Source organism: Euphorbia lathyris, chromosome 4 (assembly GCF_963576675.1).
Source record: "Euphorbia lathyris chromosome 4, ddEupLath1.1, whole genome shotgun sequence".
Classification (NCBI taxonomy): Eukaryota; Viridiplantae; Streptophyta; class Magnoliopsida; order Malpighiales; family Euphorbiaceae; genus Euphorbia; species Euphorbia lathyris.
In genome coordinates, this window is record NC_088913.1 from 8,460,845 (window position 1) to 8,532,933 (window position 72,089).

At 34.1% G+C, this 72,089-nt stretch overlaps 3 long non-coding RNA genes across 8 annotated transcripts in view; 1 reads left to right on the forward strand and 2 right to left on the reverse strand.

The window, feature by feature from the left end:
* Positions 1-19,246: 19,246 nt before the first annotated feature.
* On the forward strand, positions 19,247-23,527 carry LOC136225888 (uncharacterized). 4 transcript variants are annotated; one of them, XR_010687354.1, is made up of 5 exons: positions 19,247-19,446; positions 19,529-19,588; positions 22,695-23,072; positions 23,193-23,271; positions 23,364-23,527. It is a non-coding gene; the product is annotated as an uncharacterized lncRNA (long non-coding RNA). The 4 variants fall into 4 exon arrangements; XR_010687356.1 differs by having other exon boundaries at positions 22,695-22,804; positions 23,012-23,271; XR_010687355.1 differs by having other exon boundaries at positions 22,695-22,804.
* A 7,464-nt stretch (positions 23,528-30,991) lies between these two features.
* LOC136227770 (uncharacterized) lies at positions 30,992-38,311 on the reverse strand. The gene is made up of 3 exons (XR_010688220.1): positions 38,232-38,311; positions 38,012-38,065; positions 30,992-31,621 (listed from the first exon to the last, which is right to left on the reverse strand). It is a non-coding gene; the product is annotated as an uncharacterized lncRNA (long non-coding RNA).
* A 32,505-nt stretch (positions 38,312-70,816) lies between these two features.
* LOC136227968 (uncharacterized) overlaps positions 70,817-72,089 on the reverse strand; it is a 6,305-nt gene continuing 5,032 nt past the window's right edge. The window contains exons 8-9 of one of the 3 annotated variants that reach the window (XR_010688349.1): positions 71,422-71,794; positions 70,818-71,344 (exon numbers count right to left, since the gene is read on the reverse strand). This is a non-coding gene — a long non-coding RNA (uncharacterized lncRNA). Of the gene's footprint in view, positions 71,795-71,824; positions 71,987-72,089 lie in introns of those variants that run through there. The other 2 variants (XR_010688347.1, XR_010688350.1) reach the window with 2 other exon arrangements.

The window sequence follows — 72,089 nt, forward strand, 5'->3', positions numbered from 1 at the left end:
GAGGATGGGAGGTGTCGGAGTTCGCGGTGGCCAAGGAAACAGCCGCTGAATTGACGGTGGTCTCTATTTTCTTAGCACGAGCTGATTCCTCAAGTATAATCATTGATCTCGCCTTGTAGAATTGAGGAAGAGTTTCTCCGTGCCGGATTTGGCTTCCAACAGATTCAAAAGCCTCAGTAAGACCGGAAATCAGTTGTAGAACAAGTCTGTCGTTATCAACCGGAGCGCCAACATTATCCAATTGATCCGATAAATTTTTCAGATGTTGACAATAGGATGATGCATCGGGAAAGTTTTCCATGCGAACATTCGAAAATTCCTGCTGCAAATACAGTGCGCGGGAATGCTTGTTATCAACGAACAATTCTTCCAAGCGTTCCCAAGCCTTGGCCGCCGTCAATTCTTTCCCAATAATGGTATTAACTAAGTCCAGTGTTATAGTTTCATATAGCCATTGTAAAACAATTGCATCTATCCGTTTTCAGAGACTAGGATTCTTAGTTTTCGTAACGGAGGAGGAAAATTCCGAGCCGTCATCGGTGGACGGGATGATATAATCAATAACGAGGTAGGCCTTGGCATGATTTTTAAATAGCTCTGCCCAGGTGTTATATTGGCCTGTTTTCTGATCTAATGGTTCTTTAATGATTGAAGAAATATTTGTGAGAGTTAGAGCAGGATGCGTAGGAATTTGGGCAGCCATGATGATTGGCAACTGAAAAACTAGAGGTAGAGAAGAAAGAATATGAAGAAGGTGGCAGGGAAAAGAGAAATCGGCTGGGGTTGAAGAGGAAAAGACCTAAGCTGCTGATACCATGTTAATTGGAATCCCTTGCCTTGTATTGATTTGGAATGAGATATTTATACATGAGATTACAATGTGAATGCTGTAAAATCTAGCTAATTTACAGCTAATATAATTCCTTAATTTGTGGCTGATTTACATTACTAATATTACCATAATTGTCTAACAAGAATATCATGTTTTAATCTTCCCCATACTGTTGAAGAAGAAAGATAATTTTGTATAGGTTCATGACTATCAGATGATCCTTCACAGACGAGATCCGACGATGTTGGTCGAGTTTTGTAGCGAATAACGCCCTCGAAGCACCACAAACCACTGGTCGAGTATGTAACCCTAATCGGAATCAACAGCAGTGATGACATTTCCACCGATGCACGGTTGGGTATGTGACCCCAATCGCAATCGCAATAGCAATCCGTATTGAGATAACAATGCCTTTACGACCTAACGGCGGAGAAGAGCCGCCCCTCAAAACCCCAAATTCATCTTATGCTTATGGGATTATCAAGTCTTGAATTGGCAAGTTGGTAGGAGTATTATCAGATAAGAACAGTCACACGTCAGCTTCATCTGTCAATTTTATAAATTTTTTGTTTTCTTTTTAATTTCTTTTATTTATGGGATAAACTACTAAAACAGACTTAAGTTTTTTTTTTTTTTTTTTTTGACAATTATCAATTTAAACTCCATATACAAAATAAAACCAATATTTGTTTAACGGACACATCATTCGTACTACTCTATTAATTTCTTTCAATCATACGTAGATAGAGAAATTAGAACTTAACATAACAATATGAACTACGTGTCACATTTTGTTATCGAGATCTAAATTAATACTTTTTTTCACTGTTCGAAACGAAGTCCACCTAGACCGCGCTCGAAATCGAGAATCCGCCACGATTTTTTGTAATTAGTCCCTTTAAGCGTTTTATTGATTCTTAGGCGATTTTCAGTCGCTTGGGCTCCGCCTAGGCCGCCTCAGAACCGTCAAGACCGCCTAGGTACTGCCTAAATGACAATGAACAAAAACATTTTTAATTGTGAATTTCTTTTTTCTTTATTATAATTCACATTTAAGTTGTTTTAGGGATATTGTTGTTGAAATGTTGACGTTTGCATAATTTTAAAGATATATGTTACAAATATAATGTTTTTTATATTATTATTTTTAGATAGAATAATACATATTTTAATTGTATTTATATAATAATTTATTGATTAATAAATAAAAAATATAAAAATACAAATCCAATTAATCCCCGATTAATCTTCAAGGCCCCTGTCTATCCGACTAACGACTAGCGTTTTTTACGATTTTGCCTTTTTTAAACGTTAAGTCTATATTAGTGCTATTTTATACGTAGAACCTAAATTGATACCTCAAAACCTTACGTCAAAATGCATTTAAAACTCTTCCTGTAAATTTTCTTTCACTATTATATATATAATAATATAGACTGTTAGTAGTTTAAAACATGGATAAAGACTAAATTTAACACTATGTTTTAAGAGATGTGCAGATTTAGCCTTATGTATGAAGTTGTACAAATTTAACCATAATATTTCCAACTAAGATTAATTTTAGCATTGTGATATCAAAGATTTCAAAAAGACTGATTTGACTATTGTTTAACTATCACATTGGATCTTCCAAACATATTTATTGATAAATTGAAGCAATTTCTTAATTTTTTGTTTGTTTTGTTTGTAATTTTGTTAGTAAAACACTAAATATCTTAGACGATATTTGGAATGTCTAAAGTGACAGTTAACACTAGTCAAACCAGTTTTTTCTAGAGCTAATTACAAATCTAACCCAACTAAATGGGTCCATTTATATATATAATTCACTTTGCTTCTATCTCACCAAATTATACACTTTCATCCACTTTGGACAAGAATACCCTTATTTCAATTCACCTTCTTCCACAGACTCTCAACGTCTTCTTCGACATCCCAAACTGACGAAAAGATGGTAGTTTATAAAGAGAATAGATTATATTTGTTCAATCTTTGAAGAATTAGTGTCTGCGGAAGAGGATGAGGATGGAAATCTCAAAAAATGAGAAAGAAAAAAGAAATCTAACAATTGAACTGCTGCGATATCGCAATTGTGACCAATTCGTCACAAATGCAACAAGTGTTGTCGCATTTGTGATGAAAAACGACAAATTTCGTCACAAATGCGATAAGAGTTGTCGCATTTGTGACGAAATGCGACAAATTTAATCACAAATACGACAACAATGGAGGAAAATGGTGGAAAATAGAGGAAATTGAAACGATACCATACCTATGAAGAAAAGGGCAAGACCAACGATAAAAACATACATATGGGAGCAGTTTTTTATTTTTTCACTTTTAATGGTTTAATCTTTCAATCAAATATTAACACTAAATGAGATGAAAATATGTAAATAACTCTCAGTTTATTTGCTACTTTCTCTCTAATTTCAGTTTATGCAACTTTCTTTTTCTTTTTTGTTTTTTGATATAGAAACAAATACAAGATTTTTTTACTTGTTTTCCACAACTTTGTAGCCATAAGTTTTATTAGGAGCAGTTTTTCCTTTTAGAAATCTATTTTTATCCATTTAATTGCTCTTTAACATATTTGTAGACGGAGATTTTATATAGAGACTAAACAATTTAATGGAATCAAAATTAAGGGATCATATAACTATTTTAAAAAAGTTTGGGGCTAATTAGTATATTATATAAAACCATAAGGATTAAATAATTAGTGTATTGTGTAAAATGACACGGACATAATACATGCACATCTCTCTCTCCGCAGTTAAATCAACCCGTCATTGATCCGCCGTCTCACTCACAATAAAAATTAGATTTTTTTATCATTTTTATTTTTATTTACTAATTGTTAGGAACCGAAATAAAACGTTAACCGACCGAAATAATTGGTTAACCGATTAGTGGTTAACCCAATTTAGTGGACTAGTGTATGATTAATGTTTTTAAAAAACCGATTAAATGATTAACCGATCGAATTAACCTTAATGGACTGGTTAACCGACCACGTGCACCCATATCTCAAACCTCTAATTTTACCAAAAACAAAAAAGTACCAAAATAAGCCTATTGTTTTTGGGAAATATCAATTTAGGCTGTACATACAAAATAGCATAATATAAGCTTAACATTTAAAAAATATACCAATTTAGGTATCGGTAGCGGAATCAAAACTTAACGGAGTAATAGAAATTACGTGTCCAATCGGTTACCGAAGCCTAAATTGATACTCTTTTCTAAACGTTAAACCTATATTGATGCTATTTTGTACCTAAATCTAAATTTATACTTCCCAAAAACTATAGAACGCCTTATTTAAAAAAAAAAAAACTTCGAGTTAATGGTTCCAATTCAATTGATTGAAAATTTATCTATTTGATCAAAATTTAAAGATATCTCGAAATTAAAAGAAGAAACAACATTCTTCCAAAAAAAACAAACAACATAGAAATAACAATACAATTAAGGCCTAATGGGTAATTATTAGGAATTACCCAAAGCTCCAAGAGACAGAATTAATTTCAAATTTGAGGGGGATTCAAAGAGACAGATACATTATATTATGTTATATATATTCCATCTTCTTCCACAGCATATTAGGTTTAGTTATACCTTTCGAGTCAGAAAATGGGAAGTAGAACTGTGAAGGTGGAGGACGAGAATCAAGACAGAATCAGAGATTTGCCAGATTGTCTCATTCACCACATCCTCTCCTTTTTGCCGTCAACAAAACAAGCTATTCAAACTGGAATTCTATCAAAACGTTGGCAGAATCAATGGACTAAAATTCCACCTCTATCATCCTTGTAGCTATGACAAAGATCCTAGGATTACTGCTAAAATCAGTTTTGCAACAAGAAAATATGTGGAGGATTTATGCTTGATTTTATTATTCTGAGTATACAAGTTGCCGGAATTCCTTTTCAACAATGCTTCACTTGTTAAATTAACAACCGGAAATTGTACTTTTATGCCTAATGGAATGGTAAATTGGGAAGCCTCACAGAATTGGCTATGGTTTCTTGTAAGTTGCCTGATCAAGCGATGGAACATATTCTTTTTGGCAGTCAGTTGCTCAAATCGTTACAATTGATTGACAGTCTTTCTGAGTTTGATAAGCTGATTATTGTTTCTAAATCTTTGAAAAGATTTTGCTGCCGTCGTTGTTGTTTTGTTTCTGATTTTGAAATTTCATGTCCAAACTTTAAGGAATTATCTTTGAATCTTAATATTGTGACTACATGTGATTCAAAGCTGGTTACTCAAGTTATTGAAAATGTTCTATCTGGCAGTTTGTTACTCTAATCATTTGAATTAATTAACAGTGTTGGGATTTCACGGATGGTTATTGCTTCTGAATCTTTGAAAAGATTGGCTATAGGACACTTTTCTGATGTTGTAATTTCATGTCCAAAGCTTGAAAACCTGAGTATTCTTACTAGTTTCGGACGAGTTAGAGCTACTAAATTAATGAATCTGCCATCTTTACTTTGTGTTACTCTTGATTTTTAAAATAAATCAAAGTTCACATATGCTTGAGAAATTAGTAATTAATGTGCCACACTATAATGTCAAATTTAATTCAATAATTATTTTAAATTTTTCTCATGATTGAATTATTTCATGATTTTTCTCAATTTTATGTTTATGAATAAAATTTTCCATATATTAAGTACCCGATCCTAACAATTTTTTTCTAATCTCTAGGAATATTATAAATATTACCTCAAGCTGAATGATTATGGTGAAGATTACTGGAATTTAAATGATACTGTCTTTGATGGTTTGTTATTGCATCTAAAAATCATTAAGATCATTGGCCGTCCGGATAAGGTTGTATTATGCTTTGTTAAATTTCTACTTAAGAATGCAAGGATGCTGGAAAAGATGTTGGTCAAATTGGAATATAGCCGTTCATCTCCAAGTATTCGAACAAAGATTGATGAGCTTGCCAAGATGTTCTAAAAATGTAGTTATTGAGCTGTTGCTCCCCAACCAAATAAGGAAGATTTTGTAGTTTTTTTTTTGTGTTTCATTACTTGCTTTTATAAACTAAATTGAAGCTGATTGTGACATTTTGTTAACATTTTGTAGTTTTAATGACCATTTAGATGATGATTATGGTTTACTTTGAGTTATTATAATTTTTCTTACGGTCATTTTTTGATTCAGTACTTTGCTCATGTAGAATGTTTTAATGCTTTGTAGGTGAACATTCATTTTTAATCCTAAAAACTATTTGCGTTTCTTCTAAAGTTCTTGGTCGTTTGCACTCAAATATTTGGCTCTTGTTCTCAACGGATTGTGAGGGGATGTTTTGAGTGTGTCACTGCAATTTCAACTGGGAGTCCGAAATAAAGTAAGGCATATATGAGCTCAAAGATGATAATTGCAAGTTTGAGTTCCGGGAACCCAATTCCTCCATCGCCAATGCACTCCGGCGAGATATGTTCTCCGAAATCCCACTACAACAAAATCCGTCTACAGAGGCAGTTTTTTTCGCGGGTAAGGTATAGGGTGGCTCTGCCAACCACCATAAATCTGTCGCAAAAAAAGACCGGAGCAACAAATTAGCGACTAAAATTGTTGTTGAAGAACTAACACGTCAGCATAAGTAAATTTAGATCTTTGACTGAAACGACATATGGCATCCACGAATCAGTTATTTTTATGAAAAAAATTAAATTTGTGTTTTTTTTCATAAAAATAACTCATAGTTGGCGCATACATGGATGTCACGTGTTGTTATAGTCATAGATTTAAGTTGACCTATGCTAATTTGTCACTAATGCTATCATTCTGATGTCTTTTAACCATTTAAACTGTGGGAGTAACCTATTTGAGACAAACTCAAAAGTTAGCTGATTTTACTGAGACAAATTGAAGGTGAGTGAACATTTTTTTTATAGAAGGTGAGTGAACATTTTGAGACAATCATAAGTTCAGTGTCCAATGATGCATTTAACCTATGTAACCACCCTTAAACTTTATTCTGTAATATCTTAAATTGATTCTATAGGGACGGTTAAAATTGCCCCTTGTTTTTTTATTTATATAAAATTCTCTATATTACAATTAGATACCTAGTAACAATTTGATTGTTATACCACAAATCTAAATGCAAAAATCATTTCAAAAAGGGAATACTGTTGAACTACGCTTCGAACGATCAATCAACCACACAGAGAAACAAAGTACACAAAGATCACAGATTGGATCTTGAAACAACAATCAAAAGAATACACACAGAATTTACCCTGGTTCGGCTTAACTGCCTACATCCAGCAACTTCACTAATCAATGGAGATTACAACAAGATTGAAGCAGTTTCTCCTTCTCCAGAAACTCTTGTGTTTTCCCAATCCCCAATTCGGATTATCACAGTGTACACTTATGACTTAGTCTAAGAATCTCTCGTATGAAACTACTTCCCAACCCAGACCTTTTATAGCCTTTACAAGGTTGTGAAAATACCCAAAATATCCTTACTCAAAAATGTACAAACTCAGCAAGACCTACTGACCAGTGGTAACACAGCAAGACCATGTTGACCTGTATTATCACCTCAGTACCATGCTGACCACAGCCATGCTGACTTGATAACTCAGCATTTCGACTTCTTGATTTTACTCTTGCTGACGGGTTGACTTACAATTACGCTGACTTGTTGACTCGGCATCATCATCAGCAAGTGATAGAAAACAACGACTTAGAACAGTATTAAAATATTCAAAGTTTCTAAAATTCATAAAAAGAACAAATGTGTAGCTTGTAAAATTAAAAAACAAACTAAATTCAATGAAACATATCCTTCTCAACATCATTCTACTGCCAAACTGATCATTTGATTCTAGACTTCCAGTCACAATAAAAGAAACAACTTTAATGTCTAATGTATCATTTCGAATAAAAGAAACCACTTTGCAAATAGTGTAATATTTCCTCATTATTCTCTATTGCAAGTACTAAGTTCCTACTTCCTCTATTTTCAGGGTTTTCTCCTTTGACCGAAGTGACATGTGGCAGCCACTAGTCAGTTATTTTTATGAAAAAAAAATTAAATTTTGTGTTTTTTTCATAAAAATAACCGATAGGTGGTGCATACATGGATGCCATGTGTCGTTACAATCATAGATTTGAGTTGACTTATGCTTATTTGTCACCAATGCCATCATTCTGATGTCTTTTAACCATTGAAACCATGAGAGTGACCTATTTGAGACAAACTCAAAAGTTAGACAATCAGATAAGTTCAGTGACCAATAGTGCATTTAAACCCTGCAACCACCCTTAAACTTTATTCTCTAATACCTTAAATTGATTCTATAGGGACGGTTAAAACCACCCCTTTCTTGTTTTTTTATTTATATTATATTCTCTATATTACAATTAGATACCTAGTAACAATTTGATTGTTATACCGCAAATCTAAATTGAAAAATCATTTCAAAAAGGGAATATAGTATCAAAATATTCAAAGTTTCTAAAATTCATAAAAAGAACAAATGTGTAGCTTGTAAAATTAAAGAACAAACTAAATTCAATGAAACATATCCTTTTCAACATCATTCTAGTGCCAAACTGATCATTTGATTCCAGACTTCCAGACACAATAAAAGAAACAATTTTAATGTCTAATGTATCATTCCGAATAAAAGAAACCACTTTGCAAATAGTGTAACATTTCCTCATCATTCTCTATTGCAAATACTAAGTTCCTACTTCCTCTATTTTCACTGTTTTCTCCTTTTTGGCATTCAGTTCATGAAACAGCATAATTTTCATCTTAAGTCAGAATATCAAGCACCATGTTCAAATATCCATAAGAAAAAGTTTATTTAATCATATGAGTCATTGTGCTATGTATGATATCCATCAAACCCAGTAGCATGTAATAGAGCTGATTAAGTATTGACAAGCTTAATTGATGTAAGAGAAAAAAATTGTGAGATTCCGGATTATGAGAATACGAGGTTATTACTATGGTCAAGTTTACCAACTAATGCCTTTACATGCAGGTTAGAAGACTCAAATGACCACAACATGCAAGACTTGTAAAAGTTACCGATGTCAACATCACAACAAGTTATATAAATGTAAAAAGAACATTACAAATTCCACATTAAAAGCCAACAAATTAGTATTAAAGTAATTATGGACATACCTATTTCAACTAAAATAGGGATCATGGTTTGAATTTGATGATTTATGTACTGACACTTGATAAAATGAAGTCATATTATCTCTAATGCTAGCATCACAAACCTATGAAAAGAAAGATAAAATAAATAATAATAATAATAATAATAATAGAACACATATCATTATCATATGGGATACACATATCACTACCTAATAATCAGTTTCTTGAATATTAGGCATCCCTTGTCTAGGAAATTTTTGAGATAGAAAAGCATCCACGTCAGTCAATTTGTGGGAGACTATCTCATATCTAGCAACCAAATCTTCATATTTTTCACATACTACAATATGTCTATCAGCCAAATCGTCATATTTATTACATACTTCCTCATGCCTAGTGGATAAATCACTAAGCTTAGACGTGATGTCATTTGACTTCACTTTAAGTGATTCGACATTATGTAATTGACTTGATGAATTCCATCTTGATCTGACATCATAAGACGTAGATCCAAAATAACTTTTTGGAGTTGGCCTCAATCCTAAACCCCTAAATAGCAATTATGTTCCTTGCTAAAAACATATTCAGATACCTGCTCATTTATTTCACTTATAGATGCACTCAGATACCTCTTACAATAGTTACTGAGTATACAGAGTACCTTCCTCTATTCTTCTACTCAACACTATTTCTACCACTGAGTGATATAACCGAGCAACTCAGTATCTCCTTCTATTCTCCAGAATTGATAAAGTTTTTGTTCTAAATACAAAGAACACTTTAGATGCTTAACAATCTAGACTTTTACACAAGATATGAATAAGTGTAAGATTTCTCTTTGTTTTGCTTTTGAGACAGAAACTTCAAGTAGCTCAGCGTTTCGACTTGGTTGAAGATCTGCATCGAATGAAGTATTTGAGAGGCCTATTTATAGTGACATCTGAGGCTCCAGGTATTTCGAATTTCGAAATAACCGTTGGAGGGAAACGGCTCTCTATCGCTTTCATTTGGTCAGTGCTCAGTGTCTTCGACCAATAAAAATATTGCATCTTCTGTCTGATTCAGTTGCCAGGTACTTCTGGTCGGTAGGCGTCAGATTGCCCCTCTACTTATGGCAAATTCTTCCAGACAGCTTCTTGTGTCTTCTGAAACTTTTCCAAAGTGGAACAACTTTGTCTCGAAGTTACTCAGGTCAACTGCTGACCTGTCTTCTATCCGTTCGACTCAGCAGCTTCCGCATGAAGCAATTGAGAATGCCTTCTCGATTCTTCTTGTTGATGGGCCACGTTTCTTCCTGTTGGGCCGCATGGCTTGAATCTGTTGACTTGGGCTTTGACCTTCTCTTGTGGGCTTTTGAACCTTGATCTTTTAATTTCTTTAAGCTCTTATAGATTTTAATTACTCAACATTGAACAAACAAATTAGTATTAAATAAATCAAAACATTTAAATTTAATGTGTTGGAATATTTTATCTTGAGAATTTAGATCTAATTTAAATAATTTTGTCAAATCAAAATTATTGTTGCAAGGTGTTTCAACAGGTTGAATGGGGAAAAGAGGTGCCAGAATTTTGTCACCCTCTTAATTACTGTTTATGTCCTTCTTTGCCATCTTGCCATGTAACCCTATTTCTTAAATGCCACTTAGCCGCTTGTCCCCTCCTTACCCTTATCCTTTATTTGTGTTTGTTAAACCTCGTTATTTGTAAAGATGAACAACTTTTTATGAAATCAAAATATTTAATCCTCCAATGGAGCAAGATTTTACCTTTCTTCGGATTAACTCCTTGAAATATAGCTTGAGAAGAAATTCTTTCGTTGATTTACGATTAAAATCAACAAGTTCATGATTAGTTTGTATCAATCATAGCATTATAATCTTAAGTAAAATATATTAAAAGATACAAGTTGGTGAAACACCAATGTACAGGGCGGATCATGTGCCTAGGCCTGGAGTTCCCTGGCCTACGGTCCAAAGTTGGAGGGAGTCCCAAATTTTTTAATATGTGTGTATTTATATATGAGTAAAAAATAATTAAAGTTATAACTTGCTCAACTACAAACCTTGTATTATCTCATATTACAATCGCATACCTCTGATTGACATGTGGAATATATTTTATGTATTTAAGTTATTTTTTTGCAATCGAGTGATCAATTGATTACCTTTTACACAAGTTCAAGAGACTAACAGAATATTTTATGCAAGTTCACTGGGATATCGAGACACTTTGAAAATTGAGGGAACCAATCAAACTTTTTGTACTAGTTCAAGGGACAAATGATGTATTAAGCCTAGATTTAATAACATATCGTATTTTCTCTTGCCATTCTTTTTCTTCCAGCATTGCAAATATTTTGCTCAGTATGTTTTTCTATTACTCCTTTTTATGTGTTGGTTTTCAAGATAAATTTTATATTCAATTAATTCAGATGGTATTATTAAAAGTTACAAACCGAAAGTCATTTTTAAGAATCTTTTATTTTTCATCTCAATTTTTCAATCTCTAGACATATATATAATCTAATCTACTTTGAGCTCATATTTGCTTTCCTTTCTGTATACTCAACTTCAAATCTACTTTCTTTTAGACTCATAGATGAAATTGCAATGACATACTCAAAACAACCCCTCACAGTTAGTGGAGAACTAGAGCCAGATATTTGAGTGTCAACGAGCAAAAATTTAGTAAGAAGCCCAAATGGTATTTGGGATAAAAAATCAGGAATAACGACATTAGCGACGGAATTTTATTTGTTTTTATTTGTAGCAGCAAATCCATATATAGTAATGGGAACAGAACAACAGAAAGTAGCATTTTACATTGAAAAATATAATAACAGATATTTTACCTACTATAAACAGACTGATATACAAGGATTTCTTAAGAGTTTAATATTTTTAAAATAATATTTAAAGTTTATTTGATTTAACCATTCAGTACCAAAATTAAAAATGAAAATGTTCACCTACAAAGCATTTAAACATTCTACCTAAGCAGCATAAAGTACTAATTCAAAAAATGACATGAATAAAAAGTATAATATTAATAACTCAATTCAAATAAAGCCCAAGAGTTTAACAATGCTAATTAAAATGATTAAACCATAAAACATAATCATCATCAAAATAGTCATTAAAACATAATCATCATCCAAATAGTCATTAAAACATTAACATCATTACCAAATGTCAACAAAATCAACTTCAATTTAGTTTATAAAAGCAAGTAACTAATGAACCACAAATCCTCTAAGATCTTCAATATCTACTTAGGGGGTAGCAACTCAATAATCACATTTTTAGAACATCTTGGCAACCTCATGAATCCTCATTCAAATGCTGCCATCTTAGAAGTTGTTACATGATCTTTGAATTCCACCACCATCTTTTCCAACACTCTTGCATTCTTGAGGAGAAATTTTACAAAGGTTAAAACACCTCCTCCGGACAGTCAATGATCATAATAGTCTTCAGATGCAATGATAAACAATCAAAGTCCATCTCATTGGAATTCCAATAGTGTTTTCCAAAATCAGTCTGCTTGAGGAAATTATAATATTTCTAGAGATAAAACAAAAAAAAATATTGTTAGGATAAGGTACTTATTTTATGGAAAACTAGTGAAATTAAAATGTTAAAACATTTTCTATTGTGTTCCTTTTGCTTTATAAACATAAAACTGAGACAACTCATGAAATATCAACCATTTAATTCACAATAATTCTTGAATTAAATTTGACAACTAGAATTAAAAGGTTTAAAAAATTACCTGATCATAGTGCGGCACATTAATAACTAATTTCTCAAGCACATGTGAATTACGAAGTACACATGCAATTCCAAATTTAGGGTTGGTGGTATTAGAATAATACAAAATCAAGCATTTGATGTCTAACACCGGTAAAAACAGATCTCCCATGGAAACAAATTTTGAGAGAACCTGCAAACATAACATAGAAAAGAAAATTCACTAAAAAATATTAAACATATTTCTATTAAAGTCAGGATGAAATGTTTTTTAATTCTTTATAAGTTACCTTGATAAAGCATCTCCCAAGTGTTAGCTCTTTGATATGTTGAAGCTGTTGAAGAATGTCTTGAATCCAACTTTTTTGACTTTCTTGATCTGAAATATCATCCTCCTCCCACTCCCCCAGACCATAAAACTCGGGACCGTAAAAATCAATAGTAGCACAAAGTAAAGATGACAGATTCAGTAATTTAACAGTTCCATCTCGTCCCAAATCATTAAGAATAATCAGTTTTTCAAGATTTGGACATGAAATTTCCACATCAGTTAAGTGTCCTAAACCCAATCTTTTCAAAGATTCCGAAGCAATAACCAGCCCTGGAATCCCATCACAGTTAAGATCAAATGATTCGAGTAACAAACTACAAGATACAACATTTTTAATCGCTTGAGTAACCAGCTTTGAATAACATATCGGCACAACATTAAGATTCAAAGATAATTCCTCGAGGTTTGGACATGAAATTTCAAAAGCTGAAATAAAACGGTCACTATAAACAAATCCCATAGCAGCATTATGATGGCAGGGAAATCTTTTCAAAGATTTCGAAACAATAATCAGCTTATCAAATTGAGAAAGACTGGCAATCAATTCTAACGATTGTCAGCGAATGTGAAGAAAGCCAAATGGTATACGCGGTAATGGTTAAGGCGAATCACGAATCCGCCCAAAGGGACGAAAGGGAAATGCCGAGTGAAGTGACCCGCCTACTTGGCGAGTATCAAGATCTGTTCCCGGAAGAGCTACCCAGTGGGTTACCACATTTGAGGGACATCCAACATCATATCGATCTTGTGCCTGGGGCTAGCTTACCAAGCCTCCCACACTATCGAATGAGTCCGAAGGAGAACGACATCATGAGACAGAAAGTGGAGGAACTCATCGAGATAGGATACGTTAGGGAGAGTATGAGTCCTTGCGCCGTTCCAGCTTTACTTACGCCGAAGAAGGATGGGTCTTGGCGGATGTGTGTTGATAGTAGGTCCATCAACAAGATCACCATCAAGTACAAGTTTCCCATTCCAAGGTTGGATGATATGCTGGACCAGCTTGGCGGATCTAAAGTCTTCTCCAAGATTGATCTCAGGAGCGGTTATCACCAGATACGTATTCGAGCTGGGGATGAATGGAAGACTGCTTTAAGACTAGGGATGGATTGTATGAGTGGTTAGTGATGCCATTTGGGATGACCAATGCCCCTAGTACTTTTATGAGGCTAATGAATCAGGTGCTTCACCCGGTGATTGGGAAGTTCGTAGTTGTGTATTTTGATGATATTTTGATTCATAGCCAGACCTTGGCGGATCATGAGAAGCACTTGCAGACAGTATTTGATCTGTTAAGGAAACACTAGCTATTCGCCAACACCAAGAAGTGTGACTTTGTCATGGAAAGTTTGGTTTTCCTTGGATTCGTGGTTAGTGGCGACGGTGTCCAAGTGGATGGAGAGAAGGTGAGAGCCATCCGAGAATGGCCGACTCCGAGGAATGTGGGGGACATCAGGAGTTTTCATGGGCTAGCAACATTTTATCGAAGATTCATTAAGAACTTCAGTTCCATAGTGGCCCCATTGACAGAATGTTTGAAGAAAGGAAAGGGGTTCGAGTGGGCGGACGCCCAAGAAGAGAGCTTCGCCTTGATCAAGGAAAAACTGAGTACAGCGCCAGTGCTGGCGTATCTTGATTTTGATAAACTGTTTGAAGTTGAGTGTGATGCCAGTGGAATTGGGATTGGTGGTGTTTTGATGCAAGAGAAAAGGCCCATTGCGTACTTCAGTGAGAAGCTATGTGACGCACGGCAAAAGTGGGCAACGTATGATCAAGAATTTTATGCCATAGTGAGGGCATTGAAAGTATGGGAGCATTACTTAGTGGGGAAAGAATTCATTCTCTACACTGACCATCAGGCCCTCAAGTATCTAGGAAGTCAGAAGCAACTTCGAAGCTCCATGCATGCCCGATGGTCCGCCTTCATAGATAAGTTCCCCTATAAGCTTATCCATAAGGCGGGAAAACAAAACATAGTGGCGGACGCCTTGAGTCGGAGGGTTGCACTAATAAAAACCGTCAATCTGAAAGACCGACTGCTTCGAACATATCAGAGGAGAGTACCTGGCGGATCCCGACTTCGGTAGCATTTGGGAGAAATGTAAAACCCAGCATGGAGATGGAGCGTATCACATCACGGATGAGTATCTAATGAGGGGTAACCAACTTTGTTTACCTTGCACTTGCATCCGCAAAAAAGTTATCCGCGATCTGCATGGCGGATCCCTGGGGGGACATTTTGGGCGAAACAAGACCTATGAAGCAGTAAGTTCCCGTTATTTCTGGCCCAAGATGAGGAGAGATGTGGCGTACCTAGTAGAACGATGCTATATCTGCCAGACCGCCAAGGGACACCCCACTAATGCTGGTTTGCAACTACCACTACCTGTACCAGAAACTATATGGGAGGATCTGTCCATGGATTTTGTCCTAGGGTTACCCAGAACTCAGAGGGGCATGGATTCCATCTTTGTGGTTGTTGACCGATTCTCAAAAATGGCACACTTCATACCATGCCGAAAAACCAATGATGCATCGGCAACTGCTAAACTGTTCTTCAAGGAGGTCGTCAAACTACATGGCGTACCAAAGAGTATTGTCTCAGATCGTGACACGAAGTTTCTGAGTCACTTCTGGCGGACCTTGTGGGCTCTTTTTGATACTTCTCTGAAGTTTAGTACCACTGTCCACCCTCAGACAGACGGACAGACAGAAGCGGTCAATAGAACTCTGGGAAACTTACTGCGTAGCAAGTGCAAGGATAAGCCCCGGATGTGGGATGTGGTTCTAGCCCAAGCTGAGTTCGCCTACAACGGCTCTGTACATTCGGGAACCGGGAGATCACCATTTGAGGTAGTATACACAAAGACCCCAAACCATGCCCTTGATATAGCATACCTTCCAAAGGGAAATGTGGCTGCCAACTAGCTGGCCCAGGACTATATGCAGATGCACCAAGAGGTAAGGGAGACTCTTGAGGATAGAAATCAGAAGTTAAAGGCTAAGGCGGATGAGCACCGCAGGGACCTACAATTTGAAGTTGGAGATGAGGTCATGGTATATTTGGGCAAGGAGAGGCTCGCCAACACCGCAAGCAGCAAACTTCGGCCTAGGAGGTATGGGCCGTATAAAATCACCAAAAAGATCAACGCCAATGCCTATCATATAGCATTGCCAAACTGGCTTGGCAAAGTCTCACCAGCGTTCAACATCCGTGACCTTAGCCCATGGAAATCGGATGGTCCTTTAGAGCTCAACAAAAATGAATCAGTGCCGGACTCTTTTAAAGAATGAGAGAATGATGCGGACATCCGAACTGGTCACACTGATCGCGCGGACTCTAGCGGGTCTTCAAGAATCAAGCTCACAGAGGATGCACCTGGAAGGGCGGATCCCCAAGACATGCGAGCAAGGCGGATCTAGGAGTACGCCAGAAGGCGTATCCACATATGAGCATGGGCGGATCGCCAAGATTACTTCCTCAGGAAGTCGACCAACAGACAGTCTGACATTCCGTACCTGCGCCATCGTACTCCTTGTCTGAGCAGACTATCCATTTTGCCCTTTGTCTTATGCCTTTTTGTAACCCTAATAAGGGTAGCGTCGGTCATTAGGGGATGTATTTATACCCTCATTTTGTAAGAATGGAACAACTTTTTAATCAATCAAATATCATTTCTCTTTGAGAATTAAGGTTATACCTTGTTATCGGGATTCACTCCTTCAAGTTAAGCTTGAGAAGAACATCTTTGTTGGTTTACGACTAAAACCTCCATTTATCGCTTTCAATCCGTATCAAAAACTCTCTATAGATAAACGTTAGCTATCATTAATTCGACACACGAATGTCGCTAGCTAACCTTCAAGGGTCGTTGATTCAAAAGAATGGTGACAATTGGAAAAGAAAAGAGAAAACTCTCTCAAATTGTATTCATCCAAAGTCTCCTCAAAAAACAGAAAAACATGCCTTTATATAGGCTTACGGGAAAGAAAGCAAAATAGGAAAAAAGATAATTATTCTCAATGTAAAAAGGAATGAAAGCAAAAAGGAAAAAAAAAGATAATTAATCCTAAATGTAAAAAGGAAAGAAAGCAAAATAGGAAAAAATAAATAGTTTATCAAGTCATTAGTTGAATTCCTCACTTCCTACATTTAAGTTTACCAATTCACAGTGTAAATTCTCCATGCAAAAGACATGAGTTGGGGCTTTAGATAAAATACATGGTGTATATGGTCAAAGAAGTTCAGATATTCTTCATGTTACAAATAAGAAAATGAAAATAAGACATTAAAAAAGTTTATTTTCCTTAAACATCCGACAAAGGTCCAGCAATCTGTCACAATGGTGTTGGAAGTCCTATTGTATGAAGTAGAAATAATATGTCAAGGTGACTGTCATTGAAGGATGATTGGAAGCAAATTATATTATATCAAGTCAATTTCTGCTTTTGAACTTTTATTTTAAGCCATATGGAGGACTTCTCTAACAATGATAAAGGCTTATACAACAAAACAATAATGTGAGAGTCTAATAAAGTGAAATCAAAAAGTTCAAGAACCAAATGCCTTTCCAAGAGTATAAGCTAATAAAACAGTAATGAGTAGTATACCACAATTCACTAGCACAACGGAAAGAGAAGAACAATTGAACACAGCAACCCGAATTATGTTCCAACAATTCATTTTATAATAGGAAGTAAACAAATGATAATTAATTCATCTATCTACTGCATATAATTTAGAATGTAAAATTATAGACATAGATAATATAAATACAATCTAACTTGCAAGTGGCATTTTCAAAGTTTTTGCACATTACAAGTGTTCAGTAAAATCCAAACATTATTATATAAATGCAAAATAACAGAGCAATAGTTGTTTTTTTATACTGCTTATATTAATTCTAACCTGTTAGTAACAACCTTGTTTTCAGGTTTCTTCACAAAATCAGTCTCCTTCCTTCACGGTATTGTTGTAAGCTTTGGTAGTACTCCTGTTGACTTTCTTTGTTTCTGTCTCCTCTCCTTCCAATACTACCTCATTTACTGAAACAGGGAAAATAAATGTATCATGCAAAATTGATGTTTTAAGAATGATCACATCTGATCAACAACAGTAACAAAAACAAAACCTTTATCACTCTCTAAAACATTATCTTCCATATTTATAAGAGCACCCAAAAGGAAATTGGTTTAGGCTGTATTGACTAGACTTACCGAATTGATCAGTTAGTAACGAATAGGTACTTTCTAGTTCAGTAGATTGAGTTCATGTTCAGTAAGCAACTGAACTAAGTGTGAAGTAAGTCCTCATATATCTCTTACACTATACCATAAAACCCCCTAATGCAACCAAATTTGAATTTGTTGCTTGAAAATTGATGCATTAAATTAGTTTATTTTGTTGTATTTCAATAATGTTGCATTTTTGTTGCAATAATCTTCAAATTAGCAAAATGATAAAAAAATATGCAACAAAAATATTAATTGTTGCTTGACATGTTGCTTTTAAGCAAGTTAATCCAACAATTTATTTAAATTGTTACAAAAAATAATGTAAAACCGAGAAAGCAACAAAATTGTAATTGTTGCATTTACATTTAAGTGATCTAATACAGCAAAAATAAAGAAAAACTAACAAATATATAATGTTGCAATTAAAATAATTTATTATTTTATTAATATATATATAAAAATATTAATTTTTGAGAACAATTATATAATATTAAATTTTTGGAACAGTTATACAATATTAAATATTAATTTTTTTTATTAATATATAAACTTGTAAAAGAAATTTTCAAATTTTTATATGAAATGTTTCTTCTTACCTTTTTATGGTGCTTTGCACAAATTAATTTGAATTTATTTATCAAAATTAATAAAAAAAAGACTCCATTTCACAAAGCATAGATAATAAAAAAATGTTTTGAAGGTTAAATTGAAGTTTCAATGATCTAAAGTAGGTAATTGTAATGCATAGGGGTTTAATCGAATCATATTTAAACAATTGGGTCTAAATTGATATATGGAAGAACATGATTGAAGAGATTAAAAGAAAGTTGGGGTCAAATTTAAGGATTGATAAAACAGGAGGGGGTAATCTGTAATTTGTAGGGGTAAGTTGGGAATAATAAACAAGGGTTACTCTTTACCCATTTCCCAGCGGTTCAACTCCTCCTCCATTCTTCCTTTCGTTCAGAAAACACGACACCTTCCATGGCTTCCTCCCTCTTCTCTACATCTCTTTTGTTCTTTCCCTAAGCACGACAGCTCTCCTTAAGAAAGGGGATAGATATTAGATCCCACGGATTAAAGAAGGCGATTTGATGTTAGCAGTTGCTGCTTCTCACTTTCTCCGTCCGTTTGGTTCTTTTTCGGTAAATTTCTCTTCTTCCTTTGATTTATTTCTGAGTTTTTTGGGTATGAATCTGAACCTTCTCCCTTCTTTGGTGGCTGCAGATCTGCTCCGATCTATCAATCTGCTGTGGTGCTTCTTTTCGTGTTGGTGTCGGCTTCTCGGTAAGGACTTGTTATCTTGAAGATTAATGTCTTTGTTTTTCCAGGATTTATATTGGGTCAGTGAGGTATAAAAAGTGCATGATGTTTCAGTTCATGTGTACCTTTTTGTTTTTAAATGCCATCAAAATGTCAAGCTTTAATTTTGAGTATTGAATTGACCCATCAGTTTATATCCAAATAAAATTGCAAACGAGAATGTCAGTAGTAATCTTAGGATAATAGTTTCAAGAGGAGGGTTACTTTGTTTTTAGATGGAATGATCATAGCAGTGCTTTCCATTTAACGCAGCAAGTATAATGTTAGTTGTGCTAAGTTTAGGAGCCATAGATGTATTCTATTACCCGATTTTTACTAAAAAGGTTAATCATGTTATACTGAAGGCATATCTTACCTGCCTGACTGATAATGGAATTTTATTGTGGCGACTTGGTCTGGGTACTGGTCTGGGATAACTTTGAAACACTTGTTTAAACCAACTACAAGTAACAAATTAAAGGGATAAGGTACCAAAATAGGTCTAAGGTTTTTGGGAAAGTACTAATTTAGGCCCAACGTTCAAAATAGCTCCAATATAGGCTTAACGTTTACAACATAATATCAATTTAGGCTTAACGTTTACAATATAGCATCAATTTAGGCCTCACGTACAAAGTAGCACCAATATAGGCTTAACGTTTATAAAATAATACGAATTTAAGCTTAACGTTTTACAAAATATATACAATTTAAACTAAACTTCACAATTTTAAATTACTTTTAGTTTGCATATATTACATATTGTTTAGTTTAAAATTGTGAAGTTTAGTTTAAATTGTATATATTTTGTAAAACGTTAAACTTAAATTCGTATTATTTTATAAACGTTAAGCCTATATTGGTGCTACTTTGTACGTGAGGCCTAAATTGATGCTATATTGTAAACGTTAAGCCTAAATTAATATTATGTTGTAAACCTTAAGCTTATATTGGTGCTATTTTGAACGTTGGGCGTAAATTGATACTTCCCCAAAAACCTTAGACCTATTTTGGTACCTTATCCCTAAATTAAACCATACCTTCACTTGTGAGGATTCCACATATGTTGGAGGAATTCTCTTCAATGCCAGATTTCTCCGAAACTAGTAATCTAGGCTGCCACCTGCTAAATTTGAAATTCCATGGAGGAAACTTTTTCCACTGTACATTCTTCTGGCAATAGTGGCTTGCCTGCTTCAATTTTGATACCCACTTGACCAAGACGTAGAAACAGAAGCTTTTTGAAGATTGTTGTAAATTTAAAGGAGCTTCTTGAAGCAATTTCACCAAGTTTTTGTATGATATCTTTAGGGCGTCTATCACCATTACTGCCTTTGTTCCAGGGATAGTCAAATGTGTCAAGCAGCTGAGCTTCTGTTTTCTCAGCCCTCCTCTTATCTCTCATCTGTTTATATTCATTCAAGAATGAGGAAGACTAGAATTAATCACTAATTAGTTGATTATGCACTGCTCGCCAGCAGCGAGTTTTCATTTCCGTGCATTTTTTGGTATACTTTGTTAATGTTTTCATTTCTTTATCTTTGTTCTATTGCTTTCTGGTTGTTTTTAAATACTGTTGACAATATTTTTGTTTGAAATGGAACTTAATACATAAAATAAATATAGAGAGAAGTGAATAATTGGTTGAATAAATCTCTAAATCTTTTAATGAGAATTCTCCAAGTTCATCCCTGCAAGTATTGAGACGGAATGGGAAATACATCTCCGCCACTCCTTCTGTATCTTTAAATGTAAAACATCTGCATGCAGTATAATAGTGTGATGAGATGCTGCTTATTTAAAGTTTTATTATTGTCAAATTCTCCATAAACATTTATGAGTGGTAAAGTGTACGATAGAGTAGCCATTGGGTGCATGGAAATATATAATTGATAAAATCAGAGCATAAAGGAGGGTCCCTTAATTTATATGAGTTGTAAATGTAGCCAATATTAAGACTGACTAATGATATTATGGCATAATTGGCATATATATGTCCACCACCACCACCGCCACTTATGGCAGATGTGCCATAACTTTTTGTTTGGTAAATAGTACAAGAATCATCAAATCAAAAGAGAGTTAGTTGATTTATTTTGTTGATTCCATAACTTTTATAACGTCTACAGGTTTTCTATTTTTATTGTCTGAATAGATCACGATAGCTTGCTTGCCCTCGATACGTTCACGTGACTATATTATTAGGCGAATAAAGGGTCAAATTGGCTCCTTAAGTTGGCAGGGGGAGTCAATTTGGTCCAATTCAATCTTTGGGTATCCATTCAGCCCAAATTTTAGAGAGAGGGGACAAGAGGGAAAGTGACGTCGAGGATAAAATTAAAAATATAAAAGTGCATTGTAATATTTAAAGTAATAGTAGTTTTTAAGTGTAAAAATAAATTTCCGGTATCAAAGTATAAGCATGATAAATTTCAGGTACCAAAAATAAATTGTACTTTCTAGGCTAATTTGATCTCGGTCTAATCTACAAAAAAAATGAGTAAAATTTGGAGTGATTAATTCAGGTGCCAGTAACAAGTGGGTTAGCTATATATGAAACATTTAGAATTTATAAGGGAAAAAGAAAGATATCATCAAAAGGAGAGGCATGAAGTAATTTGAGTGTGCCTAAATTGATAGTTTACTGTTTATGTGGTTTAATTGCTGGTATTGTTGGAGGTTTGCTTGGTCTTGGTGGTGGTTTCATCTTAGATCCTCTTTTCCTTGAGACGGGAATCCCTCCTCACGTATCTTATTTTTCTTAATTATTAATTTTAGATTAATTAAGTTTATGTAATTTACTATATATAGGTGTCAAGTGCAATCGCTACATTTGCAATGACATTTTCTGCTTCCATGTCTGTAGTAGAATACTACCTCCTCAAACGTATCCCAATTCCATATGGTAATGAATTTGGGCCAAATTGATTATCCATGCCAATTTAAGGGGCCTATTTGACCCTTTATTCATTATTAGGCTAACAAATTTGATGAATATAATTGCATTTTGTATCAAGCAATTGAGAAATTTATTTTCATTTTTTAGTCAGGTAGGATGTAATTATTTATAGGATTCCTTCTTTCTTCCTAGGGGATTTATAACGACATTGACCTTCAGCCCATTATAATATCAGCATTTGAAGACTGCAGAACGAGTGACACAATGGGTTGATGCTACCGGTTTAACTGCCACCGTTACAGGTTTGTTATCCGTGTAATTAATCTCAAATTTTTTTACTAACTCTGTGTTTGTAGAATTTGGATTTAAAATATCAAAATAAAAAAGTTGGGTAATAATTGCATTTCCGCTTGCATTTTCGCTTCTTGCATTATCTATATCACCATAAAAAATGAAAGAAAATATTGTTTTCTTTTATTTGATTGGATTGACGAGCTTGCCTATTAAAGTTTGATAGCAAAAAAGGGAGTTAAGACTCGAGGAATTCAATTAACTTACTACAGATGTCAAGTAAGAATTGAACCCTGTCCAGTCCTTTTTGGTTCAGCTGTCCAGAACATTTTTCTCTAACTTTCTTAAATCAGTTTTAATTGCATCTTCTAATTCTAGTTATTTTTTTGCATGTTAAAGGGTAAAATGGGGTAATGTTAGTTTTTTAGCTGATTCTGTCTCTCCTTCAAATAACGTATCGAATGAGCCAAGTATTGAGGTAAATATATAATATCACTTGTACATTATTGTAATATAATTTCATAATGAGAATTTGCAATTGATATGAGTTAAATGTCAATTCTTGTACAGGATGATGATGGAGAAGATAACGAGTGATATCAATGAAAGATTGTCGTTTCTTAGACTTTGAAAACTATGTATTGTACATATATTATGATACTCTATCTTATTTTGTAAAAGATTGTGTATGTATATTTTGGATCATTGTTTAGAAGTATATTTATTATATTTCAGATTATACTTTTCGAAATTAGTCAAAATTTGCATTTATTACAGGTTTAAATTATTCAAAAGAAATGCAACAAAAAAGCTGCCGATTACAATTGTTGCATTATTCAATTATAAATGTTGCAAAAAGGTACCAAATATGTTGCAGATTCCAGTTAAAATTGTTGCAAAAGCTAATAAATATGTTGCAGTAGTCAATTAAAATTGTTGCAATTTCAATCAATTATGTTGCAACTTCGAACTAAAATTGTTGCAAATTCATAACATTTGTTGCATTAGAAGCAATATTCGTGTTGCAAAAACTATTAAAATTGTTGCAAAAATTAAATAAATTAGTTGCATTTGATTTAATGCAACAATAATAACATGTTGCATTATTTTGTAAATTTGTTGCTTTAATCAAAAATTTGTTGCAAATAATTAAAAAATATCCAAGAATTGTTAATTGTTGCTATTCTTTGCAAATTGTTGCATTAGCAAATAATGCTACAGGAGCATCCGCAACAATTGGAATTTTGTTGCGTTAGGCCAATTTTTGACCTACTGCAACTCAAAAAGGGGTCTAAGCCAACAATTTCACTTGGTTGCATTAGGGGTTTTATGGTGTAGTGTTATTACTCTACGCAATACCCTATGATTTAATAGGCTATAGGGCTGGTGGAAGAGATATGGGGTCAGTAGCGTTACCAATAGGTTCATACGCTATGGGTTCCGGTTTCCAGTAAAAACTACATTTCTTCCTTTCCATTACCTTTCTTTCCGAGAATTAATTAGGTAACGAATAGGGGACTTCTCTTGCTGTCTGTTGTGAGATTAACTTACTTCAGTAAGCTCAAGAAAAGCAAGATTAACTCATATCTTATTACTCTACGTAATTAATTACTCTATTTCTTCTACGCTGCGAGTTACGAACGATTCCATTTTTTTTATCAAAAACCTTGAAACCCACCCCCCCAACCTAATAACAACACTGAAACACAAACCCAAAAACAAAATGAAAGATTAAAACAAAAGGAGCAGCCTTTTAGGAGTGAACCATGAGGGCTGAGCAACCTTTTATGTGAATCTATAAACCCTAAATCTCAGATTAAGGGGAAAATCTTTAAACCCATTCAAAATCAAAGCAAATCAAAGAAAAATCAGTCAAGATTAAGAAGTTCACTCACCTAAATCAAAGAAGAATCCAAAGCTTGATGGTAGAGAAATCTAGGCCGCAGCTGCTGTGTCCAAAAAACAATGGGTCAATATAAACGGGTGAGGGATTAGCCGTTGAATGAAAAATGGAGAAACAAATAGAAAGGGTTTGCTAGTTCTTAAGTGAGAAAAAGTCTGGCACCTTGTGTGTTCTCCATGAAAGAGGAGAGGCTTGAGAGAGAGAAAGGTGAGAAAGAGGAAAGGACTCAACTAGTTGAAAACGTACAGTCGTTTGGGAGGGAAATGAAAAGGGAAATAAAAAGCACGTGAAAAAAAAGGGGGGAGAATGATTTTCTATTCCCGCTAATCCAAAAAGGAATAGATTATTCTAAAATAATAATAATAATAAATAATAAATAATTATTTTTTTATTTTTTATTTTTTATTCATACTGACGGAATTCCGCCGGTATGTAAAATTATTGGCCGGTAATTTTATCGGCGGATATCCTTACCAACGAATCCGCTGCTGAGCTTAATATTCACCAACCATTTTTCAATATCGTCCCTGATCCGCCGGTAATCTGCAGCGTAATCAATTCCGCTGCTATTCCACCGGTAATCAGCAACGCGATTGAATCCACCGGTAATGTCCGCCGGTAATCCACGTTTTTTTTGTAGTGAAAGAATCTATTTAGGATTTTTAAACCAAATATTCTTTTTTTTTTCTTTTATATTTTTTCCTTTTTTTACTGATTATGGAGAGTTCAGAGCATTTTGCGAAAGTCAAGGCATTCAGAACAGGTTCGCCTCTGTTTACTACCCCCAATCCAACGGAATGACTGAAGTTACAAATCGAACGATCGTTAAAGGTATTAAAAAGAGACTGGGGGAGCATAACAAAAAGTGGGCGGATCAGCTAATGAATGTCCTGTCCTATGGGCATACAGAACCACTCCTCGAATGGCAACAGGTGAATCTCCATCCGCCCAGCAGGGGCTATTCTCCTCTTCTTAACGGGGGGATCCGCAGCTCCCACTAAAGGGTGTTTCTCAGAGCTCTTACTGGGATCCGCCACCTGCGCATCTTTCTGGGCCTCTAACGCCTTCTATTTTTTACGCTTCTCTATAAGAGCGCGACTGGCCTTAGACAAACCCCTGACAAGGGAACAACAAAATAATCAAGGTTCAAGGAAAGAATAAAAGTACCTTCATCAAATTGAGTAAAACTTCGTGTAAGTAATCTCAGTCCCCACTCGACGGACTAAAGGAATGTCATTCATCATGAATTCCAGAGCATCGCCGTATGTCCAGAAGTCTGTTTTAATACTCTTCATAAGACCCACCACTTTCTCATCACGGTCAGTCAGTATGCGCAGATCTCCAGCCATGTGTTGGGGCTTATAGTTCCAGTTCAACGGGAATCCCAGAGATTCGCCCTCCGCCACTTTGACAAAGAAAAACTTTTCCTCCCAAAAATGGACGTTCGACATCTTATCGCTAAAGGGCGAATAACCCTGGAATTTGACGAAAGTATTGAAAGATTCTGTTTGGCGCTTTGAGGGCTTGTGAAGAGATTGAAAGACCCGAGGAGTGCAGGTTACCCCCAAATTTGAAGCTAAAAAGCAATCTAAAGCTATGTCCAACTAGCCGTTTGGATGCAGCTGGCAAACGGTGATCCCAAAGTAGTCCAAAATTTCTCTCATCATCCGGGGAAGAGGAAGGCGGAATCCTCTCTCCACATGACTCATGTACACAGAAAGGAATCCCCTAGGGGGACAGGCGGGTCGCTGATGAGCAGCCGCCAACTCAGTCTCATAATTCTTAATCCATGGATATCGATCTGCCAAATCAGCAAGATCCGCGGCGTTCATGCGAGACGAAGTGGTCTCTGCGCGAGGCTTGTTCTTTCTAATCGGAGTCGAAGGGGAAGCCTACATACTGGAAAAGGTCCTGGGGTCTATCGCCGGAGCAATTCGAGCTGCAGCGGTGGAAGAGTTCTGAATTTTAACTAAACGGGGACGACGGTTCCTACACTCCCTCACCGTATTCCTTAACTCAGATAGATCGCAACTAGGGGTACTCTCAGAGGAATCAGAACTCTCAGAAGAAGTCCAGCTAAATCAAGGGTCAGAGGAAGGGGTCACACCGAAGAGTTTAGTGGTAGAACCAGAAGAGGTACTCATAAAAATCTAGATGAAAACGAAAACAAGACGAAAGAATAAACTTACATGAAATGTCGAAAGCTTCAAATACTCAAAGTTCTTGACACGAAGAAAGCTCTAGAAAAACGCAGGGAAAAAATGAAGCAAATGACAAAGTGAAGGGGAAGAGAGAGAAAAAAGAATTTAAAAGGAAACCGCCACTTACCTCGAACGGTGCGTCCCTGACACCTGCCACTCGATGGATGGCCTGGAACAGAGCACCCATCAATTAGACAACTATTGACGGCACGACAGGAAGATCAAAAGCCCTAAAGGACTTCAACGCAACTTTAGGGGGGGCTTCTGATAACATCGAGATATTATTTACGGGACCAAAATGGATATTAGCCAAAACGACCGCGTATCCAAGTAGTCGAGAAAGCTATGGCGTATCGCATAAGCTACTACAGAGGCGAATCGCAGGGATTCCTCCACACGCTATCCATAGTCAACCCTATGGGAGACCCGCCATTATGCCACGATCCGCCCAGAGGGTAAATACGCAGATCCCCGTAAAGACAATTAATAACCCATTAATTAGCTAACGGTCGTACATGAATAAGACCAGTAACCGCCATTAATGAGGCATTAATGGAGACTTTCTAGTTACTGAGGGTTACGACTACATGACTATAAATAGCTTGCATCCCAAGCTATCAACGTACACTTTCATTCTAAATTAAACTAAATAAACTTTAAAATATTGTACTAAATTATTGTGTACTATATGTTTTAATAATAACATTTAATTTTCCAATTTTAACGTATTTTTTTCTATATAATCATAATCTCTTCAATATTAACTAATTTATTTATTAAGTTTTATATAATTATATTATTTATTAAAACGTGAATGAAAAATATTTTAATAATTAAAAAATAGGAGTACAATTATATAAAATTACAAAAGTATTTATTTTATCCAATAAATTTTATGGATGAAATGAAAAAAATACATTTTCTGAAAAATAAAAAATTCATAATGTAGTAATCTATAATTTAAAGACATTACATTAGAGATTAATAAAAATGATAATAAAAATTTAATAGAAAATAATAGTAGAATTTTTTTTAATTAATATAGACAAATATATGAATATCAAGAATATACAATGCATATTTGAGGTCTGTTTGGTTTATGTGTTGTGTTATTATTTGAATATGAGGTGAAAATTGTGTAAACAAACATTTATTTATTTATATAATTAAAGGTAATTTATTACTTTCATATTAAAAAATAAATAAAAGGGTAATTTTGTTTCCCTAATATATGTTGAAATGGTAAGGATTCTTTATACTTTGATAAATGTAGAATTGACTATTAAGAATAGATTTAGTTGATTTGATTATTCCAATTTAATCAATTGAAAATTTAGCTATTTTATTAAAATTTGAAAATATTTCTAAATTAAAAAGAAGAAACATTCTTTAAAAAAAAAAAAAACTTGATGATAACATAAAAAATAATAATACAATTAATTTTTTTTTTGGTTACATTTAATGCCTAATGAGTAATTATGAACTACACGGAGCTCGAAGTGGCACAATAATTTTCAAATTTCAGGGGACTCAAAGAGACACACACATTGTATTATATATATATATATGGCCTGGTTCCATCTTCTTCCAAAGCAACATAGGTTTAGTTAAGTACATCTTCTGAGTCGAAATGGGAAGCAAAAGGTTGAAGGTGGAGCCGGAGAATCTAGACCGAATCAGTGATTTGCCAGATTGTCTCGTTCACCATATCCTCTCTTTTTTGCCGTCAACAAAAGAAGTTATTCGAACTGGAATTCTATCAAAATGCTGGCAGAATCAATGGACTAGTGTTCCAGTTCTCATCTTCCATTACACTGGTATATCTACTGAAAACTCCCTTAGTATCATTGACAATACCTTAAATCTCCACAACTGCTCTAAGATCAAAAAATTCCACATTGATCATCCTTGTAGCCATGACAAGGATCCTCAGATTGATGCTATAATCCGTTTTGCAACAAGAAAGTATGTGGAGGACTTAGGCTTGACTTTATTGGGAGAATACACGTTGCCGGAATTCCTTTTCAACAGTGCTTCACTTGTTAAATTAACAACCCAAAATTGTACTTTTATGCCTAATGGAAAGGTAAATTGGGAATGCCTCACAGAATTGGCTATGGTTTCTTGTAAGTTGCCTGATCAAGCGATGGAACATATTCTCTCTGGCAGTCCGTTGCTCAAATCGTTAGAATTGATTGACAGTCTTTATGAGTTTGATAAGCTGATTATTGTTTCCAAATCTTTGAAAAGAATTCTCTGTCATCATAATGCGGGTGTGAGATTTTCTGATAATGACTGTTTTTATTTCAGCTTTCGAAATATCATGTTCAAAGCTTGAGGAATTATCTTTGAATCTTAATATTGTGACTTTTACATGTGATTCAAAGCTGGTTACTCAAGTGATTGAAAATGTTGTGGCTGGTTGTTTGTTACTGGAATCATTTGAATTAATAAACTGTGATGGGATTTCACGGCTGGTTATTGCTTCTGAATCTTTCAAAAGATTGGTTATAGGACCTGTTTCTGATGTTGTAATTTCATGTCCAAAGCTTGAAAAACTGATTATTCTTAATAGTTTGGGACCAGTTAGAACTGTTAAATTACTGAATCTGTCATCTTTATTTTGTGCTACTATTGATTTTTACGGTCCCCAGTTTTACGGTCAGGAGGAGTATAAAATTTCAGATCAAGAAATTCATAAAAGTTGGATTAAAGACATTCTTCAACAGCTTCGGCATATCAAACAGTTAACACTTGGGAGATCCTTTATGAAGGTAAGTTATAAAGAATAAAAAACATTTCATCCTTTTTTTTTTGACAAAACATTTCATCCTTTTTTATTCCACATTATGTTTAAATTTAACAATGAAGTATATTCTTTAGTGAATTTTTTATTCCACATTATGGTTGCAGGTTCTCTCAAATTAGTTTCCATGGGATATCCGTCTTTACCTGTGTTAAACATCAAATGCTTGATTTTGGATTATCCTAGTACGATGAACCCGAGATTTGGAATTGCAAGTCTACTTCGTAGTTCACATGTGCTTGAGAAATTAGCTATTAGTGTTTGGCATTATGATCGGGTAATTTTTGCAACCTTTTAATTCTAGTTGTCAAATTTAATTCAAGTATTATTGTGGATTAAATGGTTGACATTTGGTGAGTTTTCTCTATTTTATGTTTATAAAGCAAAAGGAACAATAGAAAATGTTTTAATATGTTAATTTCATGAGTTTTCATAAAAGAAGTACATTGTCGTAACAATTTTTTTTGTTTCATCTTTAGATATATGATAATTTCCCCAATACGACTGATTTTGGAGAAAACTACTGGAATTCCAATACGACTGTCTTTGATTGTTTATCATCGCATCTAAAGGCTATTATAATCATTGGCTGTCCAGATGAGGTTGTGTTATTGTTTGTTGAATTTCTACTCAAGAATGCAAGAGTGTTGGAAAAGATGGTAGTCAAATTGGAAGATGTGTAACAACTTTTGAACTCGAAGCTTTGGAACAAAGATTGATAAGGTTGCCAAGATGTTCCAAAAATGCCATTATTGAGTTGCTACACCCTAAGTAGACATGCAAGGGTTTTTTGATCTTTTTGTGGTTCATTAGTTATATTGATTACTTCTATAAACTAAAATGAAGTTGATTTAAGGACTATATGGATGATGATTATGGTTTAGTGATTTTAATTAGCAGTGTTAAGCTATTTAGGCTCTAATGTTTCTTCATGTCATTTTTTGAATTAGTACTGTATGTTGAGGTTGAATGTTTAAATTCTTTGTAGATTAATATTCATTTTTAATTTGGTATTAAATATCTGTTATGTTTTTTACTTCAATGCAAAATGCCGCTCTCTATTGTTCTATTTCGGTTGCTATATATGGATATGTCGTTATTTCTAGAAGTTATGACAAATCTGATGTTTGGTGACAGATTATTTGTTGGAAAATTTTGAATAAAATTATATATTAATTTTAATACCAACAAACACCTCCTTTCATGAACTGTCGTGTCCTTCGTGAACAGTCGTATTCATACGTAAACAGTCGTGTCAGTCCGTGTACAGTCGTGTTTGTTCGTGAAATGACATATCCTTTCAAGTTCTATTTATATAGAATGGATTGTCAAAATTCACAAGTGGCTGAAGCTGTTGTTGAAGTTATAAGGTTGCCAAGATGTTCCAAAAATGCCATTATTGAGTTGCTACACTCTAAGTAGATATGGAAGGGTTTTTTTGATCTTTTTGTGGTTCATTAGTTATATTGATTACTTCTATAAACTAAATTGAAGTTGATTGTGGCATTTTGTTGACATTTGGTAATGATGATAATGTTTTAATTAAGGACTATTTGGATGATGATTATGGTTTAGTGATTTTAATTAGCAGCGTTAAGCTATTTAGGCTCTAACGTTTCTTCATGTCATTTTGTATGCTGAGGTTAAATGTTTAAATGTTTTTTAGATGAACATTTGTTTTTTTTTAAATGTAAAATGCTACTCTCTATTGTTCTGTTTCCATTGCAATAAATGGATATGTCGTTATTATTAGAAGTTGTGACAAATCTGATTTTTGGTGACAGATTATTACAAGTTTGGGATCTGGGACACCGATTCCTACATCGCCAATGCACTCAGGTGAGTTATGTTGGCAAAGTCACCACTATTCCCATCGTCCTCATTGATAAATTCATAAAAAAACTCCTTTGCTTCGTTGCTGCACTGAACTTTTTTCTGATTATCTATTGTTGAGTCAAGAGCAAAATATTTGCAATGTTGAGAAATATGATCTATAATATATTCACTTATGCCTTAAAAGCAAATAACAACAGCTTATATATAAGCTACAAGATGAGTAAAAGGACAAACCAAAAATTTGAGGTGTATAGGCGCATGATGTTTGATGTAAAATACTCTATCCATTCTCAAATAAGTGTCATTTTAGAATTTTCACACAAATTAACAAACACAATTAATATATACTTAAATTAATAAATTTAGGTGGATTAACTAAATAAAAATTCTCTCTCCTAAAATGATTGGAGAAGAAACTTTGAAAGTTTAAAAAACCACATAAATCAAGGCAAAATTTAAATGCTTAGAAAAAATATTATACTAAATTTTATTGAAAAACAAAAACGACACTTAAATAAAAACAAAAATAATTATCTAAAATTACACTTATTTGAGAATGGAGGGAGTACCATTTTAGGATTAAAAACATTTCAAATGAGTTCACCATCATTATAAATAGGCTAAATAATTTATTAGTCCCTACTTTTTACCTAACACATTGTTTAGTCCCTTTATTTTCAAAAACACACTGTTAACCCTTTGGTCCTTCTATCTAATTATTATTTTTACTTTTAACCATTATTTTTGACATAAATAGATAGACGGAAAATAACAGAGTAACATGGTCATTTTGCAATATTATAGTTTGGTCAAAAATCTAAAAAAAATAGACAAAATGACCAAATGGTGAATATTGATAAAAATTAGGGACCTTATAATATGTTTTTCAAAATAAAGAGACTAAATAGTATGTTACATAAAAAGGTGGAGACTAATAAATTATTTACCTTTAAAAATAATATGGTGTTGGGGTCACCATATGATGAAACTTAATGACTTCCAAAAATACGATGGATGTTGGACCTAATGTAGATAAATTATTGTTGAAATTTTTTGAATAAATTATATATCAGTCTGTTCATAATGTCTTGTTTTCTTACTCCTCCGGTGATAACTAGACTACACACGGTTGAGTTCGCTCGCGTAATCTGTTGTATCCTGGGAGACGATCGTCAATAGCGACATCTGTCTCAGATTTGTCTAACTCTTTTCTTTTAATTCTAGTTTTAGTGTTTGTATGTTTTTTCTGTATTTGATTTGTTCTTTGGTTAATCACATCTAACATTTTTAAGACAGATGTAATCGTTTGTCTAACATTCTTAAGACAGAAGTTTTATTTTTTATGTGATTTTCAAAAACACACATAAGTATTATTTGGAATGAATTTGACAGAAACAGATAATTGTTTTCTTAAGTGTCTAACATTCTTTAAGACTGAAAGAAGTGTTCTTCTTTTGAAAATACAGTATATGTTATACATTTGTTATTCAAACCGACTGCATATTTGTTAGTATATATTTCATAGAATCTCAGGCATTAGTCAAAATAGAGAGGTTTGATGTTTGAGAAATGGGTGAATGACAAAAACGAACCAGGAAATGGTTCTTTTGTGAGCAAGCTTGATTGATTTATGCCCTTGGTTTATCAGAAATTTGATTACTTACAAGGAATTATTATAAATGCTTTTTTTGCTGGTGCATGCATTCAAATTATAATTGCTATTCCTAATAATATTTTTTTCATTTGTCTTTATGGTGCCCGCTATGGTTATTTTGTTTTTTTACAAAACTTGGCCTACTTTCTAGTTTCATGGTAAATTAGGAGAACATCAAAAAGAGAAGAAGAAATTATGATCACGAAATGTCCTTCTAATCAAATCCATTGAAGTTGATATTATTGTTTTCAATTTTTCCAAAGAGACGTACAGGAAAATTTTGATAGACTGTATTGACAAACAAAGTATAATTGAAATATTATACTGGGACAGATTGGAGGACAACTTTACATTAATAGTTTGTATTTTTGTTCATTATCAGTTATGTATCTGTTTGTTTAAACAAATTATAAGTTTCCGATTCTAACTTCGTTTGTTTGGAATTCCAGGAAGGAAAAGTTGTCAATTACTGTCTTGTTCTGTTTGTTTAAACAGATTAATTGCCTTTTGGCATGTGTTGGTACATGTGCTAATTGAAGATACATCCGGTTATAAGAACACGGTCACTTCAGAGGCAATAGACCTACTTGTACCAGTGGCAACGTGTAAGCCACAACGAAAGTCTAAAAAAAAAAAATTGGTTTGAATTTTAAAGACTTGGCCATAAAAGAAATATGTTTTCTTTAGAGATGATGATGATATGCGAAAATTACACATTTGATATTCTCGCGCGTAAGGGTTGATTTATATTAGAAATGTGAAATGTCATAAATTGAAAAATCCGAGTTAGACGCTGGTAGATGAACATTAATTGGCTAGATTTAATTTATGAAAGTGACTAAAAATGTAGAAATCAAATAGCTTCTCCTCTAACCAAGTTAACCCAGAAGAATGTGAAGTTTCAGTGGTCAGAAGCGTGTGAGAAGAGTTTTGAAGAATTGAAAGTTCATTTGACTTCAGCACATGTGTTAGCCCTTCCATGTGGAACGGGGGGCTACACCGTATTTTGTGATGCTTCAAGGGTTGGTCTGGGTTGTGTATTGATGCAACATGGTCATGTGATTGCGTATGCTTCTCGCCAATTAAAGCAGCACGAAAAGAATTATCCAACTCATGATTTGGAAATGGCAGCAGTGATCTTTGCCCTGAAGATATGGAGACATTACTTGTATGGGGAGACATGTGAGATTTTCACTGACCATAAAAGTCTCAAGTACATCTTTGATCAGCGTGATTTGAATCTGAGGCAGAGAAGATGGGTGGAGTTTCTCAAGGATTATGATTGCACAATTCAGTACCATCCAGGGAAAGCAAACGTTGTAGCAGATGCGTTATGTAGGAAATCTCTAGGTAGCTTAGCTCATCTTTCCGTAGTGAGGAGACCTTTGATTAGTGACATTCATGAATTGTTTGATCAAGGAGTAAAATTTGAGGCAACATCTGAAGTGTTAGTAGCTCATTTTCGTGGACCTATTCTATTAGATAGAATCAAGGCAGCCCAATAAGAAGATCCTCAATTGTGTAAAGTTAGGGATGGTGTTTGTCAGGGTAAGGTTCAGGACTTCGTGATTGGTGATGATGAAGTTCTTCGTTATGGGACTAGACTGTGTGTTCCTGATATTGATGATTTAAAAAGGGAAATTTTGGAGGAAGCACATTGTTCAGCTTATACAGTTCATCCTGGTTCCACTAAGATGTATAGAGATTTAAAGGAGTTATACTGGTGGAGTGGAATAAAGAGAGATGTTGCAGACTTTGTTGCTAAATGCCTTACTTGCCAACAAGTAAAGGCAGAACATCAGAGACCGTCTGGGTTGCTTCAACCACTACCCATTCCTGAGTGGAAGTGGGAGAATATTGCTATGGACTTCGTGGTAGGATTGCCTCGCACTAGGGGAGGGTACGATTCCATTTGGGTGATAGTCGACCGTTTAACTAAGCCTGCTTATTTTCTTCATGTGAAGACAACTTATGATTTCTCTAAGCTTGCTCAGTTATACATTGATGAGATTGTCAGACTTCATGGAGTTCCAGTCTATTGTGTCAGATCGTGGTACTCAATTCACTTCTCGGTTCTGGAAGAAATTTCAAGAAGCACTTGGTACAAAACTTCAGTTTAACACCGCTTTTCATCCTCAGACGGACGGACAGTCCGAAAGGACTATTCAGACTTTAGAGGATATGCTTCGAGCTTGTATTTTTGATTTTGACCAAAATTGGGATCATCATTTGCCTTTGGTAGAGTTTGCTTATAACAATAGCTATCAGGCTAGCATTGAGATGGCACCTTATGAAGCTTTGTATGGTCGTAAGTGTCGGTCGCCGATTTGTTGGGATGAGGTTGGAGAAAGGAGACTCACTAGACCTGAGTTGATACAGTTGACTTCAGATAAAGTTCGTGTTATCCGTGATAGACTCTTAACAGCTCAGAGTAGGCAAAAGAGTTATGTTGATCCGAGACGCAAGAATGTAGAATTTCCGATCGATGATCATGTGTTTCTGAAGGTCTCTCCGATGAAAGGGATCATGCGGTTTGGCAAGAAAGGAAAATTGAGTCCGCGTTATGTAGGCCCGTTTGAGATTCTTGAAAGGATTGGTGCAGTTGCATAAACTATTCAAGTTAGAGATGACTTGTCATATGACGAGCAACCAATAAAGATCTTAGATAGCCAAGTCTGCAAGCTACGGTCCAAAGAAGTTCCTTTAGTTAAAGTTCTGTGGCAAAACCACTCTAATAGTGAAGCCACTTGGAAGACTGAATCTGAGATGCGAGTTATATATCCTCATTTATTTGACAGTTCAGGTTAGTGTCCTAGTAATTTAAATTCGGGGACCGAATTTTTCTTAGGGGGGAAGAATGTAATAACCCTGTCTTGAGCCAAACGTATTTTTTTAAAAATTTTGTTACATGAATTAAAAATACCAAATTATATATATTTTACAGTTTATAAAGTTTTTTTTTATAAATGATATATTTTATAACTTAGTGATTTATAAAAAAAAAAAAAAAAAAAACCAAAGCCCTCGCAAAAAGAAAGTAAACCTACTTCTACACTAAAAAGAAAAGAAAAGAAAACTATCTTTTTCTTCTTTTGCCGCCGTTGTCTTCCTTCGTAGACTGCATTGATAAAAAATCTTCTTCCCTGATTCAAGTTCGAAGAAAGATTTTCTTCTTCCCAAGGCCACTCCATCTTTGTAAGGTAAGTTCTATTGTTTTAAAAAAATAAAATAAAACCTATATAGGATCTAATGCTATGAATTGATTATTTTCAATTGTGAGTGGAGGTTTTTTTATCCATTTTCTTTGTGGGTCTTCAAAAAAATATATATAATACTATGAATATTTTATATCTTGGAAAATGGAAAATGAAGTGGAAGTTTCAAACCTTTGATTTAACATGTCTCTACATTGTCCAGGAAACATTTCATCATTCCTACCTAGCTATCATACCCATTTAGAATATATTATATATATATATAATACAACTCTTTCCAAACTCTTTCTACCTATTTAAACTATATTGAAACATATAAATTATAGTGATGGAGTTGGGTTTTCTCTTATTATTTATTGACTTATTTTTTTTTTACCAATAATTGCTTCCACTAGTGTTGATTTAATTAAGATTGGTTAATTTATTTTTCTCATTTCCATTGAACCAATAGGAAATTACGATAATCCGCAAGTTGATTAAATCGAACACTCATAGCCTCGTGTCTGCTCGAACTTTCAGGTGAGTGGTAATTATAGTACATGACACTGTTTGATTGAAATATTAGACTGAAAAACTGTTATCCAAAAATTAGCGTTTGACTGTATATTTTCGTTCCTAAAAACGTATAGCTTAAACCTCATGTTTACTAAATATCCTTAGTATTAGAGCGTATATTCCGGGAACAGACCTGATTTATATATGTATACTATATGTTTTCAAACTGGTACAAGTGCTCAGTATATATGTATCTGTTATCTGGCCCCTCACCGATCTTCATAACATTAGGTCCTTGCATTTGTCTTTGAGTCAGGTTGTCAGTTGTCAGTTTGTCGTCAGTTGTGTCAGCATTAGAATCATGCATAAGATCGGTGAAGGCGATTATCTGTTATTTGTATCTGTTATTGGTAGCGCTTACCATTTATCTGGCCCTAGTGGTGTACAGTACCACCACTCTGTTACACTGTACCATGTGTTTTTAAAGGTTCTGTCTTATTTTTTGATTATTCTAATATTTGATATTTTGAAAGGCTTCAGTATTATCTTTGACAATTGATTACCAGTACTTTGATTTGATTATCTAATATTGACCGTTTTGTTTAACTGATTTTGAATACTATATTTGAAACTATATTTGTCATAATTTAAAAGTATCAGCCTGTCTGCATGTTCCTTTCTGCCGTGTGCTATAACTACTGCTCACTGAGGTTTTCACTCGTATAGACGAAAATCTAATACCACGTTGAATATTTCTTTTTCAGATTAAGGTCCATGTTCGTGAGGTAACCCTTGGATTGATGTGAAAGAGACTACTTAATGATTTAGCTTTATCTTATTTTTGGAGACTTTTGATTATTAAGATTGGACTTGAATAGTTTGATTTTTTTAAGGTTTATTGATGTAATCGAGATGACTTTGATATTCGGTTAGTAAATTTTGGAATTTCTATTAGTTCAGAATTAAGGCTAGCATAGATTAAAGATTACTTAATTTATGCGCCGGTCATGGCCTAGTTTGGGTCGTGACAAAGGTGGTATCAGTCGGTGAATATGCGGTATAAAAAAGCTTTTGTATGATATATGCTTGGAAGCTTGGAATGTCTTACATATAGCTAAAGTTTTCTCAATCAGATATATGCCGCTCAAGTTTCCCTGTGCAGCTGTAATTAACAATAGTAAACTACTTTAATGACCGAGCGATATATACTCTTTCCAATTACTAACCTTTTGAATAATATAAATAAATAGCAGAATAGAAGCATTGAATATCCACTAACACAATGAGAAGAAAGAATAGACAAAAAAAAAATTAAGAGTCCAACTTACTAGGCCACAACCGAGGAGATGAATATCAGTATAATCACGAGTTCTTGTGTAATATTGCAAATCAATTTGAAAGGAATTTGTCCACTGCAGAAATTAGAAACAGAGTGTATAGTTATACAGTAAAATTTGCCATCAATTAACTTTCTCTTCCCAATTCAACTTAATTGTATTTTTTTGCTCTTATTTAGATGGATTACACAAACAAAAATGCATGGAGACACAAACTTATCACCAACTTAGAAAAGGCTTTTAAAGTATGATTTTTGAAGAGAAATTCACCACCTTAACAAGCAAAAAAGCATTTATTGAAAAAGGATTTTCGAATTTCAACATTAAATCTCAACTAGTGAACTCAACTTTAACTAGGAATTGAAATTGCCAAAAGCAGAATTGTAACATTAATCTCAACTAATAAACTATACTAGAACTAGGCTTAAAATAATAGTTCATCATATGCTCAACCTAATTGCATTAATCAACAAAATTTCTCAAATATTCCAATCAATCAAGTCAATAACTCAAATTGCCAAATCAGAATTCTAACCTTAAATAACAATAATTCACACCAATCACTAAGTTCGAATATCCAATGGCAAACTAAATTAATTGAAGCGTAACGAATTGCAAAAAGATATTCACTGCTAGAATCTGCAGGACAGCCATTCTTACTGCTATTAACTTGTAAATCCTTCTTCAATTAAGTGGATACAGACACTGCACACTAGGCATTTAAGTATTAATTAGACACCTAATAATGATGATTGAATTTACAATAAAAACTTGGATTAAAGACTCAATTTCTCAGATGAAACTACCTTAGCTTGTGGAAATATTCCAAATGATGAAGAATGCCGTAGAAAGAAGAACATAACAAGTGATATACTAAAAAAATTTGTGCATCAAAAGTAAAACCTAAAATTTCAATAACACCAACTAACAGACTAAAAATAGAAAAACAAGTGTATCAAATATTTCTATTGGAAAAACAGAGAATCCAGTACTAAAAGAAGTTAAATTCAGCAGAAGATTATAATAATTTCATGTACATTATCTATATAATAATATTTGAAGCATTTAAGAGCTATAAAATGTAATCCAAGTACCTTAGCTTTAGACAACTTAGACCAAGAGAGAAAAAAGCGTGGACAACGGTGCAGCAATCAAAGTTAGAGCTAAGGATCCAATAAAGAGACCAGGTGGGTTCGATAATCCAAGTGAGATCGAGCCCTCGTCTCTCACGAAATACGCTCTCAAAATCTGCTAAAGAGAAATTTAGAAAATTATTCACAACTCGAATTCAAATATCCAAAAAGAATTAGAGAAAGTCAAACATTAACAGCAATTACGAAGAATAAACGAGAGGAAGAGTGAAGCAGAGCCGGGACTGTGAACTATTCTTTAGGAGGAACCACTTGACAGCTACATCGAATCAATTGAGTTCTCTATTATTTAAATGACACGTATACACCAGTTTCATGGAGAAAAACAGAGGATCGTCTATCTAAGGACAAGACTTGCCAATTCAAAATCGTTAATATGCCTTACACTTCTTCAAACAAGAACTAAAGTTACACATGGACTATTGAGCATGGTGTGCCGTCTGCTACGTACTTCGTATGTGTCTATGCTTTCAACTTTGATAAACATGAGGTTGCTTATGGTCAGAATACCTATACTCATGAAACAGAAAAACTCTTGGAGGTCAAGGCCATCACCGGCCGTCATGTCTCCGTTGATATTGCCTCTGTTTGCTTCAGTGCTTTCTCTGTCATACCCTTGTTTGTGTTTTACTTTATTGAGAAAAGAAAGGCCAGGCTCAGTGAAAGCAAGTGAAATCAAGAGGAAAGGACTATGTGCACCCATTTGACACACTAGTATGGTTTGCTTCTCATTCATTTTACAGTGTCTGTATTAGGAATTTTCTATGCCAAACTTAGTATTCAAGTATGAAATGGTACTATACTCTTCCTAGTTTTATTCAAATAATAATTCTTCTAATTAGTGAAATAAAAGGCAAGTTATAAGAGTGAAGAATAAAAGTGCTTAAAATTACTGTCTTTCTCCTCATATACAAATTAAAATAAATTTCACTATATCAATAGAAGTATATCCAATCAGGACAAGGGAATTGATATTAATTTGCGGGGAAATTATTAATTCTTCTCAATTCTCATCATTGGAAAAGTTTAATTCATCATACAGAGTCATTCCAAGACACAGACAAGATTGAAATTCAGTCCTAATGCCTATCTGTGCAATTGAAATTCATGAAAACTTTTACAAAGTAAAACATATTTCAGAGAAACCCACCCATATAACGATGCTTCTCTTTGTACTGCACAAGAGGGTTCAAGTAATTAATTCAAAGCCCCAAAATTGAAAGATTGTATCTGTAAAATTGTTCAAACAAACATATTGTTAGCAAAAGTCTAACAAAGTCGAACAAAAAAAAAGGAAAGCAAGCATAGGAAACTTCTACTTAATTTGCAAACTAGAGAAACTCTGATTTTGAGGAAAAGAGTACCGAGGGCAACAATCTCAAACAAAATGGAGCTTACAGATTCTTGTTCCAGTCGATTGTGGGGTTTGTCAAATTGACCGAAATATGAAAATAGTGGTGGACGAGGATGGTTCCTAGAGCTAATCGGTATAAGAGAATGATTTCCAGAGCTAATGAAAGAGAGAGGCGAGAGAGAGGGAGAGAGCGGTAGTTTCGTGGAGCACAGAGGTGGACTGCAGTTAGGTTTTGTTTGGGTGGGAATGTATCCCGCTCAAAAAGTTAGCACCTATAATGAGCGTAACATTAGAAAATTGAGTAAAGTTAAGTTTTTTAAGACTAATAGTTACCAGTTTTTATTTCCACCCATTAAAAGTATAAAAAGTATGCTTTTAATGAGCGATTTTCTCCCCACTCATTATTTTTTCCTCACTATTGTTTGTTTTTCTTGTAGTGCAGAAATCAAACTGTCAATAATCATATATGCTTTCCTTTCTGTCTACTCAACTTCTAATCTACTTTCTTTCAGACTTCTAGTTGAAATTGCAATGACATACTAAATTGGAATAACAACATTAAAGACGGAATTTTACTTGTTGCTACATAGTAATGGGAACAGAACAAGAAATCAGACTTATATAGTTAGTTGTATACATGGTTTTCTTAAGAGTGTAATATTTTTAAAATAATATCTAAAATACATTTGATTTAACCATTCAGTACCAAATTAAAAATAATGCTCACCTACAAACCATTTAAACATTTTACATAGTGTACTAATTGAAAAAATGACATGAAGAAAAAGTTTAACAATCAACATCCAAACAGTCATTAAAACATTAACATCATTACCAAATGTCAACAAAATCAAGTCCAATTTAGTTTATAAAAGCAAGTTACTAATGAACCACAAAAACCTCTAAAATCTTCAATATTTACTTTCTGAGTATAACCTCAATAATGGTATTTTTAGAACATCTTCGCAACCTCATCAATCGTTTTTCTAATGCTTTGAACTCAAAAGTGGTTACATGATCTTCAAATTCTAACACCATCTTCTCTAACACTTTTGCATTCTTGAGTAGAAATTCAATAAAGATTAACAAATCCTTATCTGGACAACCAGTGATCTTTATAGTCTTTAGATGTGATGACAAACAATAAAAGACATTCCTATTGAAATTCTAGTAGTTGTCTCCAAAATTGGTCAGCTGAAGGAAATTACAATATTCCTAGAGATAAAAGAGAAGAAAAGGTTAGGACAAGGTACTTAATATATGGAAAACTAGTGACATTTTCTATCGTTACATTTTCTTTATAAACATAAAATTGAGGAAACTCATAGAATGGTTAAACCATTTATTCCACAATGATTATTGAATTAAATTTGACATTTAGAAGGTTCAAAAAATTACCCGATTATAGTGTGATACATTAATAACTAATTTCTCAAGCACATGTGAACTACTAAGTACACATGCAATTCCAAATTTGGCATTCATCATAGTAGGATAATCCAAAATCAAGCTTTTGATGTTTAACACCAGTAAAAAGAGATATCTCATGTAAGCTAAACTTGATAGAACCTGAAAGCATAATGTGGAAAAGAAAATTCAAAAAAAAAAAATATATTGCAATAATTCATTTTAAAATTTAAAAATATTACACCTATTCATATAAAAAAAGGATGCAATGTTTTTTTATTCTTTATAAAAGTTAGCTTGATAAAGTATCTCCCAAGTTCTAGCTCTTTGATATGTTGAAGCTGATGAAGAATGTCTTTAATCCAAGTTTTAAGCTCCAGATCGTGAAACCCCGGATCATAAAAATCAATAGTAGCATAAAGTGAAGATGACAAATTCAGTAATTTAGCATTTCTAACTCGTCCCAAACTACAAAGAATAATCAGTTTTTCAAGCTTTGGACATGAAATTACAACATCAGAAAAGTGTCCTATAAATTCTAAGGATTTGAGCAACGGACTACCAGAAAGAATATGTTCCATTGCTTGATCAGGCAACTTACAAGAAACCATAGCCAATTCTGTGAGGCATTCCCAATTTACCATTCCATTAGGCATAAAAGTACAATTTCTGGTTGTTAATTTAACAAGTGAAGCATTGTTGAAAAGGAATTCTCGCAATTCACTTAAAGTCGAGTGTATTTCTCTTCACCAGACTGAAAACCCAATTGGTACAATGGTCCCAGTCCACATGGAACACAAACCTCTAGCAGATTTAAAAAAAAACATTAGCCAAGTTGGTGAGCATACATCGAAGTCTAAAGTAACTAGAACACAATGTCTCACGCATTGTCAAATTTTGATACACTCACCATAAACCGATCAAATTCTGTACTGCAGATAGCCATTACCTGATCTAATTCTAAAGGTTACTTGTTCCTGCCTCTAAATAAAAGAAATAGCAATGCTTTTAATCTAATGGAATTTAATATAGCAAGCAATAGAAAAAAAAATCAAGTGACTAATGAATGCAATGACCAGAAACATGCTTAAAACCAATGAACATATCCGATAAATTAATTCCTTCCTTTAAGGGAACCATATTTAAAACCCGGCAGCAAATGAATAGTTCAGAATTTCGAAGACAAAACTATTTACTGTAATGAAATTTCATAAATATAAGAAGAGTATTAACATTTTAGTCACATCTGTTTCCAAAAAGACTTATAAAAGGTCTCCCGATGATGGCATTGTAGGTAAGTGGGATGTCCACCACTACCCACTAGGCAATGCACTCCACCTCGTTGCCGTTGCGGGCCAAGATTGTTGGGAGGGAAATGATCCCTTTGACCGGGACCTCGATCTCGGACAGCTCCACCAAAGGAAAGGTTCCCGCTCGTAGGGCACTGCTGACGCCCTTCATTAGTGCTGTCGAGGTGATCAGATTTACCGAGCTTCGACTTCAGGTAACTCTCCATTCATAATTGATAGACATCATCCTTCTTCTACCCGGACTATTTACTTTCTTTACCCTGTATTTATGCGACGAAAAACACTTGCTCTTCTGTGTTGCACCTCAGTTTCGAACTTGAAGGACTTGCCGAACTTTGAAGCATACTTGCTTGGTTTTTGTCCAACAGTGCATGAAAAGATCTCAGGAGCTGAAGAACATGACAAACTTAAGCTGATTTCGATATGCTTTCAAACATGTCTTCATCGGATCTGCTACAAGCCTTTGCTGCATATTCATTGGTTAAGTTAGACCTATGGACTGATAGTGATAGCAAAAAGAAAAACCGTAGACAATACCAAATGTCAGGGAGCCACGGTGTGGTGCTTACTTGTCTTCCCCGAAGTAAGCCAGGAAGGAGGATTAGATCACTCTATTTGGATATGCTGCCGAACTCATAGAGCTTGCCACAGTTAGAGAAGATAATAAGAGCAACTTCAGAATCACAAAGCACAGAAAGCTCATAAGCTTCTCCTGTCGTCTTGTTCACCTGGAGCACTGAATTAGGAGACACATGGAAAAAGGCAAAACTTAAGCGAATCTGTGGAAGATACTGAGTGAGTGAGCTTGGGTATGAAAGTCCAAGTTCATCTCACTAGGATGATAAATTGGAGCTTTCTCTTGATTCTTTCAAGCACAAATCTGTTTATTTAGAAACAGAATATCATGTTTTAATCTTCCCCATACTGTTGAAGAAGAAAGATGATTTTGTATAGGTTCATGACTATCAGATGGTCCTTCATAGACGAGATCGGATGCTGGTCAAATCTTGTTCCGAACAACGCCCTCAAAGCACCACAAACCACTGGTCGAGTATGTAACCCTAATCGGAATCAATAGCAGCGATGACATTTCCACCGATTGGGTATGTGACCCCAATGGCAATCGCAATAGCAATCCATATTGAGATAACAATGCCTTTACGCGACCTAACGGCGGAGAAGAGCCGCCCCTCAAAACCCCAAATTCATCTTATGCTTATGGGATTATCAGATCTTGAATTGGCAAGTTGGTAGGAGTATTATCAGATAAGAACAGTCACACGTCAGCTTCATCTGTCAATTTTATAAATTTTTTGTTTTCTTTTTAATTTCTTTTATTTATGGGATAAACTACTAAAACAGACTTAAGTTTTTTTTTTTTTGACAATTATCAATTTAAACTCCATATACAAAATAAAACCAATATTTGTTTAACGGACACATCATTCGTACTACTCTATTAATTTCTTTCAATCATACGTAGATAGAGAAATTAGAACTTAACATAATAATATGAACTACGTGTCACATTTTGTTATCGAGATCTAAATTAATACTTTTTTTCACTGTTCGAAACGAAGTCCACCTGGACCGCGCTCGAAATCGAGAATCCGCCACGATTTTTTGTAATTAGTCCCTTTAAGCGTTTTATTGATTCTTAGGCGATTTTCAGTCGCTTGGGCTCCGCCTAGACCGCCTCAGAACCGTCAAGACCGCCTAGGTACTGCCTAAATGACAATGAACAAAAACATTTTTCTCACAAAAAAAACAAAAACATTTTTAATTGTGAATTTTTTTTTCTTTATTATAATTCACATTTAAGTTGTTTTAGGGATATTGTTGTTGAAATGTTGACGTTTGCATAATTTTAAAGATATATGTTACAAATATAATGTTTTTTATATTATTATTTTTAGATAGAATAATACATATTTTAATTGTATTTATATAATAATTTATTGATTAATAAATAAAAAATATAAAAATACAAATCCAATTAATCCCCGATTAATCTTCAAGGCCCCTGTCTGTCCGACTAACGACTAGCGTTTTTTACGACTTTGCCTTTTTTAAACGTTAAGTCTATATTAGTGCTATTTTATACGTAGAACCTAAATTGATACCTCAAAACCTTACGTCAAAATGCATTTAAAACTCTTCCTGTAAATTTTCTTTCACTATTATATATATAATAATATAGACTGTTAGTAGTTTAAAACATGGATAAAGACTAAATTTAACACTATGTTTTAAGAGATGTGCAGATTTAGCCTTATGTATGAAGTTGTACAAATTTAACCATAATATTTCCAACTAAGATTAATTTTAGCATTGTGATATCAAAAATTTCAAAAAGACTGATTTGACTATTGTTTAACTATCACATTGGATCTTCCAAACATATTTATTGATAAATTGAAGCAATTTCTTAATTTTTTGTTTGTTTTGTTTGTAATTTTGTTAGTAAAACACTAAATATCTTAGACGATATTTGGAATGTCTAAAGTGACAGTTAACACTAGTCAAACCAGTTTTTTCTAGAGCTAATTACAAATCTAACCCAACTAAATGGGTCCATTTATATATATAATTCACTTTGCTTCTATCTCACCAAATTATATACTTTCATCCACTTTGGACAAGAATACCCTTATTTCAATTCACCTTCTTCCACAGACTCTCAACGTCTTCTTCGACATCCCAAACTGACGAAAAGATGGTAGTTTATAAAGAGAATAGATTATATTTGTTCAATCTTTGAAGAATTAGTGTCTGCGGAAGAGGATGAGGATGGAAATCTCAAAAAATGAGAAAGAAAAAAGAAATCTAACAATTGAACTGTTGCGATATCGCAATTGTTACCAATTCGTCACAAATGCAACAAGAGTTGTCGCATTTGTGATGAAAAACGACAAATTTCGTCACAAATGCGATAAGAGTTGTCGTATTTGTGACGAAATGCGATAAATTTAATCACAAATACGACAACAATGGAGGAAAATGGTGGAAAATAGAGAAAATTGAAACGATACCATACAGATGAAGAAAAGGGCAAGACCAACGATAAAAACATATCATTTCTATGGGAAATTGACCATAATACTTCAATAATCTAAAAAATCGCTAACGATTGGTATCAGAAATTGGTGGAGCAGGAGGAGGAGAAGAATCGATTGAATAGAACTAAGAGTAATTTTGTCCAAAGTGGATGAAAGTGTATAATTTGGTGAAATGGAAGCAAAGTGAGTTAGATATGTAAATGGACCCTTTTAGTTGGGCTAGATTTATAATTAGCCATTTTTTCTAATGTTCAATAACCTAAAGCTAAAATTAATCTTACTTGGAAATATTATAGTTAAATTTGCATCATTTCATACGTTAGGACTATATTTTAATATGCACTTCGCTTAAAACGTAAGAGGGTTAAATTTGGATGTTATCCCTTTTAAATATTATGTTAGTTTAATTTTTTATTACTATTCATTTACGGAGTGTTTGTTAGAAGGGATATAGGAGGTGGGATAGGGATAAAAAAAATACGAGATAAGTTATCCCGTGTTTGTTTGGGAGATAGAAAAGTGAGACGGATGAGGGATAAGCTTCTTATCCCTCAAATCCTATACCCACGAGGGAGGTGGTATAAGGAGGTAGGATAAGCTCCTGCGATTTTAATAGGATGGAAAAGTCCATCTTATCCCTCAAATTAATGCTATGTAGTTTAAATAGGGTTAAAATAGTAATATGTATTATTTTATCCCTATCCCTATCCCACGTACCAAACATTGAATAATAATTCTTGACTTTCATATTTTTATCACTATCCCAACCATTTATCCTTATCCATATGCCAACCTTTATCCCTATTCCTATCCCAATAGAATACCAAACGTCCCGTTAGTGATCATTTTTGGATTAATGGAAGACTTGAATTTTCACATTAGTGTAATAACTTTCTCACATAAGAATGTTATATGGAAGAAGCTATTGCACAAAATTGGTCGTGAGAAAATCAGAACATACCAGAAACAATATACATAACTCTAGGGAAACAACATGAACCATTAATCGAATGTTTTCTTATACATTGTAGAATAAAAAGGACAATTTGAAACTCAACAGATGATGAAATTTGGACAGAAAAGAATGGTGGAAAAAGGGAAAATTGGAAAGGTGGCAGCAGTTTTTTATTTTTTCACTTTTAATGGTTTAATCTTTCAATCAAATATTAACACTAAATGAGATGAAAATATGTAAATAACTCTCAGTTTATTTGCTACTTTCTCTCTAATTTCAGTTTATGCAACTTTCTTTTTCTTTTTTGTTTTTTGATATAGAAACAAATACAAGATTTTTTTACTTGTTTTCCACAACTTTGTAGCCATAAGTTTTAGGGGTTAGTTACATAAACATCAAGAAAACCTTGATTTATTACAAATAGCCCATACTTATCAAAAATACTACAACTATGTCATATTATTTTAAACTTGTACCACTTTTACCAAACACCACCAACCGTATCTCTCAATAAAAATGGATATTATTATTTTATAACAATAAAAGAAAACAAAACCACATGTAATTTGAAAAAGAAAAAACTGAAATCACCCTCCATATCAGTTTCTTCTCTATCTTTTTCCTATGTGCCAATTCATAAATCTGTTCATAAAAAGTAACTGAATTTAGTGATTACACATGAATCAAACTGCAAGTAACTAATCCCTTTTCCATTCTTATTTTTTCTGTTGATTTCTGACTTCAAATAATCCTTTTAAAGCTGTAATGAATTTTGATGTTTCATTTTGAATTCTGATATAATCATTTTCTGTTTTTTAAATTGTTTGAATTCCTTTATTTATTAATTTGAATTAGTTGTTATGTTGATTACAGATTCTAAATTATGATGCATTGAAAAAAAAATTGAATTAAAGTTAGAAACTAAATACAGACAAGAACTAGATTATGAATAAAAGCAGTAAAGATGCAATTATCAGTGATCTGCTCCTTCATACCAGCCTTTTACATAACCTCTGCTCATTTGATGATTTGATGTACACACATTTAGTTTTCAAAGTACATACATTTTGACAAACTAAAAACAGAGAACCATAAAAACGGAGAACAAAGAAAAAGAAATTGAAAAACAGAGGACCAATAAGAAAATAGAAAAACCCTGGACAAAGAACGAAAAAGAGGGATGGGGATATTGGCTATGAGAAATAGAGGGTGAATTATGAATTATTAGTAACTTTAACTAATAATAAAATAATAATTTAATATGTAATAACTGTAATTTTGACAAAACTAAAATTACTTTTCAATGTGATGATAAAACACTAAAGTAGAGGATATATAACTGTAAAAAAGAATTGATAGTTGCTTTTCTCTGTAATTTCCTCTAAGTTTTATTAGGAGCAGTTTTTCCTTTTAGAAATCTATTTTTATCCATTTAATTGCTCTTTAACATATTTGTAGACGGAGATTTTATATAGAGACTAAATAATTTAATGGAATCAAAATTAAGGGATCATATAACTATTTTAAAAAAGTTTGGGACTAATTAGTATATTTTGTAAAACCATAAGGATTAAATAATTAGTGTATTGTTTAAAATGACACGGACATAATACATGCACATCTCTCTCTCCGCAGTTAAATCAACCCGTCATTGATCCGCCGTCTCACTCACAATAAAAATTAGATTTTTTTTATCATTTTTATTTTTATTTACTAATTGTTAGGAACCGAAATAAAACGTTAACCGACCGAAATAATTGGTTAACCGATTAGTGGTTAACCCAATTTAGTGGACTAGTGTATGATTAGGTTTAGTTATACCTTCGGAGTCAGAAAATGGGAAGTAGAACTGTGAAGGTGGAGGACGAGAATCAAGACAGAATCAGTGATTTGCCAGATTGTCTCATTCACCACATCCTCTCCTTTTTGCCGTCAACAAAACAAGCTATTCAAACTGGAATTCTATCAAAACGTTGGCAGAATCAATGGACTAAAATTCCACCTCTATCATCCTTGTAGCTATGACAAAGATCCTAGGATTACTGCTAAAATCAGTTTTGCAACAAGAAAATATGTGGAGGATTTATGCTTGATTTTATTATTCTGAGTATACAAGTTGCCGGAATTCCTTTTCAACAATGCTTCACTTGTTAAATTAACAACCAGAAATTGTACTTTTATGCCTAATGGAATGGTAAATTGGGAAGCCTCACAGAATTGGCTATGGTTTCTTGTAAGTTGCCTGATCAAGCGATGGAACATATTCTTTCTGGCAGTCCGTTGCTCAAATGGTTACAATTGATTGACAGTCTTTCTGAGTTTGATAAGCTGATTATTGTTTCTAAATCTTTGAAAAGATTTTGCTGCCGTCGTTGTTGTTTTGTTTCTGATTTTGAAATTTCATGTCCAAACTTTAAGGAATTATCTTTGAATCTTAATATTGTGACTACATGTGATTCAAAGCTGGTTACTCTAGTTATTGAAAATGTTCTATCTGGCAGTTTGTTACTCTAATCATTTGAATTAATTAACAGTGTTGGGATTTCACGGATGGTTATTGCTTCTGAATCTTTGAAAAGATTGGCTATAGGACACTTTTCTGATGTTGTAATTTCATGTCCAAAGCTTGAAAACCTGAGTATTCTTACTAGTTTCGGACGAGTTAGAGCTACTAAATTAATGAATCTGCCATCTTTACTTTGTGCTACTCTTGATTTTTAAATTAATAAATCAAAGTTCACATATGCTTGAGAAATTAGTAATTAATGTGCCACACTATAATGTCAAATTTAATTCAATAATTATTTTAAATTTTTCTCATGATTGAATTATTTCATGATTTTTCTCAATTTTATGTTTATGAATAAAATTTTCCATATATTAAGTACCTGATCCTAACAATTTTTTTCTAATCTCTAGGAATATTATAAATATTACCTCAAGCTGAATGATTATGGTGAAGATTACTGGAATTTAAATGATACTGTCTTTGATGGTTTGTTATTGCATCTAAAAATCATTAAGATCATTGGCCGTCCGGATAAGGTTGTATTATGCTTTGCTAAATTTCTACTCAAGAATGCAAGGATGCTGGAAAAGATGTTGGTCAAATTGGAATATAGCCGTTCATCTCCAAGTATTCGAACAAAGATTGATGAGCTTGCCAAGATGTTCTAAAAATGTAGTTATTGAGCTGTTGCTCCCCAACCAAATAAGAAAGATTTTGTAGTTTTTTTTTTGTGTTTCTAAAATTCATAAAAAGAACAAATGTGTAGCTTGTAAAATTAAAAAACAAACTAAATTCAATGAAACATATCCTTCTCAACATCATTCTACTGCCAAACTGATCATTTGATTCCAGACTTCCAGTCACAATAAAAGAAACAACTTTAATGTCTAATGTATCATTTCGAATAAAAGAAACCACTTTGCAAATAGTGTAATATTTCCTCATTATTCTCTATTGCAAGTACTAAGTTCCTACTTCCTCTATTTTCAGGGTTTTCTCCTTTGACCGAAGTGACATGTGGCAGCCACTAGTCAGTTATTTTTATGAAAAAAATTAAATTTTGTGTTTTTTTCATAAAAATAACCGATAGGTGGTGCATACATGGATGCCATGTGTCGTTACAATCATAGATTTGAGTTGACTTATGCTTATTTGTCACCAATGCCATCATTCTGATGTCTTTTAACCATTGAAACCATGAGAGTGACCTATTTGAGACAAACTCAAAAGTTAGACAATCAGATAAGTTCAGTGACCAATAGTGCATTTAAACCCTGCAACCACCCTTAAACTTTATTCTCTAATACCTTAAATTGATTCTATAGGGACGGTTAAAACCGCCTCTTTCTTGTTTTTTTATTTATATTATATTCTCTATATTACAATTAGATACCTAGTAACAATTTGATTGTTATACCGCAAATCTAAATTCAAAAATCATTTCAAAAAGGGAATACAGTATCAAAATATTCAAAGTTTCTAAAATTCATAAAAAGAACAAATGTGTAGCTTGTAAAATTAAAGAACAAACTAAATTCAATGAAACATATCCTTTTCAACATCATTCTAGTGCCAAACTGATCATTTGATTCCAGACTTCCAGACACAATAAAAGAAACAATTTTAATGTCTAATGTATCATTCCGAATAAAAGAAACCACTTTGCAAATAGTGTAACATTTCCTCATCATTCTCTATTGCAAATACTAAGTTCCTACTTCCTCTATTTTCACTGTTTTCTCCTTTTTGGCATTCAGTTCGTGAAACAGCATAATTTTCATCTTAAGTCAGAATATCAAGCACCATGTTCAAATATCCAAAAGAAAAAGTTTATTTAATCATATGAGTCATTGTGCTATGTATGATATCCATCAAAACCAGTAGCATGTAACAGAGCTGATTAAGTATTGACAAGCTTAATTGATGTAAAAGAAAAAAAATTGTGAGATTCCGGATTATGAGAATACGAGGTTATTACTATGGTCAAGTTTACCAACTAATGCCTTTACATGTAGGTTAGAAGACTCAAATGACCACAACATGCAAGACTTGTAAAAGTTACCGATGTCAACATCACAACAAGTTATATAAATGTAAAAAGAACATTACAAATTCCACATTAAAAGCCAACAAATTAGTATTAAATTAATTATGGACATACCTATTTCAACTAAAATAGGGATCATGGTTTGAATTTGATGATTTATGTACTGACACTTGATAAAATGAAGTCATATTATCTCTAATGCTAGCATCACAAACCTATGAAAAGAAAGATAAAATAAATAAATAATAATAATAATAATAGAACACATATCATTATCATATGGGATACACATATCACTAACTAATAATCAGTTTCTTGAGTATTAGGCATCCCTTGTCTAGGAAATTTTTGAGATAGAAAAGCATCCACGTCAGTCAATTTGTGGGAGACTATCTCATATCTAGCAACCAAATCTTCATACTTTTCACATACTACAATATGTCTATCAGCCAAATCGTCATATTTATTACATACTTCCTCATGCCTAGTGGATAAATCACTAAGCTTATACGTGATGTCATTTGACTTCACTTTAAGTGATTCGACATTATGTAATTGACTTGATGAATTCCATCTTGATCTGACATCATAAGACGTAGATCCAAAATAACTTTTTGGAGTTGGCTATCTCATATCTAGCAACCAAATCTTCATACTTTTCACATACTACAATATGTCTATCAGCCAAATCGTCATATTTATTACATACTTCCTCATGCCTAGTGGATAAATCACTAAGCTTATACGTGATGTCATTTGACTTCACTTTAAGTGATTCGACATTATGTAATTGACTTGATGAATTCCATCTTGATCTGACATCATAAGACGTAGATCCAAAATAACTTTTTGGAGTTGGCCTCAATCCTAAACCCCTAAATAGCAATTATGTTCCTTGCTAAAAACATATTCAGATACCTGCTCATTTATTTCACTTATAGATGCACTCAGATACCTCTTACAATAGTTACTGAGTATACAGAGTACCTTCCTCTATTCTTCTACTCAACACTATTTCTACCACTGAGTGATATAACCGAGCAACTCAGTATCTCCTTCTATTCTCCAGAATTGATAAAGTTTTTGTTCTAAATACAAAGAACACTTTAGATGCTTAACAATCTAGACTTTTACACAAGATATGAATAAGTGTAAGATTTCTCTTTGTTTTGCTTTTGAGACAGAAACTTCAAGTAGCTCAGCGTTTCGACTTGGTTGAAGATCTGCATCGAATGAAGTATTTGAGAGGCCTATTTATAGTGACATTTGAGGCTCCAGGTATTTCGAATTTTGAAATAACCGTTGGAGGGAAACGGCTTGCTGTCGCTTTCATTTGGTCAGTGCTCAGTGTCTTCGACCAATAAAAATATTGCATCTTCTGTTTGATTCAGTTGCCAGGTACTTCTGGTCGGTAGACGTCAGATTGTCCCTCTACTTATGGCAAATTCTTCCAGATAGTTTCCTGTGTCTTCTGAAACTTTTCCAAAGTGGAACAACTTTGTCTCGAAGTTACTCAGGTCAACTGCTGACCTGTCTTCTATCCGTTCGACTCAGCAGCTTCTGCATGAAGCAATTGAGAATGCCTTCTCGATTCTTCTTGTTGATGGGCCACGTTTCTTCCTGTTGGGCCGCATGGCTTGAATCTGTTGACTTGGGCTTTAAGCTCTTATAGATTTTAATTACTCAACATTGAACAAACAAATTAGTATTAAATAAATCAAAACATTTAAATTTAATGTGTTGGAATATTTTATCATGAGAATTTAGATCTAATTTAAATAATTTTGTCAAATCAAAATTATTGTTGCAAGGTGTTTCAACAGGTTGAATGGGGAAAAGAGGTGCCAGAATTTTGTCACCCTCTTAATTACTGTTTATGTCCTTCTTTGCCATCTTGCCATGTAACCCTATTTCTTAAATGCCACTTAGCCGCTTGTCCCCTCCTTACCCTTATCCTTTATTTGTGTTTGTTAAACCTCGTTATTTGTAAAGATGAACAACTTTTTATGAAATCAAAATATTTAATCCTCCAATGGAGCAAGATTTTACCTTTCTTCGGATTAACTCCTTGAAATATAGTTTGAGAAGAAATTCTTTCGTTGATTGACGATTAAAATCAACAAGTTCATGATTAATTTGTATCAATCATAGCATTATAATCTTAAATAAAATATATTAAAAGATACAAGTTGGTGAAACACCAATGTATAGGGCGGATCCTGTGCCTAGGCCAGGAGTTCCATGGCCTACGGTCCAAAGCTGGAGGGAGTCCCAAATTTTTTAATATGTGTGTATTTATATATGAGTAAAAAATAATTAAAGTTATAACTTGCTCAACTATAAAACTTGTATTATCTCATATTACAACCGCATACCTCTGATTGACATGTGGAATATATTTTATGTATTTAAGTTATTTTTTTGCAATTGAGTGATCAATTGATTACCTTTTACATAAGTTCAAGAGACTAACTGAACATTTTATGCAAGTTTAGTGGGATATCGAGACACTTTGAAAATTGAGGAACCAATCAAACTTTTTGTACAAGTTCAAGGGACAAATGATGTATTAAGCCTAGATTTAATAACATATCATATTTTCTCTTGCCATTCTTTTTCTTCCAGCATTGCAAATATTTTGCTCAGTATGTTTTTCTATTACTCCTTTTTATGTGTTGGTTTTCAAGATAAATTTTATATTCAATTAATTCAGATGGTATTATTAAAAGTTACAAACCGAAAGTCATTTTTAAGAATCTTTTATTTTTCATCTCAATTTTTCAATCTCTAGACATATATATAATCTAATCTACTTTGAGCTCATATATGCTTTCCTTTCTGTATACTCAACTTCAAATCTACTTTCTTTTAGACTCATAGATGAAATTGCAATGACATACTCAAAACAACCCCTCACAGTTAGTGGAGAACTAGAGCCAGATATTTGAGTGTCAACGAGCAAAAATTTAGTAAGAAGCCCAAATGGTATTTGGGATAAAAAATCAGGAATAACGACATTAGCGACGGAATTTTATTTGTAGCAGAAAATCCATATATAGTAATGGGAACAGAACAACAGAAAGTAGCATTTTACATTGAAAAAAATAATAACAGATATTTTACCTACTATTAGCAGACTGATATACAAGGATTTCTTAAGAGTTTAATATTTTTAAAATAATATTTAAAGTTTATTTGATTTAACCATTCAGTACCAAAATTAAAAATGAAAATGTTCACCTACAAAGCATTTAAACATTCTACCTAAGCAGCATAAAGTACTAATTCAAAAAATGACATGAATAAAAAGTATAATATTAATAACTCAATTCAAATAAAGCCCAAGAGTTTAACAATGCTAATTAAAATGATTAAACCATAAAACATAATCATCATCCAAATAGTCATTAAAACATAATCATCATCCAAATAGTCATTAAAACATTAACACCATTACCAAATATCAACAAAATCAATTTCAATTTAGTTTATAAAAGCAAGTAACTAATGAACCACAAAACCTCTAAGATCTTCAATATCTATTTAGGGGGTAGCAACTCAATAATCACAATTTTTAGAACATCTTGGCAACCTCATGAATCCTCGTTCAAATGCTGCCATCTTAGAAGTTGTTACATGATCTTTGAATTCCACCACCATCTTTTCCAACACTCTTGCATTCTTGAGTAGAAATTTTACAAAGGTTAAAACAACCTCCTCCGGACAGCCAATGATCATAATAGTCTTCAGATGCAATGATAAACAATCAAAGTCCCTCTCATTGGAATTCCAATAGTTTTTTCCAAAATCAGTCTGCTTGAGGAAATTATAATATTTCTAGAGATAAAACAAAAAAAAATATTGTTAGGATAAGGTACTTATTTTATGGAAAACTAGTGAAATTAAAATGTTAAAACATTTTCTATTGTGTTCCTTTTGCTTTATAAACATAAAACTGAGAAAACTCATGAAATATCAACCATTTAATTCACAATAATTCTTGAATTAAATTTGACAACTAGAATTAAAAGGTTTAAAAAATTACCTGATCATAGTGCGGCACATTAATAACTAATTTCTCAAGCACATGTGAATTACGAAGTACACATGTAATTCCAAATTTAGGGTTGGTGGTATTAGAATAATACAAAATCAAGCATTTGATGTCTAACACCGGTAAAAACAGATCTCCCATGGAAACAAATTTTGAGAGAACTTGCAAACATAACATAGAAAAGAAAATTCACTAAAAAAATATTAGACATATTTCTATTAAAGTCAGGATGAAATGTTTTTTTATTCTTTATAAGTTACCTTGATAAAGCATCTCCCAAGTGTTAGCTCTTTGATATGTTGAAGCTGTTGAAGAATGTCTTTAATCCAACTTTTTTGACTTTCTTGATCTGAAATATCATCCTCCTCCCACTCCCCCAGACCATAAAACTCGGGACCGTAAAAATCAATAGTAGCACAAAGTAAAGATGACAGATTCAGTAATTTAACAGTTCCAACTCGTCCCAAATCATTAAGAATAATCAGTTTTTCAAGATTTGGACATGAAATTTCCACATCAGTTAAGTGTCCTAAAGCCAATCTTTTCAAAGATTCGGAAGCAATAACCAGCCCTGAAATCCCATCACAGTTAAGATCAAATGATTCGAGTAACAAACTACAAGATACAACATTTTTAATCGCTTGAGTAACCAGCTTTGAATAACATATCGTCACAACATTAAGATTCAAAGATAATTCCTCGAGGTTTGGACATGAAATTTCAAAAGCTGAAATAAAACGGTCACTATAAACAAATCCCATAGCAGCATTATGATGGCAGAGAAATCTTTTCAAAGATTTGGAAACAATAATCAGCTTATCAAATTGAGAAAGACTGGCAATCAATTCTAACGATTTGAGCAACGGACTGCCAGAAAGAATATGTTCCATCGCTTGATCAGGCAACTTACAATCATACATACCCAATTCCGTGAGGCATTCCCAATTTACCCTTCCATTAGGCATTAAAGTACAATTTTGGATTGTCAATTTAACAAGTGAAGCATTGTCGAAAAGGAATTCCGGCAACGTGTACACGTGCTGGCTTAAAGTCAAGCTTAAGTCCTCCACATGTTTTCTTGTTGCAAAACCGATTTTTGCAGTAATCCCAGGATCCTTGTCATCGCTACAAGGATGATCAAGGTGGAATTTTTTGATCTTGGAGCAGTCCTGGAGATTTAAGATATTGTCAATGATATTATGGGAGTTTTCACAAGATATACCTGTGTAATTGAATATCAGAACCGGAACACGAGTCCATTGGTTCTGCCACCTTGATGGCAAAAAGGAGAGCATATGGTGAATGAGACAATCCGGCAAATCACTGATTCGGTCTTGTTGCTCCTCCTCCACCTTTACACTTTTGCTTCCCATTTCCTCACTCGGAAGATGTAAGTAAACCTAGGCTGCTGAGGACGAAGATGGAATATATATAAGGCCTAATACACAAATAACACCCTGAACTTGTCCAAATGTTGCAACTGTCCCCTCCAACTTTCAATTGTAACAACTTACCCCTCAAACTTGTCCAATTGTAAAACATAACTCCTCAAACTTGTTCAATTGTAAAACAGAACCCCAAAGTGCTGATACGGAATGCAATTGAAGAAACACGTGAAATACAAAAGCTGCAAACGCTCGTGGAATGTGATAATCAGATCTTTAGACCCAAAAAAATCAATATTTAAGTAACCAAATCCTCAATTCTTCAACTTATTCTTCAACTTCTTCTTCTTCTTTTTGTTATTGCTATTCGTTTTTTAGTGTTTTCTTGATTCAAAGTTTTGGGATATTATGTGGGTGAAAATGTGTTTATGTGGAGAAATAGCTCCATTGAAGATTTCATAGCGTGATACGAATTCGGGGAAATATTTTTACGGTTGCTTCAAGTACGGGGTAAAAAAAATCCCAATTTGGGGTTATGTTTTACAATTGGACAAGTTTGAGGGGTTATATTTTACAATGGGACAAGTTTGAGCGGTAAGTTGTTATAATTGAAAGTTGAGGGGGGCAGTTGCAACATTTGAACAAGTTCAGGGGGTTATTTGTGTATTAGGCCTATATATAATATAATATAGTGTAGGCGTCTCCTTGAATCCCCTGAAATATGGGTGCATGTGGTCGGTTAATCAGTCCATTAAGGTTAATTCGATCGGTTAATCATTTAATCAGTTTTTAGTCCATTAAATTCGGTTAACCACTAATCGGTTAACCAATTATTTTGGTCGGTTAAGCTTTTATTTTGGATCCTAAAGATTAGTAAATAAAAATAAAAATAATAAAAAAATTTTAATTTTTATTGTGAGTGAGACGGCGGGTCAATGACGGGTTGATTTAACTGCGGAGAGGGACATGTGCATATATTATGTCCGTGTAATTTTACACAATACACTAATTATTTAACCCTTATGGTTTTACATAATACACTAATTAGTCCCAAACTTGTTAAACATAATTATATGATCTCTCAGTTTTGATTCTATTAAATTGTTTAGTCCCTATATAAAATCTCTGTCTACAAATATGTTAAAGAGCAATTAAACGGATAAAAATAGATTTCTAAAAGATAAAAATAGATTTCTAAATTGTTTAGTCCCTATATAAAACTTATAGCTACAAAGTTGTGGAAAACAAGTAAAAAAATCTTGTTTTTGTTTCTATATCAAAAAAGAAAAAAGAAAAAAAAAGCCGCATAAACTGAAATTAAAGAGACAGTAGCAAATAAACTGAGAGTTATTTACATATTTTCATTTCATTTAGTGTTAATATTTGATTGAAAGACTAAACCACTAAAAGTTAAAAAATTTAGAGACCTTCTAATTAAATAGTGGACGGTTAATGTGTTATGTAAAAATATAGGGACTAAATAATTGTTTAACCATATAAATAAATGTATATTTTTATATTTTTAAATATTTAATTGATATTAAGTTTTTCGGTTAACCATAGTTTTTGGAATAAAGAAACCGTAACTTACTTGAAAGTTGAAGAACCAAAGTTGCTTAAAATATCATTCAACGCATGAAAATTCTCATTTGGAGGTCGTTATCGGCCAAATTCTAACAAAGTGAACCCAAATACCAAATTTTACAAACCACAATGTTGTGTTTGCAAAATTTTGCAAACCACAGAGTTTCGTTTGAAAAAAAAATACAACAAGTATCCATCTACAAATTTCGGTAAAACTACATGACATCTATATGTAATTAACCTTTTTTTAAAATAGGTTGATGGTTAATTTAAGATTTAAGCTCATATTTAGCTCATGTGGTATCCAGAATTTGGTCATTTTGCGTATATGTATGGTTTGGTAACATTTTTCCCTTCAAATATTTACATAAGTGACATTTAACCCGTTTTGGATGAAAATTTAATCGATTTCTTAATTTTTTTTACCAAATGACACATTTTTTGATAAATAATATATACATGTGGCAATTAATTTAATTTTTTCAGGATATGGATTTAATAACATATCCTATTTTCCCTTGCCATTCTTTTTCTTCCTTAAGCTTGATATTTCTCAGCATTGCAAATATTTTGCTCTTCAGTATGTTTTCTAGTATTTCTTTTTATACGTTGGTTTCCAAGATAAATTTTATATTCAATTAATTCATATGGTATTATTAAAAGTTACAAACCGAAAGTCATTTTTAAGAATCTTTTATTTTCATTTTTCATTTCAATTTTTTAATCTCTAGACATACATGTAATCTAAATTTAGAAAATAAATAAACATTAATTATCTTTAATCTTTTAAAAATAATAATAAGACTGATCGACTCATAATTTTTAACTTTTGCACGTTTCTTTCAATAACAGTTTGAATGGTTAACTAACCCAAGAGTGATAGTTCTTTGTTTGTGAAAATTAAAGATCAATGACTTAATCTTTAAAACCATAAAAATTCAAAAGCACTTAGTCGAAAAATTATAAAAGATTGACTCAATACTTAAAACCCTCAAAGGTAAGGGTTTAATAATGTTTTAGTCATCTTCTTTCTCAACATAGCACTCATTCTCCTATAAATAGATGTAATCAGAAAAAAGTTCAATGTAGCAACCAAGCCAAGGAGTTAAATATGAATTCATCCTTGAGGACGATGGCAATAGTGGGGCCTTTGCCAAACATAACTCGCCGGAGTGCATTGGCGACGGAGGAATTGGTGTCCTGAAACTCAAACTTTCAATAATCATATATGCTTTCCTTTCTGTATACTCAAGTTCTAATCTACTTTCTTTGAGACTCCTAGATGAAATTGTAATGACATACTCAAAACAACCCCTCACAACTAGTGGAGAACTAGAGCAAGATATTTCAGTGCCAACTACCAAAAATTTAGTAGAAGGACAAAAAAATTTTGAGATTAAAAATCAGAAACGGAAATGTTTGTCGCCAAACATCAGATTTGTCACATATTACGGAAATAACAACACTAACGACGGAATTTTACTTGTAGCAACATATCCAAATATATAGTAATGGGAACAGAATTAGCAGACTGATCTACAACTACAAGAAATCAGACTCTTCTATAGTTAGTTGTATACAAGGATTTCTTAAGATTTTAATATTTTTAAAATAATATTTAAAGTTTATTTGATTTAACCATTCAGTGCCAAATTAAAAATGAATGCTCACCTATAAACCATTTAAACATTCTACCTAAGCAGCATACACTACTAATTCAAAAAATGACATGAATAAAAAAGTATAATATTAATAACTCAGTTCAAATAAAGCCTAAAGAATTTAACAATACTAATTAAAATCAGTAAACCTTAAACTCAGTTGAAGAACTAAAGTTGCTTAAAATATGAATAATTCTTAAAATATGTCATTTTTGAAGTCGTCAAAGGTGATTTTTTGTAGTTTTGGAGTAAAACACTAAAGTTCGGTATGTGTAATTTACTTGAATTCGCGCTATTAGCAATGGAGTTAGCATTTGTTTCAAATTCAACCTTTTGCGTATTCGAACTCATCCATAGAAGACTAGCGCGAAGAGCAAGAACTTCAACTAACTTGGGTTCAAGAGTCCGTTGTAGAACACTGCTAAGGCAATATTGAAAATTTCCAAATTCGTCATGAACCACTTCCGTAATGCCATGGACATTGGCTTTAAGAAGATAGCGACGTCAATATAATTCAATTGAGATCAAATCCTTTCCTTATTTACCCTTTCTATAACTTTCAATATTTATAGTATTTTACTGATTTTGGTGTAATTAAGTATATGATCAGGTTATTTAAAAAAAATATATGATCAAATGGTAGAAAATAAATTGTTTAAAGTTTTGATGGATAAATACTGTGAAAATCCGAATTTTTTCAAATCAGAAAACTAATTGTCTTTACTACTATACGTAAATAAATACTGTTTACTAGCATTTTATGATACGATTTATATTTTGTAGTGTTTATTTTAATTTTCTAAATATTGGTTTAAAAAATCTAAATATATTTAATAACTATTTAAAAAACAATTATACTCAGTCAAGTCCTTTCGAAGTTCTGGTATTGGTTCCGCCACTGTTATCCCATATCAGGGCCGTCCCTATGCCTAGGCCGGGAGTGTGCCAGCCTAGGGTCCAGGGCTGTACGGGCCAAAAAAAAATTAGGTCTATAAATATGTGGAGAAATATTTATATTCATATAATAATATATATTATCTAGGCTTTAAAGGGTCCAAATAATAGATATTAGGGGTGTACAAAAATTAACCAACCCATCAAATATAACCAATCCAACCCAACCCAATCCATATATTTTCAAGTTAATGGTTTAATCTATGGGTTGGATTGAAATCCAACCCATGTAAGGAATTGATTGATTGGGTTGGGTTGGGTTGGGTTGAAGTTTTATTCAAATATTTGCATGTATTTTTTTATTCTCTTATTTTCCATTTAAAAAACAAGTTTATTACAAAATATTATTATAATTTATATATTAAATTAAGAATGTTAAATAACAAATTGTAATTTAAAGTATGTACAAACGGAAACTTTATTTATTTTAAAAACATAAAAAATGAGAAAAACTAAAAAGTTAGAAAAATGTGAAACAAAATGTGAAAGTCGCGAAAAACGAAAAAAATGGAAAAACAAGAAAAATAGAAAAAACAGTAAAACGAAAAAAACAAAAAAAAAATGGTAAAACAAAAAAAAACACGAAAGCATACAAAATTGAAAATTAGAATCAATTAATATGCAATTGAAATTGAAAATTAAAAACAAAATATCTGTGTTTCTTAATAATATATTAAATTGAACAAACTAATCAACGTTATAAATAAAATTGGTCATAACTGTCAACTTTATAGATAAAATTTCTCATACCTATCAACGTTATTGATATTTTTGTATCGAATCCGCGGATAGGTCGAACCTTATCCCAATAAATGATAAACTTTTGTAAAACAGATTGGAATTTTAATTATAACAAAGAAGAAACCTAAGCCTCTTATTAACGATATTTTAGAATTTCAAAAATTCCAAAATTCCAAAATTTTCTAGAATTTTAAAAACTCTAGAATTTCAAAAATTCAAGTGAACAAATTTATAGGTTTTTTTTTTGAAAAATTTGGAGTTATTATTTTAATTAATATTTTAGTTAAGTTTATTAAGAATTAAAATAGTTTTTTAATATTTTTTTTAAGTTACAAGTATTGTTTTAGTTGATATAATAATTAATATTCTCAAAGTTATAGTTTTTTCATATATAGTTGTCATTTTGAATTATTTGAATTAATATTCAATCCAACCCAACCCAATCCAATTCTTTTAATTTGAATATTTGATGGGTTGGGTTGGTTTTAACAATCAATCCATGAAATATTTGTTTCAGTGGGTTGGGTTCCAAATACCACAAAATTATTCATTGTACAGCCCTGATAGATATTATCTAAAAAAATTGTGAAACATCTTTTTGAGTTTTAATAAATAAATGAATATTTGGCGAATGTAATAATGCATACTGTACAATTGTTAATGAAATACTTGTTTGTTTATTATTTATTAAAATATATTTTAACTTTTACATATATTTTTTTTATTATCTTTTCGTCAAGATGCCATAAATTGTCAGGACCGGCCCTACCCATTTATTAATAACATTGCACACTATGACAAGAAACAGAAAGCAACAAAGGAAGTAACAAAAAATTTGAATATTTACCAATTAAGATTCAATTAAGTGCTTAAAGATCTCAAATTGCTTAAATTATAGATCATAATTTCAAATTTTGATTTACGTAGTAAACCTTAATTAAAAGAAAATTCACCTAAAAAGTGTATGATGCCTTCCGAATAATCAGATTATATATATATATATATATATATATATATTATTGATTTTTTTAAGAAAATAAAATTGAATCTTTTATAATTAATTTAATAGTTTAACTAAAAGAATGTTAGAGCAAGTTTAATACAAATTTACAAACTTTGTGTTTGCACCAAAAATAATTTTTGGCTTTGAATTATTTTTAATATATTAATTGGCTACGCTTAAGTATATTTTTCCAAAGTGGACATCAGGGGAAACTTGAAGTAAACTTAGGGGAACCAATAGCCAATTAATATTTTAACGTGTATTTTTGAGCCAATTGAAAAGCAGGAAAAATAGAAAGCGTGAAAATCAATTTCATCGTGGAACTCAAAGTGGAGCGGTTACTCAATGTGGTGGAGAACGTGGATTAGTGGAAAGAAGCAGGAAGTTACCTCCAACGTCTATTAAAGGAAGAAATCACGATGGAAAAAGCCCGATCAACAACTCAACACAACTACCCAAAACTCTAGCAAATTATCTCTAGACTTCAGCATTTTTACAATTCTCGATTGTTTCCTTAGATTTAATTTTCAAGTGCAAAGTTCATTCAAGCTTCCAGTACATTTTTATTTTATTTGTTGTTCAACCATTTTCTGTAAGGTCGGTATCGTTTTGATAATCGAATCTTAGGAATTTTACGGTCTCTTTATTCCTTACAATCGTTTTGATAATTAGAAGTTAGCAAGCGCACTCAATTTCACTCCATAGTTTGATAATACTATAATTATCTGGCACGCCCGTAATTTCCCACGAAAGAGCCAAATAAATATTGGCACGCCCAGTGGGACACAATCACAATGCCGCCGAAGAAAGGTTATAAGAGAAACAAAGATCCTGTAGTTGCCAGTTCCGAAGAAGAAGAGGTCATGACAATAGGCAATGTTCCACAGATGGTGGGACGAATCGAAGGGGAAAAGGTTGCTAACCCCAGAGGAGAATCATGGATCTCTATAGAGATCCAAAATTCACCATTCTTGGAGGAGCGTTTCAGTTCCATCGAGAAGAATATGGAAGCTCTGCGGAGTGATATGGATTCGAAGATGGATAAAATACTCCAGAAGCTATCAGAACCAGGGGTAATCAAGAATGGAGAAAACCATGTTCCTCAAGGTTCCCCAGAGTCCAACGAGAGACGTGGGGTGTCCGGCGCTGAGAAGTATCAAATTCCACCCTTGAGGGATGAAGTTGTCTTGCAGAAGGCAGCTAGTTCAGCAGGCCGATAAAATACTGGTAAGTCACCTGTTTCTCAATATTTTGGAAACACTAATCCTACCTCCCACACAACTTCATATCATGAGGAGGCAGGAGGCCACCATATCACTGGGGACATGGGGGGCAACTATAGAGGCAATGGAAGGAACATTGGATTTCTTCATATGCCTTACGGTCACCATCAGAATGGCATGCCTCAACAAGTTCCAGCATTCAATATGGAGGCTGTGAGAGAAGTTGTCCAAGAGCTGTATGGGCTTGGCCTTTGTCAAGTTGGCCGTCCTGAGTTCCACAAGCCTTACCCTTATGCGATTGACATGGAGAATCCTTACCCAAGGGGATACAGAGTACCTGACTTCTCCGTATTCTCTGGGGAAGATGGCTTGTCGACTTTGGAGCACGTAGCAAGGTTCACGATCCAATGTGGGGAACTTGCCAACTAGCCTAACTTCAACCATCTCAAGTTGAGGCTCTTCCCAAATTCTCTGATGGGACCAGCCTTCACTTGGTATGCTACTCTCCGTAAGGACTCCATCCATGGTTGGCAAGATATGGAGAGGCAGTTTCACACTCAATTCTTCCGAGCAGAGCCAGAAGTATGTGTTGCAGAACTTTCTAGGCTTACTCAAAAGGGAGGTGAAAGAGCAGACCATTTCATTTCTCGTTTCAAAAAGATGAGGAACATATGCAATGTCTATCTCCCGGAGGTGGAATACGTGAAGATGGCCCAGAGGGGACTTGACATCGAGCTGAGGAAGAAGTTCCAAAGAATGGAGTTCAGAGACTTTTATGAGTTAGCTGCCAAGGTGACACAGTACGAAGATCTATTGAGGGAAGAGAGTCATAGAAAGAAGAGTGCCATGGGAACTTATTGCCAAGAAATATACCATGAGGTTGCAGTGGTAGATCTTAAAAGTACAGGGACTCATGTTTTCCCCTTACTACACTCCACCGGAGGACATGATGCAGCAAAAAAATCTTTCAATAATAAACCTCCGCAATTCATCTTTGATCTGTCCAAGAGTGATGCTCTTTTTGACTTTCTTTTAAAGGAGAAGTTTATTACTTTGCCTGCAGGTCATAAATTGCCAACAAAAGAGGAAACCAAAGGGAAGGCATATTGCAAGTATCATGATTCCTGGAATCATGCAACCAACAATTATTGGGGATTCAAGAATGCAGTTCAGGAAAGAATCAACAAGGGAACTCTTAAGTTCCCAGAGAAGAAAGAAGCAATGTTGGTTGATGAAGATCCTTTTCCACCGGTGGTAACTATGAACATGGTGGAAGTAGATATGCGAGATGTCCGCAACCGGAAGAAAGAAGACCTTCGTTTGAGACTTACAGAGTCCAAGAAGGAGAAAGGCAGAAGTTACCATACTTGGATCCCTAAGGAGTATCTCAGAGGTCCTGATGAACTCAAAGCTAACATCAGGGAGCAAGGGGGTCAGAAGTCAAAAATTCGAGTAGAAGTGAAGAGCATCGGGGGGAATCATTATGAAAGAAGATTTCAGACTGAGAGGAATCAAAAACCTCTAGGAAGTGAATTTCACCGAGAGAAGTATTCCCCAACTGCCAATCAGAGGAGACCTCGTTTTGTGGTGCCTCAAGGAGAAACTTCTGGTAAGTGGCATGTGGTACGCCATAAAAAGTTCCCCCAACCTCTTACAAGAACACAGAAGAGAAGGATGCAACGTAAGAGGGCAACTATTGAAAGACACCATGATGAGAAAGATGAAGTAGGGGAACCGTTGGAAAAAGAATAAGTGAAAGCTGATGAGACAGAACCAATAGTTTCAGAGGAGGAGCCAGAGGAAATCATTCAAAATGTGCGAATAGGTGACATGGTGATACCTATCAAATGTGCAACAGCATCAGTGATATTGCCAGCAGATTTCCTAGGAAATTCAAGGGATCATCATGCTGAAGAGGGGAATAGTTCACCTATTCCTGAGAAGAGAGATTCATTCACCAGTGGGGTCTCAATTCAATCGAGTGGCCCAGGAGAACCAAAAAGAGTGGTTTTTGAGAAACCTGCAGATAGCATGACCAAACATATCAGGCCTCTTTACATCAAGGCACATCTAAATGGCAAGCCAGTATCAAAAGTGCTGATCGATAATGGCTCTGCAGTGAATATCATGCCATTTAGGATGATGAAGACCTTGGGGAAGTCAATAGAAGATCTAATCGCCACAGAGGTTATGGTGTCAGCTTTCACAGGGGAAACCACCAAAACCTTAGGAGTTCTACCAGTAGATATTACTGTGGGAAGCAACACATCTATGGCAACATTCTTCCGAGTTGATTCAACAGCAAACTATCAAATCTTGCTAGGGAGAGACTGGATTCATGCCAATTGGTGTGTGCCGTCCTCACTCCATCAATTCTTGCTTTTTTGGAAAGGAAATGAAGTAGAAGTTGTCTGGGCAGATGGGAAACCATTTACAACTCAAGCTGATTCCGTGGAGGCAAGGTACTATGATGGAGCTGTGGGTCCAATAGAGTTCAGAGGTGAAAGCAAGAGAGGAGGACCCAAAAGTATCACCTGGAAGAAGCAATGTCAGAACAAAGAGAAAGCTATCCTCCAACCATCAGCCATCGTTCCATCCAAAGCTTGGGGAGCGTTGGGAGAACCGATCATCGAAGAAATCGATGATTAGTAAGCATAATGAGAAAGAAATAGTAGTAGCTGCCGCTGCCATAGAAAAAGCCCAAGTGCAGCAAGTGTTGGAGGAATTGCAGAAGGAAAAAGGTCTGGAGGCCCTGGGTGCTGAAGTAATCTATGAAGAAGAGCCTCTAGAAGAAGAAAGTGAAAACGTCATCCAGATAGATGAGTTGAAACCAGCTCCTTCACCACTAGAGGATGATAGATCATTAGCCAGAGATCCATTGGAGGAAGTGAACTTGGGAACTTCTGAGAACCCAAGATGTACATACATCAGTAGTCTTTTGGATCCACACATCAAAAAGAGACTCATTGCATTGTTGCAAGAGTACAAGGATTACTTTGCGTGGGAGTATCATAAGATGCCTAGACTTAGTAGAAAGTTGGTGGAGCATCGTCTGCCAATGAAGCCAGAATTCAAACCTTATAAACAACCTCCCAGAAGAATGTCCAAAGAGGTAGAATTGAAGGTGAAGGAAGATATTGAAAAGTTACTGAAAGCTGGATTCATAAGACCCATCAGGTATGCTCAATGGTTATCTAATGTTGTACCGGTGGTAAAGAAGAATGGCAAGCTACGAGTTTGTGTGGACTTCAGAGACCTTAATACAGCAACTCCGAAGGATGTGTATGTGATGCTCATGGAAGACATGTTGGTGGATGCAGTAGCTAACAATGAGCTTTTATCTTTTTTAGATTGTGTGGCAGGATATAATCAAATTGCCATTGCTGAAGAAGATACTTCAAAGACCGCCTTTCGATGTCCAGGTGCTATTGGGACATTTGAGTGGCTGGTCATGCCTTTTGGATTGAAGAATGCAGGTGCTACCTACCAAAAAGCCATGAATGCTATTTTCCATGATATGATTGGAAAAAATCTTGAGGTTTACATTGATGACATCGTCATAAAGTCCAAAAAAGAAATAGAGCACATAGATCACTTGAGATGTGGTTTTCAAAGGATGATGGAGCATCAACTGAAACTTAATCCCCTCAAGTGTGCGTTTGGCTGAAAGTTGGAAACTTCCTCGGGTTCCTGGTGCACCAAAGAGGCGTGGAGATAGATCAGAACAAAGCCAAGGCGATCATGGAGTCCAACTCCCCTCAAACAAAAAAGGAGCTTCAGCGGTTCTTGGGGCAAGTGAATTATCTCAGGAGGTTCATCTCTAACTTGGCTGGAAAATCTAAGACATTTTCTGATTTGATGCGGTTAAAGAAGGAAGATGAATTCAAATGGGAGGAACACCATCAGCAAGCCTTCCAGAGTATCAAATAGTATCTATGCAAACCTCCTGTACTTATGCCGCCAAGGCCAGGTGTACCTCTGAAACTTTATCTATCTTCCGCTCATGATTCCATTGGATGCTTGTTAGCACAAAACAATTCCAAAGGATATGAGCAGTCAATATATTATTTGAGTAGATTCTTGAATGCAACTGAGGTAAAATATTCACCAATCGAGAAACTCTGTCTTACATTGTATTTTGCTTGTACCAAACTGCGGCATTATATGATTGGGGCAAGGGTGTTGGTGGTATCTCAGACTGACTTGATCAAGTACATGTTGAATAAGCCGCTCACAACCGGGAGGATTGGAAAGTGGTCGCTGGCTTTGGCAGAGTTTACTCTGGTGTACTATCCTCAAAAATCAGTGAAGGGGCAAGCACTTGCAGATTTCCTTGCAGATCACCCTTGACTTGATGTGAAGGATGAAATAGATCAAGATCTACCAATCTTCAGTGTTGAAAAATCTCGTTGGATTTTGAAATTTGATGGATCTAGCACCGAGACATCTGCAGGAGCAGGAGTAGTCATTATATCCCCTATGGGAACCAAAACAACAATGTCTTTCAACTTGGATTTCAAATGTACAAACAATTAGGCTGAATATGAAGCTGCGGTCATTGGCCTAGAGATCTTCAGGGAGTTAGGAGCAGATGAAGTCTTGATCCAAGGGGATTCCCAACTCGTGCTGAGGCAACTATCAGGAGAATACAAATGCACTAGCCTCAACTTGGCTCCATATTATACAGCCGTTGTTCAACTACTGCAGGAATTCAATGACTTCTCCTTTCTTCATGTTCCAATAGAGATGAACTGGGAGGCTAATGAGCTAGCTCAAATAGCCTCTGGTTTGAAAATGTCAGAAGAACTCACCCATAAGTTGATAATGATCAAGAAGCACAGACATCCTTCCATCATGGAGAGGGGAATTCAAGTGGAGACATTCAATACAGATGTCAATCTAGCTAGTGACTAGAGGAGTCCCATCAAGGAGTATTTGTCGAACCCAGGAAGACGAGTACCTTATTCCCTCAAGATTAGAGCATTGAACTTCTTATTGATGGAAGGTGACTTGTACCGCAAAAATGTAGATGGACTTTTGCTGAAATGCTTAGGATTTCCAGACAGCATGGAAGTTATGAAACAAGTCCACGAAGGAGTATGTGGAGCTCACCAGGCAGGCATCAAGATGAAATGGCTCATAAGGAGACATGTATACTTCTGGCCATCTATGCTGAAGGATTGTATGTCTTATGCAAAAGGATGCCGACAATGTCAACGATATGGGCAGATTAAAAGAGTTCCTGCAGATGAGATGTACGCAGTTGTCAAACCATGGCCCTTCAGAGGATGGGCAATTGATTTGATAGGGAAAATTTATCCTGCATCATTAAAAGGGCACAACTTTATGATCGTGGCAACAGACTACTTCACAAAATGGGTAGAGGCTTTACCAATGAAGAAAGTGGACCAGAGAGATGTTGTGAAGTTCATCAAGGAGAACATCATTCACAGGTACGGGATCCCTCAGTCAATTACCACAGACCAAGGAACCATGTTCACCGGAGATGACATGAAGGACTTCATGGAAGATTACGGAATCAAGTTGTTGCACTCTACTCCTCATTATCCACAAGCTAATGGTCAAGCTGAGGCCTCCAACAAAGTTCTCATCAACATCCTTGAAAAGATGATCGAAGATAACCCTAGGGAATGGCACGTCTTACTTTCAGAAACTTTATGGGCATACAGAACATCAAAAAGGAGTGCCACAGGCGTCAGTCCTTTCTCATTAACATATGGACATGATGTCGTGCTTCCTATGGAGGTAGTAGTGCCGCCCCTCAGAGTAGCCAGACAAAATGAACTCACTCCAGCAGAATACACATAAGCTATGATGATGGAACTTGAAGGATCTGATGAAGCTAGAATGCAAGCACTTGATCGAATGATCGCCCAGAAAAAGAATGTAACCAAAGCATACAATAAGAGAGTGAAGAAAAAGACCTTTGAAGAAGGAGACATGGTTTGGAAACTCATCTTACCAGTTGGGACTAAAGATAGAGCATATGGAAAATGGTCTCCAAATTGGGAAGGACCATTCAAAGTCTTCCAAGTTCTAAAAGGAAACTCTTATTGGTTAGCCAGCTTGCAAGGGGAGCCACATAAGAGGTTCATCAATGGAAAGTACCTCAAGAAATTTTATCCCACTCTTTGGGAACTGAGGGAGCATCAACCATAGGATATAGGCAATATATATTTGATGTAACGCAAAGCAATTTCACTTTGAAAATTGTAAAGCTGGCTTATAGCCGCTATTCTGTTTGCAATAAAATAGTAGCAGGCCTCAAGGCCGCAATTTATTCATCAAGCAATGTCTATCAAGTCTATCTAACAAATAAATCTCTCTGAGGAGAATTTACCTTTCCTGTGATGGAATCATGTTGATTTTCTCCATTGAATTGATTGGTTCAGGCTCTACTCCTTGGCAACGGCAAGCCCATCATCAGCGTAGGGATTGGTAGTGCACTGATGTCTACAACAGCTTCATTGACAAGTTCTATTTCTCCATTAAATTGATTGATTCAGCCTCTACTCCTTGGCACCAGCAAACCCGTCATCAGAATAATGGATTGGTAGTGCACTGATGTCCACAACAGCAACATCATTAACAACTTTGTTCATACTCCAATCCAACATGCAAGTAGACTGAATGATGGAATCTTCATCAACAATAATTGGTAGTGCAACACGAACAACTTGGTAGCACTGTGATTAGAGGAAACCGATCAGTTAACTAAGAGGAAACCGATCAGTTAACTGATCCGGCCTCTAATCCTTCTCACCAGGAAACTTGTTGTCATGATAGGTACCGGTTGTGCACTTATGTTCAGAGGCCTCTACTTCTTGGCACCGACAAACCCTTCGTGGGGACAGGGACTGGTTATGGACTTACATTCAAGAGCTCTAATCCAACGCCGAATGATGGAAACTTTGTCAACAAGAGTTGGTGATGCACGTACAACTTGATAGCACCATTATTAAAGGACTCGATCAATGATTGATCTGTCCTCTAATTTTGGATACTAGCAAGCTTTCTTGTCACAATAGGGACTGTACATGTATATGTGATAATATACACAGCAGCCCCAGGGACGACTTCGTCAAAAATCACGATCACGATTCATCAAGATGCAACAGATAAAATCATTCTTTAATCTCCATATTATCAAAAGGAAAAGTACTGAGTACAACTCTTTACACCGAAAAAAAGGGGGAAATAATGCAACAAAGCCAAGTATCATGTTTCTTTTTGCTTGCCACTGAAGCTGAAAATCGAATGAAAGCCGATAATAAAGCAAAGTCGGGGATCTTTGGCCAAACATAATTGATTGCCGATGGTTTGAGTTTCTGCAACATGGTCCACCATCAAAAGCAAAATCACGGAGTCATCTTAAATTGGAAAAGAAAAGAAAGTGTACCCAACACCTCCTTTTATCAGAAATAAGAAGAT